The sequence below is a fragment of the Dermacentor andersoni genome, chromosome 8 (assembly GCF_023375885.2).
Source record: "Dermacentor andersoni chromosome 8, qqDerAnde1_hic_scaffold, whole genome shotgun sequence".
Taxonomy (NCBI): domain Eukaryota; kingdom Metazoa; phylum Arthropoda; class Arachnida; order Ixodida; family Ixodidae; genus Dermacentor; species Dermacentor andersoni.
In genome coordinates this window covers 94,500,278-94,572,366 of record NC_092821.1, presented here as the reverse complement: position 1 = coordinate 94,572,366, position 72,089 = coordinate 94,500,278, and the positions used below count along the sequence as shown (strand labels likewise).

The following is a 72,089-nucleotide window of genomic DNA, read 5'->3' as shown; positions in this document are numbered from 1 at the left end:
AGAAATACAGGTTTGTAACATTGTAACAGTGATATCGAAAGCAGCATAACAGAAAGACTATTGTATGTATTTCTAGAATAGTGTGACAACGTGAACAGCGTGAATAGTGTTTGCACGACACTACTAAGATTCAATTTCGTAAAAGGTTTTTAATGCGCTCCTCAAAGACTTTAATGCTACTCGACTGCAAAACAGACTCCGGCAAACTGTTCCATTCCTTAATCGTTCGCGGAAAAATGAATAAGCGTACATTTCCAGATATGCTCTTGGAATTAAGAACATGCAATGATTGCTTGACCTGACGTTTCTAGTCTGCCTGGGAGCAAGATAGGGTGTGGTTTCAATATCAGAGTGGCCTTTTGATAATAAAAAAAGAAATTTAAGTCTAGCCAACTTCCGTCGTTGAGCCAGTGGAGGCAAATCAAGCAACCGAAGCATTTCGGAAACAGAGTCAGTACGATAATGCCGGGAAAGAATGAAGAAACCTTGCCAGGAAGACGAAACCTTGCAGATTTCCTCTGTATCTTCTCAATGCGGTTTATTAATCCTGATTGAAACGGATCCCAAATAACACTGGCATACTATAACGTCGGTCTAATGTAAGTAAAATATGCAAGTAATTTGATGGGTGCGGTTGGTAGCTTTAATGTTTGGGCGAAGGAACCATAACTTTTTTTCTGCAGCTCCACAAATTATGTCTGTGTGATTTCCAACCTAAGTCTTTCGAAATTGTTAAACCCAGGTATTTTATCATTTCAGCTTAGGTTAGAGTCGTTGAGTTCATCTCATAATTACACTCAATCACATACTTTGTTTTGTTTGTAACTCTGAGCATGACTGATTTAGATTCGTTAATTTTCATTTTACTTTTTGCGGCCCAGACTTCTACAGCTTTAAGGGCTTGACTAAGTGACGCCTGATCGTTTTGGTTATTGATTTCCCGATAAAATAAACAATCGTCTGCAAATAACCGGATGGTTATGTCGTTACTTAGGTGATGAGCAATATCATTTATGTAAACTAGAAAAAGAAGTGGTCCTAAAGCGGATCCCTGTGGAACGCTTGAGGTTATTTTTAATTGGTTAGATTTGTTACCATTTATTTCAACGTATTGTGTCCGATCTGTAAGATATGAGCGGATACACATAACAATATCATAATTTATATTCATTTCCATCAGTTTTTTAATAAATTCGTTATGTACGACCAGTTCGAAAGCCTTCGAGTAATCTAAAAATATAGCATCGACCTGCTTTCTTTTGTTCAAGGAAGCTGAAAAATCGTTGATCGTTTCTATCAACTGTGTGGCAGTCGAAAGGTGTTGTCGAAATCCGTGCTGGTTGGGAAAACAAACTTTCTTTTCCTCAAGGTATGTGTAGATTGACTTTGAAACTATGTGTTCAAGTAGTTTGCAGCATACACACGTGAGTGAAATTTCACTCACTCAACATGTTGCCTTTCACCAGACTTGTGAACCGGAACCACTTTTGCGACCAGCAAGTCATCTGGGGCCCATTTTTGTTTTAGTAAATAATTAAGAATGATCTCTAGGTAGTGAGCTACCCATTCCGCTTATCTGCGCAGAAAGGCATTTGGTATGCCGTCTGGACCTACAGATTTCTTATCGTTAATTTTAAGCAACAGAGCTACAAAGCCTTCATTTGAAACTTGAATATTAGGCATTGGTGATATGTACGGGGATTCTAGTGAGAGGGGAGAAAGACCATCTGCAGAAAGGTCAGTAAAGACAGAGTGAAAAAAAAATCATTAAACCATACTGCCATACGCGAGTTGTCTGAAACAAGTTCGTCATTAGCGACAATGTCACTTGGATCCTCGTTATTATGCGACAAATGGCACCAAAAACGGTGCGGATCGTGCTTCATAAAATTAGTTAATGTCACGTCATAGTAATTTGTTTTATCAGCAGCCATTCTTGTGCGCAATATAGAGCTGAGCGCCGAAATTTTATTATGATCTTTTTTTGACTTCTGTCTCGCAAGGTTAATTTTCCGCTTTAAATGTATAATTTCGCGGGTTATCCACTGGTTCTGTTTATTTATTTTCTTCTTGCGAGTTGGCACAAATCTGTTTACGCAGGGAAAAACAATATCTTTAAATGTAATCCACATCGCATTGACGTCATCCGTCGAAGTGAATTCATCAAAATACAGCGAAAGATGATCAGTAATACTTCTGTCATCGGCTCTGTCGAAGCACAGAACATTCGTAGTACTACTAGCCTTCGGATATACAGTGGTAGACTTTATCTCCACATAAACTAACTTATGATGCGAGAGGCCGGTTTCAGCCGATACGTTGTAGTCTTCAAATCGGCCGTCTAGGAACACCAAGTCTAATATAGATCTTGATTTCCCAACTACACGTGTGCACTCATGAACTACCTGTTGTAAATCCTTACTGAAAGCTATTTCTAGAAGTAGTTCACAATGGGAATCTTCGCGAGGCCGAACGCTAAGCGTGGACTAATTAATCCCTGGCAAGTTGAAATCCCCAGCAATGATTATGCGACAGCTGCGCTTTTTAAAGCTTTCTAAGTAAAGCTGCATATCTTCAAGATAGGAAACGGGTGATTTAGGCGGTCTGTAAACAGTTCCACGAAATATCCTTGTTTTATCTAGCTTAATTTCACACCAGATGCTTTCATGTGTTGGAATGCCAGTCATTTGCACACACTCAATATCGGCCTTAACTATAATAGCAACTCCGCCACCACGAGCATCGCGGTCTCTTCGTATGTTTTTATAATTAGGTGGTACGAGCTCTTGGTCTTGTATTTCGGGCCGCAGCCACGTTTCGGTTATTGTAAGCACATGAGGATCGTAATTAACCCGGATGTATTCTAAGTGTCCAATTTTGTTTACTAAACTTCTAGCGTTCAAATTGATCAAGCGGAAGCCATTCAAATGAGCTTCTTTGTTCCGTCAGTCCCCCCTACCAGCACTAGGGCGTCTGTTAGGATACGGAACCTACACACGGCTGCGCTTTGATTGATTCCACGTGTACACGTCAGAGTCCACATGTAGTTTGTCGTAATTCAAGCGCACGCGATACCCATGCTCCCTTTTTTGTTTCGTGGAATCACAGAGCATTTTACGCTTTGCCAGCGTTCCTTTTGAAAAATCATCAGAAATGGAGACGCCGCTGCCTTTTAACTTTCTGCATTTCTTGTAAACATTAGCTTTTTCCTTATAGTTATACAACCTGAGAATTACAGGTCGAGGCCTGGCGCTCTTTTTGCCTATCCGATGTATTCGTTCCACAGTACTCAAGTTGACGCCAAGTTTTTCTTCGAATGCACCTACTTACACTTTCACTTCAAGGTCAGTTAAGGATTCCTTCTCGCCTTCTGCTATTCCAAATACCACTAGGTTATTCCGCCTACTTCTGTCCTGAAAGCTGTCCATTCTTTCCTCTTACTGTTTTCTCGCCTATTTTTTAAATATTTTAAGGCTGTTTTCAACCACCTTCAGTCGCTTGCTCGTGCTCTCTAGATCTGATTGTATTGCCTTTTGGCCATCGCACAATTCCTTTAACATCACCTTCGTTTCTGGCCCAGGGTTCATTTCTACGTCGCCAGACAGCAACAGACATAAAGATGCAAGGCCGGAAAAAATCACTTCGATTATGGTAAAACTTTCATTTATATAGCGCTAAAACGGGGATATGGTTCTTTTAGAGATAAAGAAAGTGTTTGATACTGTTAAGCGTGCCATTTTTATCTTACAACCTATCATGCTATTGTTTCAATTGTTGAAATCACCCAAGCTCGTTTAGATCTTCGCGATCTCTCCACAGGAGTACCCTGAGCCTCGGCTCCTTAACCAATATTCTCCTGTATATATATTGATAACATTCCATTCGTATTAAGTAACTCGACCTAATGTTATGGATTCTGATGACGCAGTTTTACTGTGTGCAGGTAATTCCGTGATCACAAACGTCAATGACTCCAAGACTGCGTTACCACAGGGATATATTATTTGTTTTCCTGGAATAAATGGCCAATAAATAAGACTGGACAAAGTATATTTTCTTTTGATTGCATAAGAACTATAGCAAGTTCTGCGTTATTTATTTGAAAAGCGGCAGCGCTAATGTAGACAAGGGCGAAGAAACAAGGCACAGCGCTCGTGTGGTGAACCTACCTTTCTTTTTCGTCTTTGCTTGCGTTAGAGCTACTGTTTATCAATTATAAACCTTGCCTTATGCCTGCCGCGCCAAGCAGTGCTAGATGAATCTATAATGCTTATGCTGAATGGCTTTCCACTTGAACGTGTACAAAGGGAAAAAGCATTTAAAGGTAATTTTGGACGAACCGTTTGATTGGAAATTTCATGTCGAGGCACATTGCAAAAAGCTAAATAGAGCTTCTGTCACAATGTACAAATAGCCGGATCCATTTGACACTGCGACACTAAGATAAATTTACTTCAGCATTTTCCTTATCCTGTATGCTATTGTGTTACGCACTATGGTCATACTTTAAGCATTTACTCAAAGGGTCCCCACCAGGCCCCTTAGCAAATTTTGGCTTTATGCTGGAAGGTGTTACGCGTCCCCTAGGGAGCATTCTGCCGCAATTTTTTTTTTTCAAATCGGCTCATTAATAGCCGAGATATAAACATTTCAGGGCCGCGAACCCATGGTTCCAGCAGGCGGGCTCCACTGCCAAGGAAGACGCCGTCTCCACTTGCCCCGTCCAGCCTACGCAAGCGAAATTCCTTCCCTGGGTTCTCCCATACCATACCGGAAAACATGATGGCGGGGCTTGTGACGTACGCGTCACGCGATCCTCGAGGTACGCACAGATAACAGATGTCTTCAATAATTATTGAAGTCACGTGTCCCCACGAGCAACGTCGCACTGTGGACACCAGTACGCAGGCGCAGGCCCACGAGTACGTCAGCCTCCGGCTTGGAGCGCGGCGGCCGCGAAGAAAAGGAAAAACGGCGTTCGGTTTGAAAATTCAGGTCTTTCCGCGCCGCATAGCGATGTTATACTTTGCAGACACGATCGTTATTGTGCAATGTGTGCTCTGCGCTTCACACCTCAATATGACCAGACCTGGTGAGGGGCCCCTTAACACCGGTAATCATCATATAACAAAAAGAAGAGCCACCATTTAGCAATATTTTTTTTTCAATCGTAGCAATGTATGTGGTCTAGTTATGACACACGCAGCTAGCACTGAAGTCGCCTTCTTCACCAACGTTCGAGCAACGTTTACGAGACAAAAAGGTCGACTAATATGGGCGTCTTGGTTTGAAATGACTTTCCTACCGATATACAAAAAAGAAAGACGTTTTATTTCGCCCTGAACGCATATCGTCATGCACCACTCTGTCCAATGTACAGCAGATGTCTTATTCTCAATAGATCCCTGAATGATGAATATGTTCCACTCACGACGACTGATTTTCTGCACATACATGCTTGGCTACGAGTTTGCCGTTTTAGAAGTGCGCATTTTTCCTTGCCTTGTATAAGTTCTACACCTTTTGAAGTGAAGCTGCCGTACCGACTTCTAGGCACTTTTTCCTACGTATCTGGCCTCTAACGCCAAATGCGTTGATGATGATGGTTATGATGACGACTTATTGACAGCCCATTGAAACGGGGTGGTCACAAATGGTCACCTAGCCTGACTGAGTAACTCAGGTATGCTACATATGCTTTTCATTCTGGAATTTTCTTACACACCTATTTAATCGTTTTTTTTTTCTTTCTCAAAATTTCTCCATCCACCTTAGCCCTCTACCTAATGCCCGTAAGACATCCGGTGTTATCAATCTCTTCGATGCTTCTTTTTGCACCATTACTCCAAACGGCTCGGGCTCATCTCGACTGCTGACCAATTGATGCTTCCCTCCACTTTATATGTAAGCGCTTCTGGGAGGTGTACGTTACCTACGGATCTCACTGGGTGAATCGCTTCGCATTCCATTAGGTTGGGCTGAGTGTTCTCTGCATTTTCGCTGCAGGATACACGTTCCTCGCAGTTCCAAATACTTGCTCCATTATGTTTCTCTCCTTAGGCAACCAACTCGAGCACAATTCATGGTCTCTGTTTTTCTCACTTTCTTTGTGATCACTCCTGTTGTCTGTTTACACATTCAGTTACCCTGTACTTGGTTGCCAACTTTATTGAGCATTCTGGTTTCAAGCATTTCAAGTACAGCTGTTTGTGCACTTTATCCGCCTCAACAGCGTTAAAGGCCCATGTTGCAGCAAATTCGGTATCTGTGTCCGGCGTCCACTGCCGACCGTCTTGTCAGCGAAAAATCATTCCGAACAATACATATGGTTCCCAGCAGGACCTGCGTGTAGCGCACAGGCGTTACCGAGATAATAGAATTTTTCAAGGTAAAATTTGTCAGAAAAATCGTCAAGTACGACTTACACACGACCTACAGTCATGATAGTGTCAGGTCGTAATTTCAATATACAAGAAAACATAATTCTGTTGCGTGGAAACTCAAGCACCATGCCCTTTTCCAGCGTTTCTAAAGTTCCGATAGCGGCGTGTTCGTTTCCTTGCATCACCATCCAGATGGCGCGCACCTCCGTGCATCCGCCGCCCACGCAAGAGGCTGCGCTTCTACCAGAAAGCTCGTCTTCGTGCATAGCGTTAGCCTCCAGCGTATACTGGTAAACATGAACGTTACATAAACGGTAGTTGCCGGGAAGTGTGAGAAGCAGTCAGGAATCTTCGAATGCTATTGCGTTCCACTTTTAAAGGCGATGCTTAAGCATCTTCCACATTCTAACGCGGAAGCGGTATGGAGCCCTTGTCGCAGAGAATCCGTTGTCGGCGTCAGATGGTGAACACATTTTCTAACCGAGCATATCCAAGCCCTACATGTGACGCAAGAAATTTTCTGAATTAATTGAATTCCTCAAACTAAGATAAGCGGAAAAATCGTAAACTATGGCTTATGCACAACTTACAGACGTGATAGCTCTCGGACTGTAATTTCGCTATACGAGAAAACATAATTCTGTTAAGCGAAAACTGATAGAAGCCCGTCTTCCAGTGGTTCTATACCATTCACAAACCAGCCGCGGCGTCCGCCATTTGCGCGCGTCGGCGCGTGCGTGTCTTGTGGGCTCCCGGTTCCTTGCAATACCTCCAGCTGGCGCTCGAATCCTTCGCATCGCGGTTCACGCAAGAGGTCGTGTTTCCACCAGAAAGCCCGCCTCCATGCATAGCAATCGCGGCTAGCATTCCCCATCAACATTACGGTTACACACGCTCCGCTTGCCGGGAAGCGTGAGATGCACTCAAGGATCCTTAAATGCTTTCGCGTTTCACTCTTAAGGAGACGCTTAAGCGTCCTCCACAATTTTTATCCATGTTTCTGAGCTTTTCTGCAAAACTAGTTTTGCTCTGTGCATCTCCGACTTCAAGAGAAGCCCAAGCCATGTCAGCCTGCCCTGCCACATTGGTGGTTTTACCACGGGCTCCCAAAGCCAACCGGCCTACCCAGCTTTGCTTAACTTCCAGCCCCGACAAGATATCTGATTTTAAACACAGATTTGCATTTGCGAACGTCGGTGCTGGCGCCAATATTTCTTTCCATATTCCACGCACCACCTCATGTTTATTATGGCCCCAAAGTGCTGTGTGTTTCACTATTGCTGCCATTATGCTTTCCATTTATTATCAGATTATCTTGGTTGGTGCTTCAGTAAGTCTTTCTATCGTTTGTGTATACGCCGAGGTAATTATATTATTTGACTATGGGTACGGCTTGCTGTTGAATTGGCACCACGTAATTACTCATCTCTTGATTCAAAATCACAATTCCCCATTTCTCTGTTCTAAACTTAAAGCCTAGATTTTGTCGCTGCGTTGCCGGACATATTCGCTAGTGTCTGTAAAGCTCTTGCATCGTCTGTTCTTAGCACTATGTCGTCCGCGTACTTAAGTCGGGGGACCTTCTGTGGCACCATTTGTCCGTTACGCATTTATGATATACTAAACCCTAATTCACCGCTTTCCAGTCGTCTTTCTATGCCCTTAACAGGATTGGTGGTGCCGTCTAGGAACGCTGCAGCAAAGTAGTTTGCTGTTTGAAGCCTAGAGCTACTACGAAAATTTGGCAGACACACGTAACGCTTCCTGCTTGCGGGAAGGCAAAATCAGTATAGTCCCTTTGGGGAAGGAGGCCATACCATTGCCACCCAGATGGCTGCGACTGGACGTGTGCAAGTACGCACGTACTATGCACACATTTGGTCAGCAGAACCTTGGAGCCGCTGTGGCGTCGGGGAGGCCTGCTCGTCTTACACTCCAGTAGCCTGTGTTCTATTCCCACCCAAACCGAAATTTACCGAATTTTCTTTTCAATTTATAGTTTTGCGTCTTGAGATTGCACCTGTACTTCTCGGCAAGAAAGTGAAGAAAGTCTGGTAAGAGTGTAAGAAGAGCAGGCACACTCCCAGCTATATTATTCAGTGGATGCTTGCAGAATGTAGTTAAGGTAATATCCTATGAATAATTAGGTGCAAGGGTTGCAATGTCTTAGCAACCTACAGTTTGCAAAGCACTGTGTCTTGTTTAGCGACACTGCAGATGACTTGCATTTAGGAACGTGAACAGGTAAAATCGAAGGCCAATATTGGTAATTTCTCGATGTGGCTTTTCTTCAGCAGTAGACGTAAATACACTGACAATAGCAAATCAGTTCAGTGGAAGCCCGCAAGGTGGAGTAAGGTTCATGAAAGGTAAAATGACCATCCACTCATTTTATTACAATTCTATGCGAAACATGTAGATAGATTCTAGATGGATGACAATTTGCCCTTTGATAGGCTAAAGATGATGAAAGTCATATATTAATGACCGTTTTATAATCACAACAAAGGACAGTTTTAGTGAGTTTCCCTCGGCCAAGCGCCACAGGAATTTCTTGTATTCCTGGCACGTTTGGGATGTTAGTTGCGGGCACAGCCATGCAGCAAGATTGGCAACGTTCGTCTTTGATATGTCTTGACGGCAAAAACTATATATAATTCGCAAATTTAAACTGTTACCCACTTGTCGCAATACTAACCGATGCTCTATAGTTACTGAAACAAAGAATTAAAAACTGTTTTCCTACCGAATTTAGGACGAGACCTCTCCTACGCTTCTGACTATAATTTTGATCTCGTTGCGTTTCGCGTTTCAGACATGAGGCTTAATTTGCAATTTTCATTAAAGCTTATCAGCACAAGTCAAATAATAATTACATCACTCAACACTGAAGGCTATTGTTTCTCACTCATATTGGTTAAGCGATCATTTTGAGCGCAGAGTGACAGGTTTCTGTATGGGTCAAAAAAGCGTCTATTACAGTCTTTTGTTCTGTTATGCCTGTCTTCTTCGACAACTTCTATGGTATTCAAGCGGCAAGTGAGAAGAGAAGTCGCGTGCTGTCTTTGTTCATCGTGTTTGTGGAATGATGTTTGTGCCCGGCATTCGGCTCATGACAGTATGATGTGCACACATTTCTTTACAAACAACGCCCAGTGCTTCGTAATTTATTTTGTATTTGCATGCTGCCGACACGAAATTCACTGTCTCACTCGGAAAGCAATGGTTCAGGCTAGACAAGCACGGGTCTATTATTTGCGGCGAATGTCTACACTTATTCGCCAGCCTCGGTTGTTGCTTAACATCTTTGTCCAAAGCATAAATGATCTCAAAGAATGCACGTGGCTTAAAGAGCTGGAAAGGTACGCGCAGACGGTATTAGCGTTGCTGACTAGCGAAGCTCATCGTCTTTCTGCACGTCAACTAACCCTTGCTCGGTAGTTAACATGACTAAACTTCAATCATGCATCGTAATTGTTGTTGAGACACTATTTCTGGCGGAATTATCTCGGCAATCACTATATGAGGTTTATGTCCCTCTCAAGAACGGTATGCCTATATTTGACCATTTTTTCTCTCTTTCAAGTAGTTCCATGAAATCTGCGTTTATTCTCATTAGCTAGCGCAACTCAACGTACTTGCCACGCTCACTAAAGTAACAATCTGAAAAATAATCGTATGCCTAAGAACAACATCCTTGTATTTTGTGACTCTGCGAAATACGATTCATCAAAGTGCAGGGAAATACACTCATAAATTTGAACCACGATGTGTTGTATAAGGAGCTCGAGCAGTCTACAGGGCGCTCCAGCGCTTTTACTGCAGTGTAGTGCCTAAATTAACAGACAAGACATGAATGAGGCAGGATGACACATGGCTCGCTAGTAATTCACATTTTTAATTTCGGCACATCAAATATACATTGACACGTGTACTTGTTTATCGGAGGACCAAATTTTCTTCGTCCGACAAATGTTATCCCTTAGCGCAGGACGCGCCGGCATGTATCGGAAGTTTCTCGAATGTTCTAAATGGTCCTATTTGCTTTCTGTAGTCACGGAACCTTGTGTGATCTGATCGCATGTATGCGCGACGCGAATTGTACATTGCTTTCTGGAAGATAGCGGGCACGGGGGATGACTCTTTAAACTTCGACGGATAAATGAATTGATGGAAAAACTTTATTGACAGCCCTGAGGAACGCGATTATTGCGCAGCGGGCCGCTCCGACGTTCGGACGGGCAGGCGGACCCTGGACGCCTCATCCTGGGCTCTCTGGACGGCCTAGATTTGGTCCCCGCAGTCGGGGCTTCGCAGTGAGGTATTCCATCTTGACTGGTGAGCCAGATCTGTGCCTCGTACTGAGGCACAGATCTGAGGCACATCTCCAGAGCATCTGTTCTAATTTAGCTTAATGGTTGTACTTAGGGCAGGTATTGCTAGTATACGTGGCTAGATAGATCGAGTGTAATAAGAATGGGTTGGGGTGTATCCCCGTCTGCAAAAGTCTGAGGGTGATTGTCTGCGCTTTGGTCAGTTCCTTGTGTGGGAGCAGAGAGACTGTAAGGAAAAATTGTTGCGTGACCTCGTTGTACGTGGTGGGAGAATCTGTGTTGTAGGATGTCGTGGGCTGGGGGGATTTTCCATGGGCACGCAACCTGAGACCTCTTACCTTGGAGTGGGCCAGCTCATTTAGGTTTGTGAGCCCGTCTTCAAAGGACCCCACGTGTGCAAGAAGCCACGTTAGCGTATGTGGGGTGATCACTTCGCCGTTGAAAATAGTGAGCTTTCTTGGGGATGGAGCCATGGACCTGCTCGGTCGGCGTAGTCAACTGAGACAGCCGTGTATATTCGACTATCTCCGTAGCAAGCGGCGTCGACAAAACATTTCCCTTTAGGGTTCTCTTTGACCTTGCAAAGGAGGGCCAAGGCTCTGGCTCGTCTTCTTCCAACGTGGTGCTGTGCGTGTACATTGCACGGAATGGGGGAGACGGTGATTTGTTCTCGTTGATTCCTGGGGAGGCCGCGGAAGTTGCTGTCGATCGTCATTGGTGAAACTTTCGAGGACTCATGCATAAAAGCCGACGCGCATGATCCACTGATCAGGTTTTCGACGATCGCCGACTGTGTTCGCCGCTATAGTTATTCTTTGAGTGTCGCCTGTTTTTGAGGGCACAGGTTCACCCAATAAAACGCTAGTTGTGTCATTCACACTTTTGCTGCTTTCTTCAACATCACTATTGCGTGACAATATGGATGGCACATGTAGAAGAACATGACAAACTGCCCACGTAATGATTCTAAGCAAACCAAAGTGCCGGCCTGCACAAGAAGCGAAAGCATGCTTACGCCTTAACAATACCTATGCGTAAAGACTAGCGAAGAAACCTCCCTCCCTTCCCCAAGATAAGCAAACAAAAACGCAGTATTGCTGTCACAAAGGTAAAAAAAAGACATTACAGATTGATAACCGGACAGACTAAAGCGCCCACGTCAAATTTCATGGCTAGAAGAATAAAAAGACAAGAGGAAATTTATAGCATGTGGACATAGTCATAAACAACCTGGTGGTGCTTGACGGTTTGATAGTATTTGAACATGTGCCGACGCCGTCATGCCGCCTTCCTGAGCCATTGTGGTCACATAGTCATCATCATACCGTTGACATCGTGCCATAGTCGTCCAGGTGTTGTGCTATCTTCATCGCGTCAGTAAGGTTATATTGTTCTCATCGTCTCGCCGTCCCAAAACCACCTTCGCCCATCCATCGACGTCATTCCTTGTTTGTCATTCTACGGTCGCCCCTCAATCGTGATTATGCCGCTGTTGTAATATCATCGTCCTAATCGCGTCATCATCCATCCGTTTTCGTACCCACGTCGTGATGCCGCCATGGTCGTGTCATCGTAGTCTTTCCAACTTGTAATGTAATGAACGAGAAGAAAAGAAACCGACGAGGATTCTTAGGATAATATGGACTAATAAAAAATTCATCAGCATGTTGCGCTCCTGTAACGCGCGAAGACCTGCAGCACACGTGGTAATGCATTAGGTTGTATACGATCCGAGGGGTTAGGCCCTCCTGCAAGACACAACAAGCCGCAGTCTAACGTAAACTTATGGAATTGTTGGTCGACCTCCTCAACGACACATGCGAGCACGTAACGCTCTCCCTAAAGGTTCTTTCTTTCTTTCTTTCGTATCGTCAGTTGTTTTTTTATTCTTCCTTTCGTTCTTACTTTCTCGCTGCCTTCTTTCCTTTCTTTATTCATATTAAGGCATTGCTTGCTTACAGGTGCGTGAGCCATTCCTGATGATAACGTTTTGTGCATCACTAAGAGAGAGGGAAAACATTTAGTGTTGATGGGGTGGGACGACTTCCTCGCAGGGCGGAGCCCTCAGTTCAAGGCCCCATTGGTTCGCACCTCTCCGCATCACTAGACTAGACAACGCTTTTTTCGGGTATGAGTTATTGCAACGACCCAGGCTGTCGCCATAAAATGGGGCCCGTCGGTTTCTTTTTTTTTTATTTATTTACATAACAAGGTTCCCGAATCTAGCATCTTTGATGGTTTCTGGTAGCATGCGTAAGTTTACTGACTGGTTGCCTTCACCCAAAAAGTTCGCGTTGATATGACGCCTGCGGCCGAAGGCATGGTCCACATACGCCGCCAAGGCAGTGAGTGGTGGCACTGGCTAACACTCCCAGGGCCAATTCTAGCCCATAAACATGAATAGCCGAGAAAATGGATAGAGAATGGCACCGTGTAAGCTCAATTGGTAAAAGCATCGCACGCGTATGCGACCAAGTGTTTTTCTATCCCACCTGCAGCAAGCTGTTTTCCATCAACTTTTATTTCCATTTATTTATCATTTCTTTAATTCAGTTATGAACTGCAGGCAATTTTCTTTGTGCTGTCCGTGGTGTCATTCTGTGTTGGCTTCATATGATACGGCTGTGGGCTGGATACAGCTGCATATATGAGTAACAAAAATCGAAGCCCTCAGACTAGCCTCTTCTCTCTTGTGTGTTTATGTAGGTATGTATGTATATATATATATATATATATATATATATATATATATATATATATATATATATATATATATATATATATATATATATATATATATATATATATATATTCTGGCCGTGGGACCGGCCTTTGTCGGAATGAACTTTTCTTCCACCATTCATTCGCTTGAGAGGCTTCGGATGCAATCCAATGAATGCGACTAGGGTGGCGATATGGGCTTGTTGGTCGGTCAGCAATGAAAGGTATCCGTATAGCGCAACAAAACAAAGGCACAAGAAGGAACGAAGACGAAGACAAGCGCTGATCTCGTATAGCGCTTGTCTTCGTCTTCGTTCCTTCTTGTGTCTTTCTTTTGTTGCGCTATACAGATACCTTCCCACGAATGCGTTCATGTTGAGTAACCGAATCACTTTTGACCAAATTCGACTGTATTGTTTTATTAGCGGCTGCAAGGAAGGTAACATTACATAATTTTTGTTATTCATTATAGGGAGGTGCCACTTCCAGGGAGAAGTATATGGAGTTGGAGAGACGAAGTATAGGATAGAGAAATGCACGAAAAGGATCTGTTCACCACTGAACAGCACTCATGGCAGGATGTCGGCCGAATGGTGAGTCAAAGTTTTAATACATTATGCATATTTACAAATATTTGTTTATGCTTTTGTAGGGGTGATATGTATTGACCCTTTTGACAGAAATCAATAAGGAGAACCCAAACGGCCCCAATGTCATGCCCACAGGTATAGAATGGGGCACATATTGCGTAATCGGGAGGCTACCGTTAGTAACGGATGGGCCTTCGGCATTACTAGCCTTCAAATGTCTTATACCATCGTCACACACGCAGTAAACGTAGGACATTTAGAAAATGCAACATCTTAGTTTTTTTTTTCGGGCATCTAATGTCAATATGCGTGCAACACAGCCAGTGTTTATTGATTGTGAGCTGAAATTTATTTGACAAACCTAGAAAACTTCTTTGAAACACGAAATTGCTTTTGCAGTTATAGTAAATGACGCATACAGATGAAATAAATTCTGATAAAAGTTTGTTGAATATTTCAAAAATAAGAAAACGACGGCGCTGTCTCTAAGACTGAAAAGTAGCTATTGGCCATCTTACAAGCGTTCCGATTTTTCTTTTTGGAAGCATCGAGCCTACTCTAATAACACTGAATTTATTCGTACCTAGATTGTTGAATATCCTACTTTTGTAAAAGGAAGAAAACTCAAATTGCTAAAATAGGTGAAGAGCTCTAATCACTCAGCATTTGTTTTGAAGATGTTGATTATCATGTAACTAGGTTTACTACTCTAGCTCATGCAAACATATATATATATATATATATATATATATATATATATATATATATATGTGTGTGTGTATATATATATATATATATATATATATATATATATATATATATATACGTATGTATACACGTATATACATGTACATATACATATATGTACGCAAATATATATATATATATATTTGCAATCCTGGGTTTCCTTTGTTTTGTTTTTCTGTTTGAGGCAGAGAACGAAATATATATATACATACAGAGTAGTTGGAAGCAAATATAGAGACGCAAACAGTATCAATAAGCAATAGAGAGGACTGCCTTTTCGGCAAGCTCAATAAATTTGGGAAACGTTGTTTGATCAGTGACACACGGGTTCAATTCATTTCATTCTCTTCCAGCTTGCGGGAAGAAGGAGAACAAGAACGCGTTATTATTGCAGGATAACTCTTCTAGTCTATTTGGGTGCATCTGCCGCCTCTGGCGAGTGGTTTTAAATTTTATGAAGTCTGAGTAGTTTATCTTAAATGAGTTGTGGAGTAGCATACACAAAAGCTTCAAACGCTGTAGTTTCGCTCTGCTTCCTAGAGTGTGAAGGCCTGCACACTGTGAGACCTCAGTTGGTGAATCGGTACGCTTGTAGCGGTTATATAGAAAACGGATAGCTTTCCTTTGAATCATTTCAATTGTTTGGATGTTATTTTTCGTGTGCGAAAAGCAATCTATATTCGCATATTCTAAGATCGACCGAATAAGTGTGGCGTAGGCTACGAGCTTAGTTTCAAATGCCGAACGACGCAAGACTTTCCTGAGAAAATGTTTCTGCATTGCTTTCCTGGTTACCTGTGGGATAGGGGCAGTCCACGTCTAGTCGGAAGAAATGATGAGTCCTAAATAACAGTGTTCAGAAACACTTGGGATGACCGCATTGTTAATGGAATAAGAATAATCTTATTTTCTTTTTTTCTTTGTAACATACATTGAAACTGTTTTATATAAATTGATTGACATCTGTGAGTCCTTGCACCACTGCCCGAATTTATTTATTGCGTTGCTGAGTTTAATTTTTCAATCAATGTTCTGAATTTCTTGGTAAAACACGCAGTAATCTGCATGCAGTCGGATTTTAACAATAATTTTTTTCGCAATATCATTTATGAAGAATTAAAAAAAGGAGAGGAGCCACACCATTGCCCTGAGGTACATCGGAGACAACTGGAACAGGATCAGAGGAGTGGTCTCCAAGATCCACAAACTGCCTCCTGTTGGACAAATAATCACTTACCCAGCAAGTCATTGGCCCATCTCTGAGTATGTTCGTAAGCTTCAAAATTAGTTTCGAATGAGAGACCCGCTCAAAGGCTTTTGATAAATCTAGAAAGAGCATATCAATTTGAGACTGGTTGTTAAGGGCTTGTGCAAGGTCATGAGTTATTTCTATTAGCTGAGTAACAGTGGATAACCCACTACGGAAGCCGTGCTGGCTTGGATAAAGGATATTAGTTTCTACGAATTCTCTAATGAACTTCAATATAATATGGTCAAGCATTTGACAACAAGTACAAGTCAAATATATAGGCCGGTAGTTTGCTGGCGATGAAACTGCTCCAGATTGATGTAGGGGAACAATTTTAACAATTCTCCACAGTGTTGGGAGGCTACTTTCACGTATTGAGTTTGTACATGCTGATAGGTTATGCACACCGTTTTAAAATTCGTTCGGAATTCCACCAGGGCTGCTGCATTTTTTTTCTTCGATATTTTATAACATAGAAAGTATACCAGTTTTGGAAATGGTTGGACAGTCAGTTAGTTTTCTCTGTTGATTACTAAAGGTAAATGGGTATGGGTGTGTTGTAACATCTACATCATGCAAAAATCCCGATTGAAAGTAGTTATTAAAAGCATCTGCTGTGTTTTTATCTTCTACGGGGGATGTTACGCGGGTGCTGTTTTGAGAGTGAATGTAACGCCAAAATTTCTTGTGTTGCGAGCACATTTATGCCTGTTTTCTGTCAGTATGTCAGTTTCTAATTCCCCCATCTCCTTGCAGGGTAGGGGATCTTGCAAGGACAGAATCTTACAATCACATGGTTATTTGTTGGTGTTATCTCGCGTACCCGCGCTACGCAATGTATCACGCGCGGCCTAAAATAGCCAGTTGGCCTTTGCAATGTTGCAGTATGCGTGAAATTCTGGCCTATTTGTTAGAGCGGCGGGCTCCTGTACCATGGCACCGAGGTTCGATCCCTCCACTGTAAGCGCAAATACCTTTTTTTATAAGTTTGAGGTGGCCGGCAAGACAGCAACACCGAGCAGCCTTGGTCAGGGAAGTGCAAGAAAGCTGGCAAGGAAAGCTCCACTTTCAAAGTTATTATGAATAGTAACTTCTAGGCGCAAGCTCTTTATAGTACGAAAGCATGCGCTACAGCCACCCTGGCTTAGTGGATGAAGCATTCAGCCACCGGCGCCTTTCTCCAGGCTTCAGTGACCTGTTATTTCTATTGCCATGACACTCTATAGTAAGCATGTCCTGCTCAAGGAAAAGAGAAAAAAGTAGCTTTTCGCACATTCACATCGGCCGTAGCGTTATAAGCATATGTTTTTTGCATATTAAGGCCAGGCTTGCTTGATAAATGGCGCGAGCTTGCGCCATTCGGCACATGGCTATTATGTGGCGTTATATTTTATATTCATCGCTGTAATCACCTCAACGTAACTTTATTCGAGCTGTATGGAAAAAAAGCTGGGCGGCAATTCACATTTTTCATCCACTTTGCAATACTTTCTTGTCTTTTGACAATAACAAAAGTTTGCTTGTGCTGAACGAAGACTCCTGAAACGACCTCAACAACTCGATAAGACCACACGTTGGTTTGCGTTATAAAGGAAAGATGGCAAAATAAATCTTTTCTGGCTGTAATCATACAAAAGGTAAAAAAAACGACTTTTTCGCACAGGTTGCTTACAAGAAGCTTAGTCCTATGCAATGTGCTTTTCCCGCACAGTCAGACCAAGGGGTGTATAGGCGTACAGCACGTTGCATTTGTCTAAGTAACGTTGTCAAGCGCAGATGGGAGCTCGTTATTTCTACGCAAAAGTAAAAAAAAAAACTTTCGTTACTCTTTCTTTTACCTACTTGGAAGAGCATTATGGGACCGCTAATTTTTTTCTATCTGAATGAAAAACGTGGTATGTTTCTCGGAGTAACTGGCATGGGTAGACCACATTGGATGTTCGGGATGATAAAGGGAAACATGCTACAGCGATGAGCGTGCCTCGTTTGTCCATGTTTGTCTTACTGGGAAGCATTGGTAATGTAGAACCGACTGATGCACCAACACCACTGCTGAGCCTTCGTGGAAAACGTTGGCGCGGCACTACCCTCCCACCCGCTATCTAGGGTTGCACTTGACACCGTCTCGGCAACACCCGATAACGTACGTTAATTCACTTTGACGCTTAAATTTACACGTCATGCAGCGTCTCCCACCTTAGCCCTCCTCTCTTTCCCTTCCTAAGCGAACGACCCAAGTAATTTATATCAAGGAAATTAGTCGAGGGAGCTTCATTATAGATGTTCTAAGCCAGATTTATTACTATCGGGAAGAGTGCATTGATCTATAGGCGGCCGAAATGGTCCAAACGTAGCAGAACAAAACGAAGAATGAACCGTTGATTTCATTTCGCTTACGGAAGGGAAATGTGTATTTAAAGGGAAACAATTTTCTTGATAACTAACTAGTGTGACATTGTCGCCATATACAGGTTTGCGATACTGTGAAGCCCCAGGCAGCGACAGTAACTCTATTAAAACTATTTTTCTCAGATCCGCCTCATCTTGTCGGAGTTTACGTACAGGGAAGCTTTGCCTAAGCGCACGAAGGAGTTTCCGTGTTATTGAAGTGTCAGTGCAAGGTCATACCCAAGACCTTCGACCTTCGAGAGCTGTACGAACGCAGCCTCTTCGCATCTGCTCGGGTGCGTGCTACGAGATGTAACACTCGCGCCGATCAGCTCAAAGAGCCAGTTGGCGTTAACACTATCGCAGTAGGCGCACAATTGTGCCCTATTTATTAGAGCAGCAAACTGTTTTGCCATGGTACCGAGGCTTGATTTCACCACTGGGAACGTAAGTGCTTTTTTTTAAGAGCGACGCAGTGACACCGAGCAGCCTTTGTTAGGAAAGTGCAAAAGAGCTGGCAAGGAAAGCTACGCTTTAAAAGTTATCGTTCGTATCATGCGTTATCAAGACAGCAAAGCCTCTGTCAGAAAAGTTCAGGAGAGTTGGCGAGGAAAGCTCCTCTTTAAGAGTTGTCATGCGTGCTAACTTCGAGCTGGATGCGATGTATAGTGCGACAGTATACACCAGTAATGGCCTCCCTGGTATAGTGGACACAGCATTCAGCCACGGACGCCTTCCTTCAGGCTTCAGTCGCCTGTTTCTTCTGTTGCTATGCTGCTCTACGATAAGCACGGCCGGCTGAAGAAAAAACAAAACCATAAAAACAGTACGATTTCCCACATCACATCTGCGTTGGTGCAGAAGCTCATTCTTTTTTTAATCTTTAATCTATGTTTGCTTTAATAAATGGGTGCGAGCATGTGTCATTCATCAGAGAACTTGTGTGTCGTCAAATTTTATATTTGTCACTGTAATTACCTCAACGTAACTTTATTCAAGCTGTATGAAAAAAAAAGCTGGGCAGCAATAGTTTGTTTCTCCACTTTTCTTTATCACACCACTCTAAACAAAGATTCATTCGTGCTGAAAAAAGAAACGCCAGCAAATCATCTCGCCAACTATATGAATACCAGACGTAGGATAGCGTCGGAAAGGAAAGACAGAGAAATAAACCTTTCTTTCGTGTGATCATATAAAAAGTCGAACGAACGACTTTTTCGCACAGCTTCCTTTCCAGAAGAATAGTCCACTGTGATGTGCTTGTCCCGTACAGGCATATCAAAGGATGTATAAACAACACGTAGCATTCATCTAGGTAGAAGGGCCGAAAGAGCAGGTGGCAGCTGCTTATTTCTAAGCAAAAGAAAAAAAGCACGAGCTCATTTTTTTTTTACCTACGCGGAAGTGTATTATGACACCCCTTATTTTTCTTTCTCTATGAATGAAATACATGGCCAGTTTCTCAGGGCAAATGACATGGACAAACTAAAATAGACGCTTGCGTTGATGAACGGAAGCCTGCTACAGACATGTGTGTCTTGTTTTGTCGCACTGGGAAGCATTGGTAATTTAACACCGACTGGTGTAGCGCCAATGCTCAGCTTTTGTGAAAAACGTCAGTGCGGCACGACCCTCCCGCGCGCCGCCAATACTCACAATGCAGGTGCAGCTCTATTTTGTTAATAAATAACAAATGATATAAACCCCCTAATGCTTCAATTCAGCCCAGAGAAAGTGAAACGCACATGGGGCATAATAAATTTGTTATTGCTTCCTGAATAAATGCCCCAACATGCAGTTATCACGGAAAGTAATGATGGTGAATAGGAGAAAGTCTTGTACGGTCGTTTGCACACGAAACTTCCATAACCGTCCAGCGATCGATCAATCGATCGATCGATCGGTCGATCAATCAATCAATCAATCAATCAATCAATCAATCAATCAATCAATCAATCAATCAATCAATCAATCAATCAATCAATCAATCAATCAATCAATCAATTTTAATTATTTCACAAAAATCCTTCACATATAGAGGTATACAGAAGGACGTCTCACAGTAAAAAAAAAAAATGGGACCTCCTGTTCATAGTTTCCAGAAAACTTACAATGGCAAGAAACAGCAGCTGAATCAGCAAAGTTACCAAATAGATAAATAATAAAATCCGGATATAAGTAACTAAACATATTAATACAGGACAATGAATCGGCAGTAAGTAATATTGTGGAACTAGATAAAACTAACAGACAAGAGCAGGAAACGGAAAAAAAGAGAAAAGAAAGAAATTAGGAAAACAAGACATACAAGCTACCTGTTGAAATACATAGGAATTGCAGGTCTAAAACGAAAATTGGGTTATACAGTACACTTTGTCACATACGTCTGACATAAATTTTGTTTTCAATTCATGGCATATTCGATGGGCTTTCTGGAGTTTTATGGCAATGGTAATGTACTCCATCATGATATGGCTGCAAAATGCACTTGCCGGTTTGCCATAATTAGTGCGCACTTTGGGCCCAGTGAAGTTATTATGTACCGCGAAATGTGTTGAGCTAGTGTTCGTTAGACATGACATTGAAATTATCGGCAATAGTATTCTGTCATTGATCAGTTTCAGAAGTAAAATGGCAAGGTTGTACATGACAAGGGCGACAACGTCCAGAATGTTATTTGCTTGTAGTAGCTGTTTAGCATTGGCGGTGTGCATACTCGACGTGATTATTCTAATTGCCCGGTTCTGGATTGTTTATATCGGCTTTAGGTAAGTCGTGTACGTGTTACCCTAGGAGGTCATGCAGTAATTAATGTGGGAGTGTACAAACGCTAAATATAGGGAGAGGAACACAGGTCGTGAAAAGAACAGACATGCCCTAATGAGAATTAATATTCCATGCGATAATCCTTTTTGGTATGAGGTATATGGCGATGAAATTTTAGGTTATAGTCAATAATAACTACTAAGTAGGTAGATTCTTCACTTGCTCAAAATAAATGGTTACCAATTGAAATGGGCACTATGCATAGCGATGATTTATTGAGATGAGAATGAAAAAAAATGTAGTTTTAGTGCGATTAATGGGAAGTCTCTTAATTTTGCACCATTCTAACAAGTGTCTAAGAGAGAGAGAATGAAGAGGAAAGGCAGGGAGGTTAACCAGATATGAGTCTCCGGTTTGCTACCGCACACTGGGGATGGCGGATAGGGGTTAGAAAGATGACAGAGAGGAAAACGCTAAAAAAAGGAAAAAAAAAGAAACACGCACACATGCAGACACACATACACAAAAGACACAATTGTCTAAAATCACTATTAAGCCTGGCTGCTACCGTTGACAGATTATCGCCAGAATCAGTTATCGCAGTGTTATCGGCATGTGGTATACAGTTAGAAGATCTGAGAGAGTTAAGGTAGATCAATAATATAAAGTAAAAAGAGTAACGAGCACTGAACGGATCCTTGCAGTGCACCTAAGTTAGTCATTCTGGATTTAGTATAAGCACCGAAAATATTACCAACCTGGTTTCAGTATTTCAGTATAACAGCAGGATCTGTTATACCTATTGAATCTAGTTTAACATTAGGAACCTTGTCGTCAATGCAATTAAATGCCTTTGACAAGTCCGCAAATAAGGATTCTGCGAATTTATCATCATCAGTGGCTTCGCTTAATTGGTCAGTAAGAGATCCAAGTGCTAGGTCGTTAAAATAACCGGATGAAAATGCGAACTGGTCAGGTGAAATAATGAATTTTTTTAAGTGTTCTATCAGTCATTTTTCGATGACATTCTCGATGAACATTTCTAAAGAAGGGTAAAACACAGATACGCGCATATTTAAATAGTAATGAGCGATCGCGTTTCTTAAAAACTAGAGAAACCTTACCACGTTTAAGCTCGCCAGGAAAGGTGTTTATTTCAAACATGAGGGTATTATTGGCAGACAGTACAAATGATATTGATTTGGAAATATTTTAACATGACCAGGATGAATTTTGTCTAGTCTAGCACTAGTTATTTTTAAATTGTTAATTACTTATAGTACCTGATAAGGAGTAGTTTGAAACATGTAAAATGACTGTGGAAGGTGCTGTGGTGCGTATAAGTGCTGTTCTGCTTGACATGAGATTTGAGGACAGAAAAAAATCGCTGAAGGCATTCACAGTCATAAGTGGTTCTAAATAAGTATTACAATCGTGAGATATTTTAGCTTTGCTATTATTTGCTTGCTTCCTATTCAAGAATGACTTTACTATTTGATATTTTTCTTTACATCAGAACTGCATTTAAGTATTTCTTCATAATATTTAGTTTTAGCTTTTTTTAAGCCGAGAAGAAAGTGAGTTTCAGGATTTCTTGTACCGCGCATGTAGGTTGATACTGAATGGTTGTTTTTTTATAAAGTTCTTCTCATGTGCGCATGCCTTTTAACAAACAACCGGTGACCCATGGGTTTCGAGGTGACGCCACTATCTTTTTTGCATTTGCGTATCTGATAGTAGGAATGATAGTGTGAAAATAACTTTGTTAGAAATCACGAGAAGGCTACCTGCGAATTATTGATGTCAAGAGCAAAAGACCAGTCAATCTGAGATACAGCTTCTTAGAATAATTTTTTTATCGAAAACAAGTTTGATGTAAAAGTTGGAATATGAATAGTGTGGAGATGTAGGGTACAGAATGATGGGGAAGTTGTCAATAATGTCAGTTTTACGTACTCCTGCATCAGGCGGATTCAAGAGCTTAGACAATGCTTGATCGATTAAAGTGCTAGAGCCGCGAAGAACTGAATGAGTACGCACATTATTAGGACATTCATAACCAAAATCACTAAAACAAGTTGAATAAACGACAGAGGTCGGGGGTGACTTCATTAGATTTATGTTCATATCACCCATAATTGTGACATTTTCTATCCTCATGGATAACTTTGCCATTATTATTTAGAGAGAAATACAGCTGAAGACGAAGGCCAACGAACGGCCAACGCAACCAAAGATGAAGTTTCTGTTATCAGTGTTGAGAAAGTTAGGATCGAATTCCAACCAAACTGATTCGCAGTGTGGAATATTTAACGTGAGGTCGAGCCTTCGTTTCTACGAGATTCCAGACTAGATACTGACAGCTGCACCACCGTGGTTAGTGAACTGTCTGAGGGTAAACTCTGATCTATGACAAGGGAAACAGTACAACTTTTTATCAACTTCGCTAAGCCAGGTTTCTGAGACAGCAATGAGTGAAAACATTAAAAAAAGAGTTGAAACCAGATTCTGGAAGCCATCGTGATTTTTGCGGACGCTGCGCGCATTGAAATAGATGAGAGAGCGATTACTATCCCGAAGCAAGTAATTTAACAAGCTCGTTACATAAAATTATGCTGTGATTCAAGACAGGGGTTAAGGGAGGCACGAGCTTAACACTGATTAGTTAACAACAGCTAGGTCTGATTCATTGGCAATGCGGTACACACTTGTTTTCGTGGCATTTCTGGGTTTGATATGACAGTTGCTGCTGCACAGAAATTGCCATTTGTGTTGTTTTTTCAAAGCCAGCGCCTTGAAAAAAGCGCCTCATTTCGGGGTGCCAAGAGATCATTGACACAGACCACGCTGTCAACAAAAGCTTTCACACCGACATCACTTAGGTCAAGCTTAGCCTTATGTGCCTTACAAACAAATTCATCCTTCTTTGTGCACGAACAGAATCTAGCCAAGATGCTCTTCTTGTCTTGAACTTCTGTGGAAACTCGCTGAGCGACATCAAGGTCAGCCACCGTTACGGGACACCCCATTTTAGTGTCAATGGTTTGCTTGACTGTGATGCAGTCCTCCCCTTAGGTGTAGGGGACGCTTCTGACCTCAACATTGTTCATTCTATAGTATTGTTCCAGCTCAGCCATCCTTCGGACAGCGCTTTGTTCTCTGACATGAGCTTTTGTTATAAGCTGTGATCTTAAGAATTTTTTGAAGTTTATTCTTTCAATGTCATTTATGACAACTACGCTCAACTTGCTTGTTTATTCCGACAGCATCAAGCCCAGTGGAATGCAACTTTAACCAAAATTTACCGACAATGTCGTCAGCGAATTGGCTGCGTTCAGCCTATAGTTCAGCCTCAATTGCTTTAATCCTCTTGGAAAGCTCCAAACTTGTCGGCATTCTGGGTTCGCAGCAAAGCGGTAATCAAACAACTTCGCACGCAGGAGCAAAAATGAAAAAAAAAGTAAATGTGGCAGCAATGAATGCGAACAGGTCACAAGAAACATATTGGGCAATATTTTGACAAAACTAACCTGCACATGCAGGGTAAATACGTGAGGCAATGCTTGCTGCGTCGTCGCTTGCTGCGTCGAAGCCTCGGTGATGGTCCTGCTTGTTATGAACGGTGCTCAATATAGCCGACGACACCTGTTGACCTTGCAGAAAGCTGTCGTCCAGGGAAATCAGTGCTTGTTTTCCACGTGCATATACGATAGGCAGCAGGCCAAGGCAGCTCCACATGCAGAGAAAATACGTGAGGCAGTGCTTGCTGCGCCTTCACTGTCAGCCTAAAGCATTGGAGCACTGACGATGGTGATAAGACTTTAAGTAGCCCGCTATCTTCCTGCGCCCTGAACATAGCACCCTCGCCATAAGAGTTTCATTGATTTCATCTTGCACGTGACTCTTAAGCTCAATTATATGCCTAACGCGACTGTGCTTGGAAATGAGTCAGCATAGTACCCATCAGCGAATAGAATGTAAGTTTGTAAATATGTGGTAAGACAGATTGACAAATTCAGGAAAAACAGGGGCGAAAGATATTTCAAAACATGCCAAGATGTCTGGGGCTGCAAGCAGTTAATCAATACAGGAAATGCTTTGTGATACCTGTCATCAAATATATAACCGCAAAAAAAAAAAAAACGTTTGCTGCGCAGCGCTTGCTGACGTTCCTGAAATATCAAAATCATTCGTTCCTATTACCAGATCTCAAATAGCAAAGCCTAATATTTTAGCAATACGCTGTCTCATATTTGTACGACAGTGGCTACTGACATATAGATGTATGGCAAAGACGATGAAAATGCATCTGGAGTGTCCATATCAATATAATCGCACTACAAGCTGATTTTATTGACCTTTATTCATTTTAATACAAGTAGCCGCCGGTAGTCACATCAACCTCTCGCGCTAGAATATAGCGGGAGAATTTCTCAGAGCAAATTTTAGCCCATCCGTGTGTTGAATCTTCTATTATCGAAAGCGGGCGGCCGATGGCAAAGATCACTAAATGGTGAACGAAAAGCTTTGGTCAATTGGTCTCCCGAATACCTTGCAACTGCTGGACGCAACACTTTCGTTTATGGTATTGTTATTTTTTTTTTGTAATATACCTGAGAATTTGGTCATTGAAATGGATGAAGCAGAAAGTGTCAAGGTTCTTTTCAGTGGACCGAAAACACATAAAATTTGCGTAAACTTCGTCTGCTTAATCATTTCTAGGGAGAATGTTCGTTGACGTAGCCTTCCTAAAACATGTTTACAGTGTTTATGAAGGTACTAAAGGTCTTTTATTCACAAAATATTTATATGTACTACAGCAGTGTACATGAGTCGTTGCTCCACCGCTGATTGTCAATGAAGGCGCAGTGCGGTATCGTTACGTCGTTCTTTAAAGGTAGAGCTTGCGTTGTTTACTGTCTCCTTTATTTACAGCAGTTGTAGTACAAAATTTGATAGTTTCATAAAAAAATCAGCCTCCAATAAGATTAGCACACTTCCAGTATTTGTGTTTAGTCTAACAAACATCACCAACACGCACTCAGTGAAATCGAGCGTAAGAATTTCTCTTAGGCTCATATATGTTCAGCAGCTTCTACGGTACAGCTTACTGATAATGGACGCTGGGATTCCGGGTGCCGCATATCAAAAACTACATAAAACAATTCCTACAGGAAGCGTCTCAAGGTGACTGTCGAGATTAATAGGAATGCAGCGACACACAGAACTGTCACCACCGAAACGCTTCAGGTGTGAGGTGTGTAATACCGCCAAGATCATTTGTGCTTCGCTCTGGAAAGGCAGCGCTACATTGCGAAGCTGCCAAGAAGTGCAGGCGTGCCGCCTCTCTCAATATGTATTCAGAGAAAATTGTCGGGATATATATGACGTCAGCCCAATTCTGTCCAGCATCTGATAAATTTTACAAGATTTTTTTTTTGTTTTAGTCATTATTTGTGCGGCACATAACCAGGGACCGAACTTGTCGTCAAGACGGATCATCCAAGAACCACCCATACTCAGTGGCAAATACACAGGAAATCAAGCTGGCCTTAAAGAGGTTCGTTGAAGAGCGACGCCTCCCGAACGACACGTACTCATTGACCTATGCTGGCGCGAAAGAGGTTACATGCAGACAAGCATGCACCGCAACAAGGGCGAATTCGCAAGGAACGCCGATGGCGGTAAAACGTTCGTTTATAGAGTCTGCAGAGTAGCAGGTGTTGTGCTACCCGGTACACGTCTTGATGCGACTGGCATGTTTGCCTTTGGCCTGACGGCGTTTCCTCATTTGTCGCTAGTTTCTGAACCATGTTATATGTATTCGGCGCCACATGCTTACCCTACCTGGATTCAATCGCACATTGGGACAAGAAGACCGGACGAAGACAGCGCTTCTTTTGGTCATTTCCTGTCCTTGTCCCGGCAAGCGCTGTAATTCAGAGCAGCATGAAGCAACAATAAGCCCGCTCTCAAAACTTGTCGCTTCGTAGAATCGTCACCACACGGTCGTCCTTGCGCCATCCTCGTTCTATACGTTCTTCGTCATACTTGGCCTACGAATAGCTTCACTTACAAGCTTGGCCTACGAATATCAAGCATTGTGCGCGCGCTAGGACTAAGAACAGAAGTTTCAGACTATGTATTTACCTATCGTTGCTGCTAGAATGGTACATGGTGCTGTACGTTTCACGTCATCGTTCAACTGCATTGCACAAAAATGTGCTTGTTGATGCTTCAGATAATACTGCAATTGTTGTGCGCTGCTTCCATTACATTAATTTCAGTTGTCGAAAAAACGCACGCAAGCTTAAATGAAGGAACAAACACTAGTTTTAAGCATAAGCTCACTGCAATGTCGTAATCTTCCCGGAGCTCCCATCCCAACCCCCTGTGGTTCCGTGCCGCCAAGACTTCGGTCTTCGGTACGACAGAGTAACGCAACGCGTGCCCCGCCAACAGGCGTAGCATCCCGACTGCTTGTCCGGCTCGAGCCACATAGGCCACTAGGGCTAGCGACCGCTCGTTCGTCACCACGTATTCGTTGCACGCAGACTGGTTAGGACAGCAACTACACAGGAGCACGATCCAGCGGTCTGCGGAAGACGTCACGATTGAAATCTCTAGGCAATAAATTTGTTTTTGAAGAACTCCTGCTTGCTAAGGATAGGAAAATCTCTTCTCACGAGCACGGTAACGCAGCCAGCCGCTGCCCAGATCTGATCAATTCCGCAGCAAACAAAGATATCATAACCACTTGGAGTTGTCGATTGGTCTTCTTTCTAAGCCTGACGAAGCCTAATGCACCCTAAATTCCTCATATGAAGGCAAACAAAGCGGGAAGTATTCCATTACCTATAACACTGATGAAACTTCAGCTAACTAATATGTAACAAAAAAAACGGAAGTCAATGACACCCGAAGTTTCATAGAGGTCTCTTTTGTAATCAGAAATGAAGCCAAATGTAACTTATAGATGCTTCATGCGAAGACATTCAGCGCCTACAGGATGACGTTGGCTTTGACATTGATTACACTGTGGACCATAAATTATAAGCGACACAAAAAGAGTTACCACTTCGAGCGCCCGGCGGGCGTCGTGTATATATATATATATATAAATCCACGTTCGCTCTGTTCTATTTCAAATAAAAAGCGCTTCCATAACGCAATACCACACTGGCCATATGTATATATATATATATATATGGCCAGTGTGGTATTGCGTTATGGAAGCGCTTTTTATTTGAAATAGAGCAGAGCGAACGTGGATTTTCATCGGCGCGAATCGTCGCGTTGCGGCGAACTTTACCTACCGGTCTTACAGGGTGAACCCCTTCGCATTCTATCACGGTGTACTGAGTGGTCTCCTCATTTTTGCAACAGCATGCACATGCCTCATCTAGTCGCGAATATTTGTCCAGCATGTTTTTCTCCTAAGACAACCGGTTGGAGCCTTAAATAGCTAGGCGTTTCCCTTCGTGTGATCGTAGAGATTTTCCCTCCCAATTTCTTTCTTCACATTGTAAATCGCCATGGTCTTTTTGTTTCCATTCTTTGCATCCAAATCAGCATCTGTGTCTCTCACTTTCTTTCTGATGACTCCTAGCTGTCTATTTACAGTTTCAGTGAACCTGTACTTCGTTACCATCTTCCTTGGCCTCTTCCTCCATACCGCTTCCACGCCTTGCAAGTACGGATACATGTAAACTTTAGCTACCCATTTATTTTCATCCATGTTCTTGAGTCTTTCTTGAAAACTAGTTTGTTCTGTGTTTGTTTATGGACATCAAAAGAGGTCCAAGCCATGTCACCCTGCTCTGCCAAATTTGCAGTTTTACCGTGGGCTCTCAAAGCCAACTGGCCTACCGATCTTTGGTTAACTTTGAACCCCGACATTATATCCGGTTTTAAGCATAGAATGGCATTCGCGAACGTTAGCTCTAGCAGCATTGCTCTTTTCCAGATTCCACGTATTACCTTATATTTATTGTGGCCATCCGCTTGCCCTTTATTTTCAGGTTCCCTTGGTGAGTAACCGAATAAGCCTCTCCTTCGTTTAAAACGCCGAGGTGTTTATATTGTTTGACTATGGGTATCAATTGCTGTTGAATTAACATCACGAAACTTGTGGTATCTTCGTTGCAGATAATTCCCAATTTTTATGCTCTAAACTTGTGGCCTTGCATGATTTGTCGCTTCCTTGCAGCAGGTATTAGGAAGTGTCCGTAAATCTCTTACTGCCCGCCAGTAGTACTATGTCGTCGAGATACATCAGCCCTGACAGCTTGTGTTTCACCATTTGTCCATTACGCATGTAGGATATATTAAACCCTAATTTCCAATATTCCAGTCCTCTTTCCTTGCCTTTAAGGTAAAGCACGAATAACAATGAAGAGAAACGACATCCTTGCTTCAGCGCTTGTTGAAATCTGATCACTTCATTACCTTTTCGACCTTCCCATACAACTTGTGCTCTGTTATCACTATGCATCTCCCTCAGCAGCTGCACGCAATCGTAATACATGCCTTCGCGCTTAAGAATATTTCATAATAATCTTTGTCTAGTTTGTCATAGGCTCCTTTAATATCTAGGAATGATATCGGTAAAGGTGAATTGTGAGCTACTGAAATCTCTATGCACGCAGTTAATACAAAGCGTAAGCCCGGTCTGAACCCATTCTTCAGTTCCCCCGGTACATTATATTTCTCCACCCAATTAGGCAGTTCCAATTGTATGGCTTGCAATGCCAGTTTATATATTACTGGCGTTACTGTAACGGACATGTACGAGGTCGTGTTATCCCTATCACATTTGCCTTTGTAAATGACGTTCATCTTCCTTACACGCCATCCAACCAGAATTTTCTTCGTTCTAATCATTTGCCCTATGGCATTAGTCAGTCGTGCCTCACTCTTTGGACGGAGGTATTTTTGATTAGCTGTATTGGATCCTGCTGCCGTATTATAAGGAATATTTGCTCCTTTCTTTTTCAATACAAGCTTCCTTTGCAAAATTTTGTTCTAGCGGACGGACGGAGGCAAGCGCCATCTGGGGGCGTTCGAGGTTCAAGGAACCGAATGCTGCTCTGTGATTGGTGGAAGCGCGGTGGTTGCCATGGGCTGCTATGTGATTGGTAGAAACGCGGCACGCGCCGTGCGCCGCGCTGTGATTGGTACAGCTTTCACTCACGCACAACGCCGCTGGCGCTGTGCTCACTGCGTGAGATGCCCTTAAAGCTAGATCGCTTTGAAATTTGCAAAAATAGCGTTTCGGAAGAGTACAGCGTCAGGGCAAAAGGCGCTATCTCTTGCACATTATTGACTGCATGCTCGCCGAACGTATTTAAGGAGCTAGACATCAAGTTATTTAGTTGCAACAAATCGCGTCTCCAATGCGCGAGTTGGCCTTCAGTTTCTACGTAATGATCCCCCTTCACCGATGCTGTAGATGACTCAGAAGCAATGAAGAAACTGAACGGACACAATCCAGTCATGAGGTTGACAATCTGGGCGTGTGACCATTGTTGGTGAGAATATTGACAGTCGTAAATAGTATGACTGGTTTTTATCAATGAAGTATAATACTATCAATTTGTCTTAAACGCAGTCATCAGAAGAACTTATTTAGATTACCGCATTTAGGTGTAGTTCTTTAGTTAGCTTTTATCCTTCTAAACAAGATCGGCGACGCTTGTGATCAAGAAAACGACATAATTTGTTGTTATTTGTCACTCCACGATCCTACTGCTTATACATTGCGCCTAAGTCACATACGCCTAAAGCGTTCTTGATCGAAAAAAAAAGAAATAAAAGAGCAATCAATGCGATACTTAGGACGAGACCTTTTAAAAATAAAAATATCATAATGGGGTATTACGTGCCCAAATCACGATCTGATTATGAGACATGCCGTAGTGAAGGACTGCGGAAATTTCGACCACCTGGAGTTTTTTAACATGCACCTAAATCTAAATACAAGGGCGTCTTCGCATTTCGGCCCCATCAAAATGCGGCCGTCGTGGCTGGAATTCGATTCCGCAACCTCGTGCTTAGAAGCCCAACACCATAGCCACTAAACAACTACGGCGGTTGAGATCTTTTTTTTCATCATTCCGGCACTCGAGCTCTGGTGATTCGCTGCATCCTCTAATAAGAAATAATTTTGCAGCTTTCCCTAAAAAATTCCAAGCAGAACACAAATATTACGGTATTGAACATTCAGGGCTGTTGTTTTTGTCCATATTTCACCTGTGAGCTCCTCACAAGTTGAATAATAGCTTTCGGCCAACGCCGCAACGCATCTGCCCCTGCACTTTCTTTTCAAGCCGATCCGTCTGACTTCAATATGTGCGTCAAGCATGAAAGAAAAAGAAATCTCGTTGTCTTTTCCCTCTTTCTTCTTCCATCTGCACTTTATTTCGAGTACAGTAGATATATGTATACTCACTTATTCCTGGCGTTCGTTTCGTGCCACCATTCTGAATAAAACTTATTCGAGAGTGAGTCACCCATTCAATTTTTAATATTATCGGCTTCTACTCTTCTTTTGCGGTTGTTTGGAAACCATTGTTTCGTACAAGAAGCAGTGGTTAGGGCTCGACAGGCATGTATGTTCATTTTATTTTACGCATACAGACGCACGTTTTCCACAACAGCAAGTGATGTTTAAATATATATTGTCCACAGCGTGATGTGGGACGCTTGCAAGACACGCACTTGGAATTTCAGCATTGCGGCGCTAGTGACGACAAGTATCTGACTGCACGGCATTTCGCTGCGACGTAGACATGAAAAAAGTCCCCAGGTCACTACTCATCGCTATTGCGGGGGTATTATTTGCGATAGAAGTCTCTGAACAATGGACAGTTATTGACGACACAGCTTGGAAAAATGGTATGTATATGAGCTGGTCAAATTTTTTTTCTTTGGAGATGTCTCCTTGAAGCATGAAATTAATGACAGCAGCCACGGCGGCTCATCGCAGTGGCTGCGCTCAATGTAATAGGAATAAACGGAAATAATGATGCATCAGCTATGCCGAAGAACACAGTAATTGTATGTCTAGTGTTTCTATGTAATGTTAAGCACCATAGTCCTCTAAGTAGGCAACCGTGTGTCTCATCAATTTTAACCGTCACACAGTTAATGAGGACATTCCATGTGTTCTCATACGGTGACGCGCGAGATGTATGAACACCTCATTTATATTGAAGTTCGCTAATTGCGGAAACAGGATAACCGATCGAGTATACGCGAAATCGGTAACATTGTTTGCTAGTAATAAAATTTTAAACAACGACATCGTTACTTTCTCTCGCAGCTCGTTGCATTCTCTCAATGACAGTGTAATAAACATACCTGAATATTGACGGAGACGTGGTCCTCTCGATTGCGAAAGGCCTCCGCGTTATCTCCGGCGGAACTTCTGATCGGCGCACGAGTGAAGTCTATGCATCCGCTCCCACCAGGAAACCGGGCGACGGGGCAAAATTTCCTAATTACCATTGCCGGTTCACTGGCGTTGGGAAACTTCACCAGCTGCGGGAACAAAAGTCTCGGTGATCATTCTTGACGCGCTTGCGTTGATTCGAGACACAGTTGCTTGTGAAACATTAAGGAGGTCGTCGGTGACATTTTGGTAGCTCCCGACACCGCTTAATTGCAGTGCGATCAGGAGCTGGAGCAGCCGCGGAACGGAGTGACCGCTCTCGTCGTCATTTTGGCCCAGCGGCAGCGTTCCCAATAGCCGCGGTAGCGCTCGCTTCGAAAAATCAGTACAGCGAAAAGCATTCCGCGTCGTTGTGTACACCTCTATGGGATTCTGTCGATCCCGTACAACTGGCCGTAATGGCGGCTCGTTATCGGTGTGCCTCATCGTCCGTAACATCGTCCACACGTCCGACGAAATCGGCGAAGTCGGCGAGGCTGTCGCAGCGGTCGGCCATTTTGTTTGTTTCATGAATGTAGTGAAAGCCGCGCTTAAGGTTGCCAGTAGTTGTACTTTCCGTGAGTTAAGTGGCGATTAAGGTTTACCTTGAGTAGAAGATTTGTCTATGAAACGTGCTATGCACCGACCGGTTACTTCAGTCCTAAGTTAAGGGTAGGTTCCCTTTGTGAATACGGGCCTAAGTAAAACTTTGTTATTGAGACGGAAAAAGGAAACTCGCACAAAGAAACATGAAATTTAGAAAAATTTAGCGCTTCGTGTGTTCCGTCATTTTGTCTGCGTCCATGTTTGTTCATGTGCGTTGCACAAGTCTAATTCAGGGATTATCAACTACCGCATTAGTACGTCTTACAGGTACCATGAACAGATATAGCAAATATATTTCTATTCATAAAGCCTTCTTGATTAAGTCGATAGCTAGTTTTATTTTACGATAATATACATATGTTTATATAATCGAGAAATTGAATGCTTTATTGTCATCTGCGTGTTTGGTTTCCTTTTTTCTTTAATTTTGCGGTTAAACCCCAGGGGTGGTACGTCAGTGTAATGTGATACATCTCAATTTATTTTCTCTTATTTGAGCCATTTCATCAAAATGACAATTCTCAAGACATACTAATATTTGTTTTTCTCTCGATTACGATATAACGTAACACATGTTTAAAAATAAAAGCTTAATTAGGCTCGAGCAGAAAGTGTCGAAATTCATGACATGACGCGCCAGTTAGCGCGGGCTCCAGAAGGTAGTGTCGCCACCTGTGCTGCGCTTTCCAGTGTTTTGTTACTTATGAACCATCTTCCCGCGTTTAGGGTTCTTTTCTTGATATTGTTGAAGGGTAATTTACCAACGCAGCCCATATCCTTTTTCTCTTAAGTGACCCTTTAAGCTGTAAATGTAAACACCGTCAATTATCACGTTCTCACTCTACACCGTTAACACACGCGAATCATTAGCCCAGCTGGTAAATATAGCGACACTTAAGTATACGGTGCAAGTTACGATTTTAAAAACTACAATGATCTGCAAACTTCTGACGACCGAACTCCGTGTTCTTAAAATTTAATTTGGCACTATGTTCTTTTATACATTCTTATTTTATTTGTTCGTCGTGCCTAGCGTTAGCTGGGACACCCTATATAACCTTTTCAAGCGCTTGTAATCGCATGGTTTCACAGCAATGTTGGAAGCAACTCGAAGATTTAGAAAGTATTTGTGCACTACAGGTAGAAGCTCACCAAACCATTAGAAATGAAGGATACATTGCTAAATTGCTCTTCAATGCGCCTTTCACTTACTTTCAGCTCTTGCCGGAAATAAGCTAAAAGACGTACTATAAGAGTCGAGCACACCCACACGAACAATTATATAGCAAGCTTCAACTTAAAATTACATTTTAGGATATTACGCGGCAAAACCACGATATAATTGCGAGGCACGTCGTAGTGGGGGAATCCAGATTGATTTGGTCGCCTGGAGTTTCTTACCATGCGCCTAATGGACTTCTATTTTTGCGTTTCCACCGATCGAAATGCAGCCGCCGCGGCTGGGGTTTGACCCCGTGACCATGACGCCGTGACCTCGGCCTTAACAGCGTAATACAAGTTCACTTAGCCATCGTGGCGCGAAAAGAAGATTTTAGTCAATTGAAAGATTGAGCAAGTGGAAAATTAGAGCCCGCATAAAAATAAGCGTCAGATGAGGGTGAAAGAGGCCTGGCAACGGCTCAGTTGTGCATCGCAAGGTGACGGGGGCGGTGAGAGAGCCTCCCCTTTCGGTACAGTTTAGGAGGAAGGTGGCACTTGGGCTCCCGATCTCCTCGTAGTAGGCGCCTATCATTGACGGCGTCTGGTGTCGTAAACTAGCATTCATATTATCGCTCAAACCTTCATAAATCTTTTTTTTTATATTCAAAAAGCATTTGGTACTCTTTAGTGTTATGGTCAGTGTTCATGCGTTATGGTTCCCGCTGTTGAAATGACCGAAGGTAATTCAGATTTTCACGATATGACCACCGGAATACCTCATGGTCGGTTCTTGACCCAACATGCTTCCATTTATTTATTTATTTATTTATTTATTTATTTATTTGAAGTACCTTACAGGCCCATAGGGCACTGTGTAAGGAGGGTTGCGAAAAATCCCAACAGTGCATACCCAACCAGATGAAAAAGAAAAAAGGTGCAATACATGGTAAATAAAATTTGTGCTCATAACAGCAGGAAAGAAGAGGAGAATAAGCAATGCGGAAATAATGAGAAAAAAAATATAATACATAGTTTAAAGCACACGATAACATAAAAAGTGCATGACTCCAGAATAAGTACGCAATTCATCAAGCGTGTTATAGCAAATGTAAAAAAAGGGGGGGAAACGAAACGCTTACCTTCAAAATATGAACCGAAACATGAATAAACCTGAGCTTAAACATGAATATCATCATCATCATCATCATCATCATCATCATCATCATCATGAGCCTGGTTATGCCCACTGCAGGGCAAAGGCCTCTCCAATACTTCTCCAACTACCCCGGTCACGTACTAATTGTGGCCATGTTGTCCCTGCAAACTTCTTAATCTCATCCGCCCACCTAACTTTCTGCCGCCCTCTGCTACGCTTTCCTTCCCTTGGAATCCATTCCGTAACTCTTAATGACCATCGGTTATCTTCCCTCCTCATTACGTGCCCTGCCCATGCCCATTTCTTTTTCTTGATTTCAACTATGATATCATTAACTCGCGTTTGTTCCCTCACCCAATCTGCTCTTTTCTTATCCCTTAACGTTATACCAATCATTCATCTTTCCATATCTCGTTGCGTCGTCCTCAATTTAAGTAGAACCCTTTTCGTAAGCCTCCAGGTTTCTGCCCCGTACGTGAGTACTGGTAAGACACAGCTGTTATAAACTTTTCTCTTGAGGGATAATGGCAACCTGCTGTTCATGATCTCAGAACGCCTGTCAAACGTACCCCAGCCCATTCTTATTCTTCTGATTATTTCAGTCTCATGATCCGGATCCGCCGTCACTACCTGTCCTAAGTAGATGTATTCCCTTACCACTTCCGGGGCCTCGCTACCTATCGTAAACTGCTGTTCTCCTCCGAGACTGTTAAACATTACTTTAGTTTTCTGCAGATTAATTTTTAGACCCACTCTTCTGCTTTGCCTCTCCAGGTCAGTAAGCATGCATTGCAATTGGTCCCCTGAGTTACTAAGCAAGGCAATATCATCAGCGAATCGCAAGTTACTAAGGTATTCTCCATTAACTCTTATCCCCAATTCTTCCCAATCTAGGTCTCTGAATACCTCCTGTAAACACGCTGTGAATAGCATTGGAGAGATCGTATCTCTCTGCCTGACGCCTTTCTTTATTGGGATTTTGTTGCTTTCTTTATGGAGGACTACGGTGGCTGTGGAGCCGCTATAGATATCATTCAGTATTTTTACATACGGCTCGTCTACACCCTGATTCCTTAATGCATCCATGACTGCTGAGGTTTCGACTGAATCAAACGCTTTCTCGTAATCAATGAAAGGTATTATAAAGGTTGGTTATATTCCGCACATTTTTCTATCACCTGAGTGATAGTGTGAATATGGCCTATTGTTGAGTAGCCTTTGCGGAATCCTGCCTGGTCCTTTGGGTGATGGAAGTCTAAGGTGTTCCTGATTCTATTTGCAATTACCTTAGTAAATACTTTGTAGGCAACGGACAGAATATGAAATGAAACATGAATATGAAACATGTTAAACGACGGCTTCACTGAAATGTGTACTAAGTTGGTGATGGAATGTATCAGGATTAGACAGAGCTGCGATGCTGTCTGGTAGATTATTCCATAATCCGATGGCTCGTGGAAGTGCTGTTGAATGATAAGCTAAAGTGTCACCATAGATCTGTGTAAGACTCAAATGAATGTGCAATTCTTTGGACGTGCGGGATTGGATACCGAGGTGAAAGGAACATGATCTATTGGAGTGTACATACTTGGGCAATACTGTTAGTAGAGCGATGTCACGGCGCGTGCCTTAAGATTGGAGAGAAAGATCAGTTTTAATCTGTGCGACGCTTGTATAGTAGTTATAGTTTCTTGAGATGAATCGTGCCACCTCATTGGTGGCACGAAATGGTGACCATCTTATTATGATAAGCAGACCAAATGGAGAAAGTGAACTCAAGTTGTGCGCGAGCAACAGTAATGTAGGCTAGTCTGCAAATATTAGCAAGGGAACTTCCGAGGGTACGGCGTAGGTAGCGTAAACACTTACTGGGGACGGCGCATATGGATGTGGTATGAAATGACCGTGAAAGATCTGACGAAAGGTTATCACCGAGATATTTGTAATGGGGGATGTGAGACAGTAAGCCACTTTGAATATAGTATGCATAACTAGAATTATGTTCGCGGCTGAATGAGATGACTACATTTCGATGCGTTAAGGGTCATTAACCATGTTTTGCACCACTCTTTGGTAAGATGAAGATTGGATTGGAGAGCCAGGTGGTCAATAGGAGATTTATAGGGGCGGGAGATGATACAATCATCCGCGAAAATTCGCAAACAGGAAGAAGTGTTATTAGATAAATCATTTATATAAATAAGAAATAATAATGGACCGACTATGCTGCCATGCGGCACATCGGAGGTAACTGGGCAAAGATTAGGGGACATTTTATTAACAAGTATGAACTGTTGGCCATGCGTTAGGAAGTTATGAAGCCATGATAAAGTTAGCGAGTCTAGATGGAGTGATCATACAGCATGCATGACTGTACAGCATGAAATTAGCTGGAACAGTAAGCGAAATAGTTCTGTGTAAAGACACTGTCGAAACTATGGAAGTGTACTCGCGGCATAGGAACATTTAAATACATGGAATTCGTGAGGCGCCTCAAGAAGATTTATATTGTACATTGACAGGACTTAGCTCTAGGCTACAGTAATTGCCGGCACCGAAACATGAGGAAATTGAAGTGGTGCATCGACTACGAGCATGGCCTGACAGATTTCGTCAATCATTGTTCGCTTCAGAGATCAGAACACTAGGGACACTTGGTTGTCAGAAAGAAAAGCGCTAAACGATTACAACATTTTTATCAATCACAAGATGACAAGGAACCAAAATATTATTTTTAGCAATGCCGATAGCCTGCTAAACAAAAAGGCTACCAGAACATGTGGACACAGAACGAACGAATACTAATGAGAAGAGCGGAAGGGGCACCGAAAAAGCACATCAGGACCGAGAGGGATCTTATCTACATAACGTAGTGGGTACATTTCGCAACATCAGTGGCTGGAATGCTCATGTAAGTGATAAATTAAAAGACGAGGGGTTGTAAATAAATCTAAATCTGGTAGACATAAATATACACAGTTTGAAAAGAAATAGGGATGAATTATGTTTATGTCTAGAACGAGCAGTGATTCTTTCCTTCTTTCCTGCAGTGTCTCCGCAGTGACGCTGTTGTTTTAACTGCAGTCAATGTAGACATCTCTTCGGTAAATATGTATACCCTGAATGGCTGTACTTGTTATGTGTGGTGCAGGGAATATAGGAAAGGTGAAGGCGTTGTCTTCATTCTTGATGACTGGATATGGAATAATACGGAAGTAAGCTTTACTGATCCAGAAGTAGTGGGACTTTCTATAATTAAACAGGATGTGGATTATACGTTACGTGCGATATATTGACCTCCTAATATGACGCGAATGCTTTTCTTAAGCATCTTTTTTTCAAACATGCATGAATGAAGCGCGGTTACTATTAGTTGGAGATTTATTAGCAGAATTTGGACTAAAGGATTTAATTAAATATTACACTAGAGAGGAATATTGTGGCTCAAAAGTTACAAAATTCTGCATTGACCATATTATTATTCGATGTGCAAATGAAGGCTATGCTGCTGGTATTGTGAAACAAAAATTAGCGGATCATTAATTTGTGTCCATCGTGGTGATGACGGATAAACACGCTGAAAACTGTGATGATCACGTTATCAGAAAAGAGGTATTAGATAACGACGTAGTAGATAAACGTATCAAAAATTTTGATTGCGACTTGGTCACATTAGTTTGTACAAGAAAATAGCACAAGTACTGCAAGATATTGATCTCAAGTCAATGAAACGTGTAAAGATTAAAATAAGAAACACTGAAAATAAATGGACGACTGAAGGGCTAGTTCATTTATGTTATCTGAAAGCTGAAACTTTGAAAAAGTACAATAAAGACTTAGAATATCTTTCATACAGAGATGAATGCAACTCATTAAGAAATCGTATAGCCACAACAATTCTAAAATCAAAACAAAGGTACCTCAAAAGGCAGTTTACTTCAAGAAAAATGATCGCAAAAAACTTTGAAATTGGCAAGCCAAATGATGGGCAGATCCAAGAAAATGTCTACTGACGAAGCGGTAAAAAAAAAACTTTCCCAGGGAAAATTTCCGCACCATATGCGATAAATTCAATACGACCTTCACAAGTGTAGCAGAAGAACTGAGACGTATGAACCCTGATAAAGATAGCAGGTATCGGCCGAAGCATGGTTGTGCGCATTCTGCGTATTTGCCGCCTATTTCTGAATATGATCTATATGCTCTAATGCGCCAGATAAAGAAGCATAAACCACCTGAGTACGATAAAATTCGCTTTAAAGATCTGTTCTACAACTTTAATAAGCTAAACGAAGTTAGCATCAAAATACTAAATGCAATATTCGAAACTGGTGAAATACCTGATGAACTAAAGGTATCCATTGTGTTACCATTATATAAGAATGTCAAAAAGTCAGAGTGGGCAAACTACAGGCCAATCACAATTTCATCTTTGAAAAACGCACTGCATTTACCATGCAATCATTCTGCGACAAGGTTTCTTAAATTAGCACGGCACAGTTTGGATTTACAAAGAACAAGAACTCGGTTACACTACTTGAAGAATTTGCGGATTTTAACAACAATGCATTTGAAAATAACCACGTAGTACTAGCACTATTCTTAGGCCTAACCAAAGAATTTGATACAATAGACAATACGTTGCTGGAAAAGTTAAACTGTTTGGGCTTTCAGAACGAGTTTTAGAAAGCTTTTAGTAATTAAAATAAAAACAGAATACAGTGTGTGAGACTCGGGGACGTTTATGGAAAGGAAGGAAGGAAAAAGTAGAGAAGGAAAGGCAGGGAGGTTAACCAGTTTAGCGTAACCGGCTTGCTACCCTACACATGGGAGAGGGATGGGGGCGATGAAAGATGGGGAAGGGGGAGAGAGAGAGAGAGAGCACATATCACAGCACACAAACATCGTCCGGTAGAGTCCATCAATCTGGCATTGTACGTGATAACACTGTCAGAGCCGCTTGTCCAATCCCGTCTCTTTCAAAAACTGAAGTAGTCCCTTCGTCGCCTTCACCTGCGATGTCTTCTGTCGGCGGCATGTGAAAATCGTGTCGAGGGACAATGGTCTAGTGTCAAGGTGCGCGAGAACGGATGCCAGGGACTGTCGCTGAACATTATATTCAGGACAGTCGCACAGAATGTGTTGCAGCGTCTCCTCGCAAAGACAGGCATTGCAGAGAGCGTTGTCGGCCATTCCAATGCGGAATGAGTAAGATTTCGTGAAAGCCACCCCTAACCATAAGCGATAAAGCAGAGTCGCCTCGCTTCGGCGGAGTCCAGTTGGCATATAGAGATGCATCAAAGAGGGCAGGTGGTATTGACGGTTGCTCTGGTTGGTCTGGCTGTTTGGTGTGCACCATGAAGAGAGCGTCATCTCCTGTGCAAGCACTCGAAGTCTGCTAGCTGCGTCGGATCGTGAAAGCGGTATGGCCTCTTCTTGTGCGTCTTCAAGAGCTGCCCGAGCGGCATTATCGGCGTCTTCGTTTCCAGTGACGCCGCAGTGACTTGGCAGCCACTGAAACGTCACGTGGTGTCCTTTCTCCTGTGATGTATGGAGTAGGCATCTAATATCGAATACGAGCTGTTCGAATGGCCCGCGACGCAGAGCTGATAGTACAGATTGTAGGGCTGCCTTTGAGTCGCTGAAGATGGACCATTGTCGAGGTGGCTCTTGACTGACGAAACGGAGTGCAGCGCGAAGAGCAGCTAGTTCAGCAGATGTCGACGTTGTCGGGTGGTCAGTCCTGAAGCTGATGGTAATAGCTTTTGCTGGGACAACCACAGCACCGGACGAACACTGGGTGTTTGTGGAACCATCAGTATAAATGTGTTCACTGTCCGCGTACCTCTCGTGCAGAAGAAGCAGAGACAGTTGTTTGAGGACAGGCGACGACAGTTCAGACTTTTTTCTGATTCCTGGTACACTGAGATGTACTGTGGGGCTGATAAGACACCAAGGGGGTATCGATGGTTTAGATGCAGCGGTGAAGCCCGAGGGAAGTTTGTCGTTGTACTTGTTGATAGTTTTAGAGAATGATGATTGGTGCCTGTCTGAAGGTAGTGCTGCAAGGTGGTGATAGGGGGCACGTGCAAAATGTCTGATGTGCGTTCTCAGGGCTTCCACCGTAATGTGAGTTCGCATTGGATGGTCCCGAGCAATCGCAAGAGTCGCCTCTGTTGACGTACATCTGGGCAAACCAAGGCAGACTCTGAGTGCTTGAGCTTGTACTGCCTGCAGAACACGAATATTTGTCTTGCAGGTGTTGTTCAGTACAGGTAGACTGTATCTTAAAAAACCGAGAAAGAGAGCTCTGTAGAGTTTAAGCATTGCGTCTACTGACATCCCCCACGTCTTCCCTGTCAAGTATTTGAACAGCTGGGAAGTAGCTGTCAGGCGCCGTTTCATGTAGGCCACGTGTGGGCTCCAACAGAGGTCTCGATCAATAATGACGCCAAGGAATCTGTGGTTTCGGACATAGGAAATGGTCCGCCCATTGATTGAGATGACATAAGGCGTCATCGGTTTCCGAGTAAATGCGACTAGTGCGCATTTTTCAGGTGAAATGCTGAGACCCTGTTTACACAAGTAGTTCGCTGTCAAAGTGGCCGCTCTTTGAAGTCGCGCACGTATCTGAGGACGTGTGACTGCCGAAGTCCAGACGCAGATGTCGTCAGCGTATGTTGAAATCTTGATGGTAGTTGGCAAGCATTCAGCAAGTCCAACAAGAGCGAGGTTGAATAGCGTCGGGCTGAGAGCACCGCCTTGAGGAACGCCCCTGCTGGTATAGCGTCGCGTAGTTGGGCCATCGTCAGTTAACACATAGAATGATCTTGCAGACAGGTAACTTGCAATCCACAAGAAAACTCGACCACCTAGGCCAACCGTCGCAAGAGCGTCGAGAATGGCCTCATGTAATACGTTATCATATGCCCCTTTCACATCTAAGAATAAAGCTGCAGATAAACGCTTACGGGACCTTTCGTGCTGGACATATGAAACGAGATCAACTACACTGTCGATGGAAGAGCGGTCACGTCGGAAACCAGCCATGGAAAGCGGATAAATCTTGTAAAATTCAAGGTACCATTCCAGGCGGCCAAGGATCATCCGTTCCATTATCTTTCCTACACAGCTGGCCAGTGCTATTGGGCGGTAAGAGGTGAGTTCTAATGGGGATTTGCCCTGCTTTAAGAGTGGCACCAGGCGGCTTACTTTCCATTCGTCAGGAACATTTCCCTCCTGCCATGAGGAGTTGTAAAGGCTCAACAATTCTATCCGTGCGGACTCTCCGAGATAGCACAAGGCCCGGTATGATATACCATCTGGACCCGGAGATGATGAGCGCCTGCAGAGAGCTAGTGCCGCTTCGAGCTCCTCCATTGTAAAAGGAAGGTCCATGCGGCAATCACGGGAATGGGGGACGTCAGCTCGGGCTGGAGGATCTGGACGAGTCACTTGGTCTGCGATCCGCGCACAAAAGTCTTCTGCGACATCGATGTCTTGCCGCCCTTGGAAAAGCGCTAGCGCCTTGAATGGAAAACGCTGTTCCGGAAGGCAACGCAGACCTTGCACCGTTTTCCAAATGTGAGACAGTGGCTTGCGAGGGTCGAGTGTCTGGCAAAACGTTGCCCACCGTTCCGACGCTAATCTATCCATACGACGCTGAATCTTCTTTTGCATCCTCCTGGCTGCCCTAAGGTCATGGATTGATTTTTTTCGTCGATATCGACGTTCCGCCCGGCGACGAAGTGCTCGAAGTCGCTCTAATTCTATGTCGAAGTCATTTCGCGTGGAAGAGATCGTCATCATGCGAGTGGCGTTTTGCATCGTCATTTTAATCGTTTGCTCTAACCCAGAGGGTAGGCCCTCGCGGCAGGCATCTTCCATCTCAGATTTGAAGTTGGCCCATTGAATCGTCCGAATGGTATTCCGTGAGCCTGATGTAGACGACAAGCCTTTGATGTTCAGATAGGTGGGAATGTGGTCACTCCCATGTGTCTCAATGTCTGGAAACCACTTCACACATCTGGCGAGAGAGTTGGAGACGAAAGCAAGGTCGAGGCAGCTGCCGTATGTCACGCCTCGAAGAAAGGTGGGGCTACCATCGTTCAGGAGAGTAAGGCCATAGTTGTGGGCGATACTTGCCAATCTTCGTCCTCTTGCATTTGTCCTTGTACTTCCCCATGCTGGATGGTGCGCATTGAAATCTCCTATGATGACCCATGGGGCGGGACAAACACTCAAGATATCCTCAAATCTTTTGGTATCGAAATTGCTGGAAGGCGATATATACACGCCTATGAGAGTAAACAAGAGTTTGTTCTTTTTAACTGTGATGCATATATATTGATTGTCGTCGTGGGGCGCAATTGGTTGCAAAACATAGGTGAGTTCACGACGAACAAAAACGACGATTTTGCTGCATGCACCGTTTGTTGATGACATGATAAACTCGTATCCTGACAGTCTTATTGGTTTCGACAAGTTGGGCTCACAAATGACGATGAGTGGAAACCCATTGGTGTAGACAAACTGACGAAAATCTGAAATTCGTGATTTTAGCCCTCTGGCGTTCCACTGGATGACGGACGCTGCTTTGACTTCTTTCCGGAAGGATGGGGTATGAGTAGCCATCTTTCTAGTTGAGGGATGCAAGCACTGGGCTTAAGGCGTCCAACACTTTAAGTGCGCTTCGAGCAGATGGTGTCCTCATGTCCACTAAAAGCGCTCGAATGGCCTCCATGAGAGAACGTAGCACCGAGATGACTTGACGGTCTGTTTTGGGTGAATCTTCCATGGTCGGAGAAGGATCAGGTGGGGCCCCGACCTTCTGAGGTTCTTTCGCAAGGGAGCGGCTCGGTAGCGTAGGCCATTCCTCTAAAGATAGAGTCTTTTCTGCTTCCTTCGTGGAAGTGGTGGGCCCTTTCGCGGCGCGGCTAACTGGCACCGCAGAGGAGTGGGTACTGTCACTTCGCGCATGCGTCTTCTTCGAAGACGTACGATGGTGCCGACGTCGACGCCTACGCCGGACTACTTTGGCTGCCTCCCTGTGGGCCGAATTGTCTCTGGCCATTTGCTTGAGAACCGCGCGTTCCCTCTTGATGCGGGGACAGTCTTTCGACGAGGCCGCGTGAGGGCCGCTACAGTTGGCACACTTCAGGACCGTGGCACCGCAGGTCTGTTCTGCATGAGGTTCAGCGCAACGGGGACACAGTAGCGAGTTGGGACACACGCCCTTGACGTGTCCTAGCCTGAAACACTGATGGCATTGAAGCGGCTTCTGGATGAATGGTCGAACCGGATGTCGAAAATGTCCGACTTTAACGTGGGATGGGATACAATCCCCCTTGAATATTACTTTTACGCAGCGCGTATTCCCAAGGCGGCGCACTTGCGTAATGATCGTGCCTTCGTATGCCGGCTTGATGAGGCTAGGTAAGTCATCATTAGGAATGGCTATGTCGATGTCGTAAATCACACCGGCTATGGATGTGTCGTCGATCGGGATAAAGGGGCGCATTTTGATTCCGCCTAGCTCCGTGATCGCTTGAAGTTTTCCAAGCGCAGTCGCGTTGTACACATCTATGGCGAGTATATTCTTGCGGGGATTTATTCTTATATCTTTAATTTGATCCGGCACCGCACGTTCCAGAAAAATGGATAGGGCTTGCCTGTTCAGCAATCGTAGGTTGCTTGATGGCTCTTCCGGCATATAGATGATGACGTGTGGCCAGCGAGCAGGCCTTGACTTCATAGTCGTTGTGCTCGCAGGAGTTGACGGCGCTGTGTTGACGATTTTTCTTCTCGCCCTCTTACTCCGGACGGGTATGAAGCCGTCGTCGGATGAGTCGTCCGACATGGAGTACAGCTCGGTGTCTTCGGTGTCACTGGGGGAGCCAACTCGCTTCCTTGCGGTTGACGGCTGTGATGACGTCTGGCCAGGCGGGCCTCTAGCATGCTCCGCGTCCATGGCTGCAAGACGGGGAGGCGAGGCACCTCGAAAGCCGAAGATTTTACCAAAAATTCACAGAGCACAGAAACAAGTGTTCTGCCAAGAAGACACTTCGTCGTCTTCCGCCCGTTTATGGAAACTTTCAGCTAATGAACTATGGGGTGCCTCACGGTAGCATGCTCGGACCATTTCTTTTCAACATATATGTATCTGATCTGGGTTGTTAAAAACTATATATTAAAACTATATATTAAAAACTGTTTCTATAGGCAGACGATACAGCACTTGCGCTCGAGGTATCTGAATTTAAAGCAAACAATCAACCCTTTCAGCAGGATATTAGCAATGTACTAGACTGGTTTTCAGAAATGCAATATATGTAAATCACAAAAAAAAGCAGCTATGTTTTAGGAACCCGTATAAGAATATTTTCCTAGAGCTGCATTTATACTTGCACGGCTCGATGTGTTCCCCGTGTAAGCGTCTGCTTTTAGGGTACAAACCAGTTAAGTACCTGGGTGTTCTCTTGGACAAACATGTTATATGGACTGAACGCGCTACCTACATATCTAAAAGGATAAGGGCCCCTGAGGCAATGATGTACAACTTGCGAGAGAATGCGCCACTGAACTTGCGGTTAACCATGTACAAATCATTAATTGAATCTGTATTATTGTATGCGATAACATTATATGGCACTTGCTCACACTGTAAAAACCAAACCTTGAACAATACAGATGCACGAATTGCAAATACAGCAACTTACGGCACTTCATTGCAATCAGCTGACATGGGAAAAACATGCGTTCTTCTTGGTGTAGTACGAATACAGCAACTCTTTAATTTTGTTGGGCTTTCGCGGCATTAGATTTCTGATTTCAACATACCAGTTCACCAAAAACGTAACATTACGTACAAGAGAGCGCTTCGTTAAATCACGTTGCCATAATAATTATGGTATCAAGGGGCTCGAATATTATGTTCCAAGTCTTATTAATCAAATTGACGAGAGCCTGTTGGGAATTACCCTCAAAAGAAAAATGCATAAAGAAATTAGAAAATGGTGTGTGTCTGTGGGGGCCAATATATAATGTAACAAAAATGTTTTTGGATGTACAGAATTGCCTGAACATCCAATAGACTTTTTTTCTCTTACACTTTGTTTAAAGACAACATAGATCTCTCTGTGTGTCCAATCCGGTTTTTGTAAAATGCTGTTATATACACCTGGAATATCTTGTGAATTGTTAAATTTGGAGAAATAATGGGTAGCACGTGATGGTAATACAATAACTCTGTGGCACACTTTTGTTACATAAATTTAGACGCTCTGTTTACTGCCTGGTTGGTTGACAAGCGCAATGTACTTAGACCAATCTATTGAATGCTATTATTACCAAATGTATTTTTTTAAAATTAACATTAAATTGAATGAGTTGAATTGAATGTATCGTGGGTATGTGTGAGGCTTGTCAGTGCAGCGCGATAGGAAATATGCTTCTAGAATCCCCATTAATATGCTCGCGTAATTTGGTGCAAAAGGCGTACCCATACTTGTCCCACGTATTTGTAGGTAGTAACTCTCCTCAATTTCCAAGTCGTTATGGGTTACAACTAATTCAAGGAGAGACAAGTAGACTTCAATAGAGTGTTGTGGATTGTGTTTAGACAGTGTTTCTTTTATCGAAGCTAAAGCATCGGGAATTGGAATGTTGGTTATAAGGCCGTGCCGTCTAGTGTTTCAAGAATATCTTTTGGGGTAGTGTGCCTTTAGCATTATTCTCCGCCATAATTCTCATTAGGTGAGGCGTATCTTCTACAAATGATGGAAGTGCTTTTGGAATGTCACCAAGGAAGTGGTTAAGGAATGGGGAGATGGCCTCTGTCGGTGTGTTCTTGTTTGATACTATGTGGCGCCCTGTGATATTAGTGGTCTATAGTTCAGTGGATGGAATTTTATGCATCTTTGGAAGGAGGTAGAAGCATCCGGCATTTCTGTTGCTTGGGCTAAGAAATTTGTATTATTATGGTGTTATAAATTCATCACCCAGAACTGATTTCAGCCTGTTGGTAAATTTCATTGTGTAGGATAATGTCGGATTGTTATGTAGCTTACGGTAATGTTCTGGATTCTTTAGTTGTCTGTAAGCCTCGTGCTTGTACTTTTTCTACTGGCCAAATAACTATACTTTCACCTTTATCTGGTTCCTTAATAAGAATCTGATTCCGGCAATTATGATTTGAAATGATACGACTCTCCGACTCAGTTATGTTTTTAGGTCCTTTAGTTGTCTTGAATTGGCTTATAAATTCTTTACTCACTGCTTTAAGATATAGGTCAAGTTCTATGGCTTGTTCTTGTTCGGGAGTCCAAGTAAATTGGGCTCCAAGTGGTGTCGTCCCGGTATCTGGTGTATTCTCTGCGAAAAAGTGTCCGATACACATTCATCGGGAAAGTTCTGAAAGGTCCTTGTGAAGCTCGAATTGGATTTATTACTCCTTTTAAGTGTGAACGTTTATTCAATAAATCATGAATTACGTACAAAACACTGCTTGGACCCATACCTGCAAAGGCTAGTGGCCGGTCGAATATAAAAATTACATACAATTCAGCCGCAGAGCGTGAAGGGCTGGAGAACAATTAAGATGGATACAACACTATAATATACAACTGTAATAGAGCATGTTTACAAAATACACGCAACGAATCCAAGAGAAAAATATAACGAAAAAAGAAAATTCCCATAAGAGTTTCAGACCGAGTTTCATTGCACTTTTAATGAAGGTTCGTGGTCATTTTAAAATTTATCGCTGCTTTAACCCATATCGGTAGTTCATTCCACATTTTGACACCACTGAACTGGATCAAGTGTTCACCATGTACATTGTTACATTTGGGCTGTTTAAAATTGCAATTGGATTCTTGGCTTGTACTACGAGAAGGTAAAACGAAGATGAATAATGGAAGGGGAGAATGAGTGTTTATGATACCGTTGATCAACAGCGGAGTTGTATAGTTGCGCAAACGATAGTACCGGATTATCATGAAAAACGTTGCTCCCGGAATTATCCCGGAGTAACCTGTTGTTATGCGACAAAAGTTTGTGTGTTGTTCGTAGGACAAAAGTTTAGACCCTTGGTGAGCACGCGCATTTCTCCTTTACTGAATGTTTTTGAAATGTCCACAACATTAGACAGGTTTAGTTTTCTCGAAGCTTCGGCCACGTCTGGTATTTCTAGACTCGAGGTCCCTTTTCTTGGCGTGAGGTGGCTGTTTTCCTGGAAGGTAGTTATTTTATTGAATTTGCTTTTTTACTTCGTTTTTGAACCAAATTTCTAGACTGCTTTTCGTCATAATGCTCCAAATTTTCTTCTCATCCGGTGTCACAGCTATGTTCTGCAGTGTGTGGCTAAAGCTTTCGACTTGATCTTCGCAATGTTGCCTTGAGGATATTCAAAAGTGAAAGTGAAGCATTGTTCAATGTTGTTTGCCAGTTCGCAGGATTGTGTAGTGGCAATGTGCATAGAAGTGGAATAACCTTCAGTGTTGTCGCGATCCACATCGCGAGCGGGGTAATGAAGAAGAGAATACGACGACGTTAGTCGGAGGAGTGTAGCAATAAATGGGTTCTACCGGCAGTATCCTAGTGAAATCTTTACATTGGTGCAGTGGAAAGTAGGAACCTGTGGAGAAGAAGATGAACGTCGCGTTAAACGAAGGGCAAATCACCATGGAAGGTTACAAAGCAAGTGACGAACACCATGCCAGGCCACTGGACGATGTCGCCACACCTGATGTTCTATGGAGCATTCCAAGTGCCTCCGCGTTTAAGGCTGACAACACCGTCACTATAGGTACCATTTAGTGGTTTAGTGTCTCAGCCACTGACGTACGTTATGATTACACATTTTAATGTACCATCAAAAAGACAACACTCGCACGCCTAAAGCAAGCGACAAGCACACGCCAGGCTCGGTACTTCATAACCAGGCATACCTCCATAAGTCCAAGTAGCACAGAGTCTCACGAATATGCTGAAGGAACGGTGTTCCTTGTTAAATGAGGTGTTCTGACAAGGCCGACGCTTGTAAACAACCTAAACATGTCAGCATTGATGGACACTGGTGCCTCCGTGAGGCTAATTATGGAAACCATAGTGGAATCAGCCAGCATCATATGCGGAAAACCTATTCGTGTCAGTAGCTACGATGGTTCATGTCGGGATTACCATACATGGACAACAGCAGCTGTTGAGTTTTAAGGTCAGAAGTTCATAAGGTGGAAGCGGTAGTCGTGTCAGCGGTGAACTTCGCCTTTCTTTTATTAAAACCTGACACGAAGAATGCGAAGATGAACTTAATATGGAATGACGAGGGGACTATTGAAAAACCTGAGCAAGATAGGTGTTCGGCGGAAAAATCCGATGAACGAAAGCCATCATGCGCAGAAGACGTGCCGCTTAAGTTCCCCGAGTTAATCTGCATTGGGCTATATCCCGAAGCCACAGCCACGATTGAGGTGCTGTTCTTTTTGTGCGACAGCACAGTAGTCAGAAAAAAAAACTGTACAGTGTCAGCCATGAAAAGAAAATGTGGCTAAGACAAGAACTTCAAGGCATGCTAGAAGCAGGGATCATTAGGCCATCGACATCCTGTTTTGCTTCCCCTATTACCATTGTACCAAAGGAAGATGGATGATTCCGACTGTCCACCAAATGATAAACAGGCAGACCGATCTTTTTCCATACCAGATGCCTAGGATAGGTGATATCAATGACGAGACAGGAGGATGCGGATGTTTTTCACGGATATACTTATGCAAGGTGTACTTGCAAGTACCACTGAAAGAAGAGACTAATAGGTTTAGGGTATTGTCACACTATTCGACATCTACAAGTATAATCGGTTACCATTTGGCTGGAAGAATTCTGGGTCGTAGTTCCAGAAGTTGGTGAACGAAAAGCTGAGCAAATTCATTGAAAAAATTTGCAATGTATATGTGGATGATATCATTGTCTACTCCAGGACAAGGGAACATCAGGAGGAAAATTTGTGTAAAGTACTTCAGGCACTAAGCACCGCACGACTTAAAATTAACATGAAGAAAAGTGAGTTTTTTTGTAATAAGGCGGTTTTCCTCGGAATGGTCTTTGATGGTGAAACGAAAAGAACCAAGGAAGAGAGTGTTCAACGCATCAATAAAATGTTGAAACCTTATGTCCATTTCCGTGCACTCATAAGAGACTAAGCCAGAAAAACGAAATGCCTCACCGCATTGACCCAAAAGGGCGTACCGTTTATGTGGTCACAAGAATGTTAGAATAGCTACACCGAGCTTGTCCGCATCATTTCATCGGACCGTGTATTTATGCTCCCCGACTTCAAGCTGCCTTTTGAGCTCTATACCGAAGCACCTTATTATGGAGTAGACGCTATACTCTACCAGCGTGATGCTACAAAGTACCAAGGAAAGGAGCTCAGGGTAGTAGGTTATTACTCTTCCATTTTTACGAAGACGCAAGAAAATTATGTAACTACGGAGAAAGAAGCACTGGCGGTGGCGTTAGCCTTGAGAAAGTTCAGAAGCTACCTAGAAGGCAACCACTTCAAGCTGTTCACGGACAACTAGGCGTTCACGTACCGGCTAGTGCTCTCGCAGCCGAAGGGCAGAATAGCTCGATGGGTTAGCGAAATACAAAAATTCACCTTTGACGCCATACATCGCCCGGGACAGAAACATCAAGATGCCGATGCCGTATCTCGGCTTCACGTGCCGCTTGAAACCTCAACTAGAAATGCAAACCTGTTACAGTTTTGGGAGGGCACACAGGAGATAGCAGTAAAGAACGGGAAATTATACGTCCTGGAGGCCAAAGTACTAACAGTCCTGAAGCTTTGCCACACTAGTGCAGAGTCGGGAAAGCACAACGGATTCTGGAGGACATTCCACAATATAGCCCAGCGTCTCACTTGGAAAACCATGAAAGAATAAATCACAAATTATGTGAAAACTTGTGATCGCTGTCAGCTTGTGAAACCCAAGTACAAGCCTAGAGGTGACACAGTGGTCTTGCCAGAGTATTCTGATAGCCCCTTCGAGTTACTTCGTCTTCATTTCTCTGAAATCAAAAAGAAGGGGGAGGGAGTTAGGAGAGCGCAAGGATGCCTGGTCGCCATGAACAAGTGCACGCGTTTTGTCGCCACCAAAGCTGGAAAGGAGAACGCAAACTGCGTGATATTATTGCTGAAATGAGAACTCTTCAAGAACGTCAGAGTCGTCGTCGCAGACAGTGGCCCAGCATTTAAAAGCGAAAAACTGCGGGTTTGCGCTGAAACAATGTATAGCCCCCTTCACTTCCAGCAGCTTACTACCCGGAAACGATTTCCTACGCAGAGCGAATGATAAGACGCTTGAAGGTGTACATACAGTTGTACCCCGAATTCAAAGGCTGCTGGAAGGGGCCCTTGGAAGCCACTGTTGCACATCACAAATATCATGTACAGCAGACCTGGAGTGCAGCCCACCTTTTGTAGCATTCGGCACGAGTTCATGGCTGCCAGCGGACCACGAATTGGGCTTGGTGAAGCAAATTGATCTAAAGGAACATCCCAAGACTTCTCAACAGCGACAAAAATATGGAGTGGCACCGAAAAACAATTTTGACCGAATACACTACAGAAAGATGCCAGAGTTTGAACCAGATTCGTAAATTATCGTCCAAAAGGGAATTCATTCGAAAACACCTTTTACAGAACCTTACTAAGTCGTCAAGACAACTAGATAGTAAGGACTGCTGAACATATTATACTAAGGACCCAGCGAAAAAGTACAAGAGGCTTCAATTGGGAACGTGCTACCGTATTATCATCGTCCGGGCCAGGACAGCCGAATGGGAATGTGTGGCGGTGCACATCGCCAGCTGAGTAATGACGACGAGGTTAGCCGGAGGAATGTAACAATAAATGGGTTGTAACCGCAGTACCCTAGTGAAATCTTTACAATTGTTAGGCCTTTAGGGATTATAATGTTCTCTGTGCAGACTGTGTACGTATTCAGACGGGAGGTGTAGCTCCCACCTTTTTTGGTAACTTTTCTAACCTGCAGGAATTCGGTGCTCCGTGGCAGAGAAGAGTTATTGGCTTGCAATGGCTGTCATTTATTTGTCTTTTTATGGGTAGATGTGCGTGGGGTGTGTTTCTGTTTGGCAGGTTTCCTACCGTATGGCCTCGATTAATTCCAGCTCGGTTTCTGTTTGACTTTCGGCGTGTGCAGGCGCGCGTGTAGGTGTCTGTGTGAACACTTCGGTAGTGGATGTTTTGTTGTCTGTTACAGTTGTGTCAGTTTCCACGGCCGTTGATGCCGTTTTTGGAATAGTTTTTCTCTTTTGGCTCGTTTCACATTCTGCTGTGTTCCGAATGTTCCTGAGGTGACTGTCGCAGTTGGGTTGTTCGGGGTCCTAAAGTCGGCAGAGTCGCTGGGGTGGTATCTGGGGTATATTTAAAGAGTGTTTTTCTGTACTTGTCCTTAATGAACGATTTGATGCGTTGACAAACCAGCTGTATTCCTTTCCGGCTTAAGTGGAAGCCGTCCCAAGCTAGGGGTCCATGCGGTGCTTCGGGTATTTCTGCGCGGTGAATTGTGTCAACGTTCTTGCGGAAGTGTTCTAAGTTGAAAATTAATGAGTTGAGCTTGTTGGTCTCCTCATTGTACTTCATGAGTGCGTTAGTATTTAGATTAGTGAGCGGTGTTTGTTTTGTAGAGGTGGAGCGACAGTTGTTATGGCTGTGCGTGCATTCGGGCCAGCGGCTCTTGGTGTCCTTTTTTTCGCCTTTTCTTTTTTTCTTTTCTCGCCGCCTTCCCACTCCCCCGCTCTTGCCCTCTCGTCTTGGGAACTACGCTTAGACACGCCAGATGACAGCGCTCATTCTCTTTGAAGTCTCTCCCTTTACAACCAGCCACCACCGACAACGACCGCACGTGACGTCACTCTACTAATCCGTTAAAGCTAACATACCCAGGACCAAGAAAGGGCCTCCTATCGAAACGTTGGCCTGCCTTTCTGAGGCCCCTTATCTCTGTTCATAGCCTTTATACCACCGTGTGATATTTCAGCTGTCAGCCCCAATCTTGATTTTGAATTTCCATGCCAACTGAGGAGATTATGGAGGAGATTAATGCTAAATGAACAATACACCAAAGCATAATTCTCGCACCACCAGACGTCACGGCCCTGCATACCAACATTCCAATCCCTGACGGTTTATGTTCGATAAAAAAACGCTGTCTAAACGCAATGCACAACACTCTATTGAAGTCTACTTGTCTATCCTTGAATTAGTTCTAACACATACCTCGTTGGAATTTTAGGAGAGCTACTACCTACAAATATATGGGAAAAGTATGGGTATGCCTTTTGGACCAATCTGCGCGAACATATTAATGGGGATTCAAGAAAGTGATTTCGTATCACGCTGCACTGACAAGCCCCACACATGCCTAGGATACATAGACGAGATATTCGTACTATTGCGACATTGTAGTATATGTGTAGTATGTAGTATTTAGTATTTCTAAATTTTCTAATTTTATTTAGTATTTCTAATATGTAGTATTTCTAAATTCTTTTCACCCAACAATAAAATTGAGATCACAATCTTCAACGAAGCGTATAAACTTTCTGGAGACAACAATATTCATTGGCAATGGGACACTGAAGACAACGCTGTATGGGCAGCCTTTCGACAAACAACAGTACCTAGAATTTACAAGCCAATTCGAGACATTGCAAACAAGACATTTTTAAAGGCTGAGCCACACGACCACGTTGCATTTGCGTTGAAAACCATGACTACAAAGATAGACTTGATCACCTTAAAAAAAACCTATCAAACAGGAACCACCGAAACAGTGCCCTTCAACAAGCCTACACCGATGCAACCAAACTCATCGAGTCTAGATCCTCAAGCCCCGGTCTAGGATCACAAGAACAACAACGCTTCTTCTTGCTACTAAATTCTCAAACGCACTCCTATATGTGAACAATATTCTCCGTAATTACTACCCTATTCTCACCAGCAACCATAGATCTAATAAGATTTTTCCCGACCCGCCCAGAGTAGCCTACAGACGCAACACACATTTTAAGGATATTCTTGTTCATGCCAAACTAACGAGAAAGACGAAGTTACCAGCCGGCCCCTGTGGCCACGCCAGGTGCTCTACATGCAAACATATTCGATCTACTACTACAGTAAAAGATACAGCGTCGAATTACTCACACAACCTAACTTCGAGTTTCACCTACTCATCAAGCAACCTAGTCTACTGTCCAGAATGTGCCGCTTGTAGCAAGCAATACATAGGTGGGACTGGACAACAAAACCATACAAGACTCAATGGTCACCGAGCAGATACATAACACAATTTACCTAAAGCAGTAGCCAGCCTCTTCAAGTGAACATAGTCACACATTCGACAAAGCAAGGCTCTATATACTACAAATTTCCGTTGCCCTCGGAAGAGGAAATGTACGGAATCATACCTCATACACAAGTTTAAATGCCTACACCCGACGGGAATTAATTTGGCATGTGGCAGCTTAGAATCTTTAAAAAGTGGTACTTAAATATGAAATCCTCATATCATGAACAAAGGCACAAAACACATTGTGCCACCAACTAACCTTAATTTCTTAACATGACCTATTCCTCTATGTCCAATTTTTCCCTGCCTACTACTGAAATTAATATACTCTTTCATGTCTTTAGGTTTAGATCAACTGTATGACCCCTTTTCCTATATACGCCTGTCCCCGCCCGATTTTACTCATGCCACCCTCCTATTCGGGTTTCAACTCCCCGCCTTTTATGTCTGTTTATATATATATATATATATAAACACCCTCACCAACATAGTTCGAAAACCCAGGTGCCAGGATACTTTTTTCAGCGCCTCAGCCACGCAGGGTATCGCCACTTCTGTATGCTGCCGTGACGACTCTTACGTTGCGCTACTGGGGCTCACGTCGCTTGGAAGACCAAGCATTGCACCCCAGACATTTTAACTCCTTCAAGATTACCCGATGCATTGCTGCTACGCTACTCTAGACATTCTGTCAAATGATGTATTTTTGCACCTTTTTCGTTATTCGTCCACTGACCGCCACACCGGCTCTTAGAAAGCCGCAAAAACATGCCGCCAACGACACCCCTAACTGCTCCCGGACGTCTTGCTTCCCCAACACCCTCCCATGCCTTCCTTTTTCTTTTTTTGTTTTACCTCGTGGTGTCTGTTTTTTCTTCCTCCCTTTCTTATCTTTTCTCCCCGCCCTTCCATTCCCCGGCTCTTGTCCCCTCATCTTAGGAACCACGCTTACAGGCGACAGCACTCTTTCTCTTGGAAGTCTCTCCCTTTACAACCAGCCGCCATCGACAACAACCGCATGTGACGTCCCCCTATTAACTCGTTAAAACTAACATGCCGAGGATGACGAAGCGGCCTTTGACGAAGATAGGTCCTCCTATCGAAACTTTGGCGTGCCTTTCTGAGGCACCTTATCACTGTTTATAACATTTATACCACAGTGTGATATTCCATCTGTCAGACGCTTTCTTGATTTCAGAGAATGCAGCATTGGAAATTCAATGCTGAGAACAAGAGTGTGAGGACAGTTTTAGCTGAGAATTGCGAAAGAGAAAGACATGGTGACAAGCAATACTAATGCACACAGCCCATATCAAACACGTCATACAAGATATTTGACCAAACACTTCCTAATTAAAAAAAAACTGCCTGCGGTGATAGCACAGTTCGTCCATGAGTTGGTTTGCTCGAATAGGCGGACATTACTTGCACAAAAAATTAAAATGCCTAATGGACTAACTATAAAAGTTCGGTAATCAGGTTTTTAAATAATTACCTTAAGCACATATGCCAATTTACAAATTAGAGCGGTTGAGACTGCAAGGCATGTCCACTTGAAAAGAATTGTGTGGGTGATACCGTTCACGCGATATGCGCCGTCAAACTTGCGGTAAAAATTCACTGTCGTTCCACGTAGTTTCTTAACAAAATGTCGTTTTATGCACTGAAGCAGAACATTTACTGGAACGTCAATGCATTTCTCCTCAAAGTTGGGAAATTAAGTTCTCGTAATTGGTGTCCTTTCGAGAATTTGTTCGAAGTGGATCCGCCTTGCAAACTTACGGGCTAGACTTTGTAAATTGCAATATGCGCCATAATGCGCATAATTAAAAATTAATTAGTATTGTTTGCTTAATTATACAATTATGCATTTGAATTTTTTGTCAGTGGATGCCCACCTCTTCCAGTAGACCAGCCCATGAACTAGAATTGTGCTTGCCACAGGCAACTTATATTTTCGAAAGTGTTTGCTGAAACGCACCGTAAGTATATGGTCACAACGAAGATATGATGTGGGCTGTGACCATTAGCATTGCTTGTCTCGTATATATATATATATATATATATATATATATATATATATATATATATATATACGAGACAAGCAATGCTAAGCAATGCCGTGCTTAATTCGCCTGGTGAGGCGCATTCAACCATTCATATGCATGCCTTCATGTCGAGTGACCGAATATGTCATACTCTATTATATTGTTTTGTTAGCTGCCAAGAAGGTGCAATTATATATTACTTCTTCATTAAAGGGAAGTGCTACTTCAGAGGAGGGGCATATGAAGTTGGAGAGGCAACGCATGACATAAAGCAGTGCATGACATGGACTTGTTTCCGACAGAACAGCACTCATGGCGGGATGTTTGGTGTAGGGTGAGTATAATTTTATTATACATATATATACATACATATATCACCATAGCATTGCTTATATATTCTATATAGTTCAGCATTTCTTGCCACGAAACATTCTATACTATTTTCATTCACGCAATGAACTTAGGACATCTGGAAAATGCTACAGTGATGTTTTCTTTAAAGGCAGCAATATCAATTTTCATGCAAAACAGGCAGTGCTGATTTCATCATCAGTCATCATTAGTAGAGGAGGAGGCCCCGGAGTTACAAAAACTGTCAGGCGGATCTTTTATTAGTGATTTAACAATATAGTATTTAATACATTATCGCAACATACCAGCGACAGAAATCAGATTGCACTAAGTTAATGAAGCAGATAATCAAATACAAGAAGAGTGTTTACAATAATTGAAGTTCAAGTCAAACACAAGCAAATGAAAGAGATACTGCGTATCTCTTTCCCTAACTGGTCAATTACTGCGTAATTGACCAGTTAGGGAAAAATAGGAATGACATATAAATATACTCGAGGTTAATGTAGCAGATAATTGGAAGCAGAAGTATGCTAACAATATGCGAAGTAGAAGGCACATATAGCCTATCGAACGAAAAACTTCAAACGTCTAAGACAAATTAAGAAAGACAATGGTATTTAGAGCATAGAAGCAATACATTAGGCAAGTACAGAAGAAACGAAAAACCTAAAATTTCTAAAAAAGATAAGTAAAGAGGACATAGGAGATAGAGAATAAAAGCAATACATTAGGCAAATACAGAAGCATTGTAAATTGTAAGATCAATTAGTATAGAATATATGTTCATAGTATTGAGTTTGTTGCCAGTAGTGTTGTAAATATTTCGTCCTATCACTTTTGACATGACATGACATGACAAGAACTTTATTTGAGTCCTGCGGGACTGAGATCTTGGGGAGCTAAAACCGAAGGCTTCCGAAGATCAAGTCCCGAAGATCTCTTCTGAGCTTTAAGTTTGTGCGGCAGGCTTACTATGGAGTGGTAGTTTATTCCAGTATCAAATAGCCATAAAAAGGGCAGCAAACCTTATATAATTAGTGCTTACTTGACAGGGTAAAAGTTCTTGCCAGAGGAAAATCTCATATCGTTAGTGTTGTTAAGAGCAGATATATAAAATGTGTCTAGAATGATTGCATGGTTTAGTCTGTGGTATATTAGTAAGACCAATTGGAGCTGGAGCATATAGTCTAATGGTAGTATCTTTAAGGAAGTGAGAATTAATGCTGCATGTGACATGTAAGTAGAGCAAGTAATTATTGTCAAGGCTTGATTTTTCAAGTCTAGATGTGATATCTGCGTGGAATATGTGTTTCCCCAAACCGAGGTACAGTATTCTAAGTGGCAATGTCTAAATGCGTAATAAAGTGAAGTTCTTATGTTTTGTGCGAAATGCGAGCGCGTTCAAATTAGCGCTTTTATTCCAAAAGCAATTTTTTAGATCATCTCAGCATGCAAGTTAAATTTAAGGTGATGGCCAAGTTTCACGCCAAGGCACACAACTTCACGTGCAAGTGAAAGAACATGAGCTGTGGTGAGGGTGCGATGAAAGTTTGTGTATGAAAAAGCGCAAACTGCGTTTTGGAAGGGTTGATCCAAAGTTTATTACTTCTGCACCACTCAGATAACTTGTTGAGGTAAGAATTTAGTCTGTTTATTACAGTATTGATGTATTTGCTATTAGTAAATATGGTGGTGTCGTCAGCATACAGTATATATGAAGTACTGGTTAAACAGTGAGGAAGGTCATTAATGTACACGAGGAAAAGTAAAAGGCCTAAGAGCGAGCCTTGTGAGACACCCCTAGTGGCTCATTTAGTACGTGACAGTAAACCACCGAAATCTACCACTTGCGTTCTGTTAGATAACTGTGGATGAGCGAAAGAGCTTGGCCACGAATGCCCAGAGCCTCCAACTTGTACGAAAGAATGTTATGACATATGGTTTCAAATGCTTTAACGAAAACTGAGCCAACAATATAGCCGTGGTCAAGGGCGTGTCTTTTGTCAGTGAATGATGTTTTAGCTGTTTCAGTCGAATAACCTTTACGAAACAAATGATGCTCAGGCGAGAGAAGATTAAATTTGTGAAAGTAGTTTGGCAAGCGGTTTACAAATAGTTTCTCAGTAAGTTTACTAAATGGGATAGCATGCTGACTGCGTGACAGCTTGAAATTAGTTCTTTGTCCCTTTTTTAATATCGCAGTTATTTTACCGTGTTTTGATTCGACGTGGAAAACGCCTGTTTTGAAGATCATTTCACAATGAGCGCAAGTACGTCGGCGATATCAGATGATATGTTACGTAGGAAGACGCAGATGAAAAGCTATATAAAAGTATATTTACAAGGAAATACGCCGCGCTTGGCCAAGAGGCAACAGCCTGCGCTAGCGTCTAATCGTCGTCGTCGTCTTCCCACTGCTCGCCTCTTCGTCATCGCAAATACTGTTACGTAGTACTACCCCCGGAGACAAAAGCGCCGTCACGGAGCGACTAAGGACCGGACTCGGAAGCAGTGTAGTAGGTCTTGATCCTACTGACGTGCACGACATCACTAGATGCCAGAGTAGAGAACGAGGTTGAACTCACCGAAGCAATTTCGTACGTCACAGGCGTCACCTGGCGCAGCAAGTGGTAGGGCCCCGTGTATCGCGAGAGGAGCTTTTCTGAAAGTCCGACGTGACGAGTGGGTGACGACAGGAGCACGAGCGCACCAGGTGAAAACCGTACGTCACGGAGGCGGCCGTTGTACTGGCGTTGCTGAGTGATTTGTGAGGCCGTCAGTCGAGTACGGGCAAGCTGGCGTGCATGGTCGGCGAGGGCAATGGCGTCGCACGCATACTCGCTTGTTGAGATGGCAGCAGGAGTAAGTACCGTGTCAAGGGGCAAGGTCGGTTCGCGACCGTACAGAAGATAAAATGGAGAAAATCCGGCGGTGTCATGCTGGGAAGAATTATGCGCAAATGTGACGTAAGGAAGGGAAATGTCCAAGTCGTGGTGGTCCTTGGAAGCGTACTTGGACAGCATATCGGTAAGAGCACGGTTTAATCGCTCTCTCAGGCCATTGATTTGAAGATGGTATGAGGTAGTCAGCTTGTGTTGAGTGGAGCAGGAACGCACAATGTCGGCGATAACTTTCGAGAGGAAGTTACGACCACGGTCAGTCAGTAAGCAGCTGTCGCGGGGCGCGACGAAGCATGATACTGTCACGCAAGAGAAAGTCCGCGACGTCAGTGGCGCAACTGGTAGGGAGAGCCCGCGTGATAGCGTATCGGGTGGCGTAATCAGTTGCGACGGCTACCAATTTGTTCCCAGAGGATGACGTGGGAAAGAGACCGAGGAGGTCTAATCTAACACGAAAGAACGGTTCCCCAGGGACGGTGATCGGCTGGAGATAACCGGCAAGTAGCACCTGAGGTGTTTTCCGACGCTGGCAGGGATCACAGGCAGCAACATAGCGCTTAACTGCGGAACGGTCTTTAACTTATTCAGTTTTTCTCTATTTTTCGCATCTATCATCAGGATGTTCTTGCGACCATTGATACTGATCTCGTTGATTTGTCTAGGCGCCACACTTTCAGTATATTCGGTTAGAAATTGCCTGCTTTGGGAGCTGATGCTGTGTGACATCGAGAGCGGTACGTAAGAAACCATGAAGGATTCCTGCTCACTCTGATTTGCTGAAGCCTTCTCAGTCGACATACGGCGCATCTTCATACGGCAGCCCATGGCTACAGTTTACTCGTAGCAGCTCTCCCAGCAACCGAGCTTGTCCTAGCATTCAAAAGCACGTCGTCCAAAACATGAGCGCTGCAGCAGGCGAGTCACCTTGTTTAGGTGGTCGTGTGAGCGGAGCGTCTTCTTGCTCATACTTGATGAATGGACTCTCATAAAAATGGCAAAAACGTTAAAAACTGCATAACCGCGAGATGCTCAGAGCACCGGTGAACCCTGGGCACTTATCTATCTTCCTCTCCGCTTAAAAGCTTTAGCACGCCGCTTAGGGCCAGTAATGACTTCGCAAAATCGGCACTATTCTGCCCGTAAAGAGCCGCACCAGTAAAATTATATCCCTTTCAGGTTTTAACACTGATATTGTTTTGAACATAATAATATCAGTGTTAATAAGAATAGTGTTAAATTTTAGTAGTCTGAAAATGTTTGCCATATAAGTCATGCACAGTGAATGTTATGTTTAATGACGTCTGATTGTGGGCTGCCACTCACAATTCTGAGCGATAATTTGGAGATAAATGAAAGGCCTGGTTCGAAGAACCACTGGGGCTGGACAGTAGCGAAATCTACCTTGCACATAGAACATGCCTCAACATATAATATACAAATGCCCATATACATGAGTTTGCACACAGCAACACAGATACCGACGGCGAAAATTTGCCTTGAGTGTCCGCGTAATTTCTATTGCAAAATAAAAGAATATGAACGTCAAATTAACACCCCCTAGAGTATGATTGCCCGCATCACATTCGTGTAGTGAGAATTTGTCGCCCCCTGTTGCTAGCTACTTCAAATATTCCATTTATTTTCAGGTGCGGAAAGGTGCTCGCATCGCCACCATGCAAAAAGATACCTACAAGGGAAGGTATCAACCCGAAATGTTGCGAGTATATAGAGTGCCCAAAAAGATGAATTCGCGGATAAACTATTCGTACTTGAACAAAGACAACTTGAGTGCAAGAAGCACATTATTATATCGTCTCAGCAGTGTTGTCTATACTCGACAGCGTACCACTGTTCCGTATCTGGAGTTACACCACTGGTGAAACGTAAGGGCTTTTTTTTTAATTTGTCAGGTAGTGGGCAAGACAGCAACACTGAGCAGCCACGGTGAGAAAGGTGCACCAGAGCTGGCAGGGAAAGCTCCCCTTTAAACGTTATTCTGCGTATACATAGTAACTTTGAGCTTGATGCGATTTATAGTGCGATATTGTACGCTACACCAATAACAGCCACCCTGGTGTAGTGGACAAAGCATTCAGCCACGGACGCCCTCCTCCAGGCTGAAGTGACCTGTTATTTCTGTTGCCATGCAGCTCTATGGTAAGTACGTCCGGCTCAAGAAAAAGCAAGAAAGGTAGCTTTTCCCATATTCCCATCCGCGATGGCGATAGAAGGCTATGCTTTTTCGCATCTTAAAAGCATGTTTCCTTTAACAAATGGGAGCGAGCGTATGTCATTCTGCAGAGAGCCTGTGTCGTCAATTTTACATTCATTGCTGTTTTTACCTCAACATAACATTAATCATGCTTACTGAAAAAGAAAAGGAAGGCAGCAATGCAATTCTTTCCACACTTTGCAATACCTCCTACATGCCTTTTTATAACACTACATATACTCTCAACAACGATTCCTTTGGGATGAACAAAGTCTCCAGCGATGATCTCACCACCTTGATAATATCTGACTTAGGTTAGCATCAGAAAAGAGAGACGGATAAATAAACCTTTTATTTTTCCTGTTGTCATATAAGAAGACGAAGAAACGGCTTTATGGCACAGCTTGCTCTTAAGTATAGTCCTCTGTGATGTATGTTTTCTGCACTGACAAACCAAATGGTGTTTTGACAACACGTGCCATTCGTCTAGGTATAAAGGTCGAGGGCAGATGGCAGACAGTTATTTCCAAGCACAAGAAGAAAAGCACGAGTTACTCTTTCTTTTTCACTACGTGGAACAGCATTGTCAAACCCATGATTTTTTTTTTCTCTGGGGACAAAAAACGCGGCCAGTTTCTCCGGCCGAATGACGTGGGCAAACTAGAATGGACACTCACGCTGTTGAACCGAATCCTTCTACCGAGACGAGTGTGTCTTGTTTGTCTCTACTTGTCGCACAGTGAAACATTGGTAATGTAACGCCGACTGATGCAGCACTAGCGGTTAGCTTCTGTGCAATATGTCGACGCGACATTACCTTGCCCCGCGCCACCAACACTCATAACGCAGGTGCCGCTTTATTTTGCTAATAAATAAATTTATAAACCCCTTCATGTTTCAACTTTGCTCGGAAAAAGTTGAAATGCACGTAGGACATGAATATGTTTGTTATTGCTTCCCAAAATAAATGCCCCGGCAAGCAGTCGTCACGGAAAGTAATGGTGGTAAGTAGGAGATACTCTTCTAACGGTCATTCACATACGCGGCTTCCATAACAATCCAAAAACATTACTCAAGCCTAAAGCTTTGCAGCACTGGTGATCGTGACACGGCTTCAAGTAGCCCACTGTCTTCCTGCGCCCTGAGTACAGCACCCGTGCCATAAGGGTTTAATTGCGTTGATGTTGCACGCGAACTCTTAACCGCAAATATATGCCTAGCGCGACTATGTTTGGAAGCGAAAGCGCCAGAACTGTGCCAATCAGCCAAAGGAATGTATGTTTGTAAATATTCGATGCGGCAGATTTACAAATTCAGAAAAAACAGGGGTGAACAATATTGCAATACATGCCGAGCAGTCCGAGGCTGCTCGCACTTCATCAATACAAGAAATGTTTCGTTATTCTTGTCAGCATATGTATGAACTAAAAAACGTTTCCTGCGCAGCGCTTGCTGACATTCCTGAAGTAACCAAATCATTCGTTCTTAGTACTGGATCTCGAATAGTAATTCCCAACCTTTCATCGATACACTATGTCAAAGATGTATCACACCGGCCGCTGTCGCATGTATGGCAACGACGACAGAAATACACCTGGAATGTCCATATAAATAAAATCGCGCTAAAAAACTGATTTGATTGATTTTTAATGCCTTTAGCAGAAGCAACCGCTTGTAGTCACAAAAAGCTCTTGGGCTAGGATCCTGCGGGAGAATTCGTAAGAGCAAATGCTAGCCAATCCAGATGCTGGATGTTGTATTAGCGAAAACGGGGGGCCTACGGCAAAGAGCACTAATTTCTGAACGATAAGCTTTCGTGAATTTGCCACTTGAATACATTACGACTGCTGAAAGCAAAACTTTCCTTTAGAGCAATGGAATTTCTTCAAGAATGTCATTGCAAATTGCTTCGTTGAAAAAGATGAAGGAGAAAGTGGCAAGATTCGCTTCACTCCATCGAAAACACGCCTAAAGTTAGCGTAAACTGCATCTGATTCAGCATTTGTGGGGGTAAAAGTTCGTGAACGTAGTTTTATGAAAAAAAAAACATATTGACACGACTTACGAATGTACTAAAGGTTTTTTATTCACAACATATTCGTGTATACCACAGTGGCGCACAGTACGTCATTTCTTCACTGCTTACTGTCAATGAATGCAGATTGCAGTATTTTTACGCCGTTATTTAAATGCTGAGCTTCCGTTACAAGCTTACTGTCTCATTTTATTTTATTTACAACAGTTGTAGTACAAGATGTGACGGGGCAATAAAAAGTAAGCCACCTATAAGATTGGTGCATTTCCAGTATTTGTGTTTAATGGAACAAACATCAACACGCACTCAGTGAACTCGAGCTTAAGAATTTCTCTGCCATACATGTATGGCAGCTTCTATGGTGCACCTTGCTCATAATGGACGCTGAAATTCCGGCCACCGCATATCAAAATAAACAGAGCAATTACGGCACAAAGCTTCTCACGATGACCGTGTATGTTGATGCGATTAGCATCGAAGGAATCTATCGACACACGAAAGCTATCACCGCCCAAACGCTTCACGCCTGATGCGCCTAGTACAGCCAAGCTATTCTCTCGTGCTTCGCTCCGGAACCGCAGCGCCATATAGTGGCGCCGCCGAGAAGTGCGCGCGTGCCGCCTGTTTGAATATGCATTCAGAGAAAATTATATGGATATGCATGGCATAGCTTCAATTCTGCGCAGCATCTGAGCGATTTTGAAGGATTTCTTTGTCAATAGGTAGCCGCACATACCCAGTGACAGAAGTTGCCGTCAAAACGGATTATCGAAAAACGACGTATACGCAGCCGCAAGTCACATAGGGCATCGGGCTGGCGTTAAGGAGGTTGGTTGAAGAGTGACGCCTACCGAACGACACTTGCTCACTGACCCATGCTGGCGCCAAAGATGTTAGATGCAGACAAGCCTGCACCGCAACCTGGGGAAATTAGCAAGGAAAGCTAATGGAGCTAAAACGTTCGTTTATAGAGTGCTGCCCGGTGCACGTCTGGAAGGGACCACCATGTTTGCCTTGGGCCTGACGACGTGTCCTCATTTCTCGCTAGTTTCTGAGCCACGTTAGATGTATTCGACACCTCCTGCTTACTCTAGAAACGTCACGCAGGCACACGTAGCTTCCCTCCAGATTTAGTTGAACTCGCACATGCTTTGTGTCTCGCAATTTAGTTCATCACTTCCCGTTTCTGGCGCCTTGTCGCGCTCAGTGTCGGTGTAACATTTATTCGAAGTAATTAGGGGAAACTACGGCACACAATGTAGCTATGCCATGGTACATCCCACTCCCCACATGGCCTGCAACATACCATAAGGAAGATCGACGAACATTTAATATTCTTTCATTTGTTCTTAGTGTGCTTGCTGACACGCAAACATTATTTTGCTTGTGTAACCTTTTTTTCATATCTCCTTTTATAAGAATATGGCTGAGCTACCAACTGTTACACGACTTTTAAGTTCTATTCGTGTGGTCGTTTCGCTGTGCTACGAAGCTAGTGTAAAAGAACCAGCTTTATAGCTGTACTGAAATAATAACTTGGTATGGAAGTGATGATCCTGCTTATCATCTATTCAACCCATTTGTGCTATCAGTAACACCTAATTCCCCTTTTACATAGCATTTGTCGCAGTGCCACACCGCACTTAAATGACCACCCTAACTTTCCGTTAACCCATCCTCCTAAGTGCGTACGCGAAATTATTGTTATCATTATTGAAACATTGAAATCATTATTATCCATTTTCGTCAATCCCAGTGCCGAGTTGCTGCCAGTAACATCTATGCAATCAGTCATTGTTTGACTGCTTGATAAGCTTGCGTGCGTTCTGCTTTATCATCATGATCAGCAGCAACAGCGTCAGCCCAATATACATCCACTGCAGTCTTCTCTCCCCAGTATTTGAATAAACTTGTCCAACACCAGCTGACCCTTGAAAATTTCCTCATTTCGTCAGACCATGTAATTTTTTTGCCATTTGCTCAACTTCATTTCTCCTGTCATGGGCTCATTCTTCTGTTTGACATTAAGACTACCAGTCATCTGCCAAGCGCATTGCGTGACCTTCGATCTGTTGCGCAAAAGAAGAGGTGTTAGCTTACCTTTGCAGTTGACGTGCGCGTATTACTTCCAACTGAGAAATACATTATGGGAACAGAACGAAAAAAATGAAGCATACCCTTGGTGGTTACTGCACTTGTGGCTTTTCTTTAAATTAAGGAAATAGTGTTGTTGGAACGGTCGTCTGGAACTCATGCTAACAAAAATCTGTTGAGTTCAAAAGAATAAAATTATTTTTATTTGCAACTACTTTCAGCTTTCACAATACCTGCAGAGGTTGAAATTAAAGGATTACTTCAGCTCATCACACAAGTATGCCACAAGGCAAGCCGAAAGACGCGATGTCGTGATTTGCTGTGTGGCTTTAAATATTCTCTTATACGTAGCGACAATCATTGAGCGTATTTTCGTCAGTGGGTTGTGCGCATGGCTTGTCGATGAAAGGTCGGAAGGATCTGTACACCACCATGCAGGTATTCTTGTCGATAGAGTGATGGGTGTCTCGGCTGCCATCCATTGCGCAGCTCAAAGCACAGTGCAGTATTAGAAATAGCTGCTTGCTCGTCAGATGAATGCCTGGAAGCAGTTGTCCTTCACTGTAAGACAGACTGGCCCTGTTGGTTGAGCTCACTAGGGCAAGGTAGGCCATCTTCAAGCCGACGACGTGGTCCAGAAGCGTATCGTTAGCGACAAATTCGTTCACCCTCTTCTGACGCCACGTGTCATTCTATCATGCACAAAAAATACAGAAACAATTGTGAATGCCTCACCCACGCTGCAAGCATCAATTTTTCTGTTAGTTTTTAGAGATCATTTTCTACTATATTTGGTATACCTTCTGTAACTATCCCAAGAAACTGAAGCGGACGAGCTATTGTCGAGCAAGCCCATATTGCAAGGACGATAATGTGGCCACTCCCAAACAGCGCAGCATATAATTAAGTGAAAAGGCGCGACTCTGCTCCTCATCTGAGAAAGAACTGGAGCTTATCCACGATTTAGAGTAAAAGCACCTGCACAGCAAAACGCTTCCAATCGTTTCTGCATACAATATATGCCCATCAATGAAAGTGCATGATGAAGACGTCTACAATATATGTATTTTCGTGAAGCGATAAAGCGAAAGCGCGTAAATTCAACGTGTTCTGCTATTCTAAAGCAACATGTTAGCGCAAGTGCTTCGTTTGCACCATTTTCGAGAATTCTTCGAAATCTGCGAAATACGAGTCAAACTTCTAAATTTCTGCGCCTTCTAAGATGGCGCGGCTACTTTCCTTTGTTTGCCCTAGGCTTGATGGCCCACACTGTGCGAAATAAACAAGCATCACCAAGTGCTGTGACCCCTAATTTTGCGTCATTTTCCCGTCATTTTTCGTGCTTCCTGTCTTATAAAAGATAACTGGATTATAAACGTTCGCGGTATATTGGGATAAACTTTTATTGGGATAAATTTCACCTCGTTCTGAACATTGTCGCGGGCATGCGCAGAGCAGCTGCTTGCTTACCGCCCCTGCGCATGTGTGCATCTAATCGTACTCTTCTGAAAGTAGGTGCGAGAATTTGAAGGATCACTCGCGGAGGCCTGTAAATTGAACCCTGTCATTCTCACCTCATTAATCGTAGCTTCCGCGCAGTAAACGTTGTTGGAGTCGATAACATCAGAGCTCTCCCAGAAGCGCTGCCAACGTTCGTCCATGGATTTATCCTGGCGCCGTACATGGTCCACCTTGCGAGCCATTGCTCGACCGACAACCTGTGTGCAGCCGCCAGAACCAACAATAAATGCTTTAATAATTCACAATGGCGTTTCCTAGCATATCGGGAAATCTCACTTCGAATTGAAAGATAGAGACACGAAACAGGGAGGGAAGAGAAGGTACATAGCGCTAAGTACGCCAGATTTGCAGATTCGCTTGCCGCATCACCCCGACGGCAAGAAGCCACCAAACAATGGTTACACATCAGTGTGCTTTGTGGAGTCAGAACGAGATATCGCGAGCGTGGTAGATGGGCTATTATTGAAACGAAAAACGTAGGATGACACTAATCACGCGCAAGGCAGCCTGACGTAACATAAATATAACTTCATAACGTCGAAGGCTAGTCTTATGGGATGATCGTCTCGAATTTGTAACAGTGAAAACTCGACAGGAATGGAAAAAGGCGTACCCAGCGTGGTGGGTGTATTGTTTTGTCCTTCTTGCGTGTTGCGATGTTTTAGATTCAAAATGATGTACACACAAGCGCAAATAACGACGTTATTGAGAGAGCTCCTGAAACAAAACTTTTATCTCTTGAAGGCGGAACCTTTATGTTTCTGCATCATTTCGCTTCATTTCATTTCAGTTGATGTATAAGTTCATGTATTACAATCCACCACACTTCCACCTGTTCGTCGCACAAACAGTTGTCCAATGCCGCGTTATGTATTTCTTGCTTGTGATGGCGAAACTGGAGGAAGCGGTCGTCAGCTCCACGGAGAAAATGCGCTCAAAAGTGAGAAAGGTGAAGCATGTTGCAATTACCACTGCTTACGCGCGAGATCCTTCCTCCTACATTAATTGAAGATTGCTTCCTTGAAGAGCCAAAAAGATTATTTCTTGCTCAGCGCAGTGCCTATAGCACAGCGATACAGTTGGTCAAAAATCTCACAACGACACAAATATGGCCGTGAAAGTCAAATGTGAGGTCAACGTACGTGTCCCAGGGCAGCAAAGTTGTAGGCTTCTAATATCCGGGCGTCGTAATATGGCAGTCGAAAGAAGGCGTTCAGGCGTTTTATATCCGCCAACGACGCCATGACCGGAAGTAGGGCTTGCAGCAGCGGCGGGAGGGCATGCCATGCTCGGAGGCGTCGCAGCCAGAGGAAGGGGAAGCTTCTTCCTTTGAGAAAGAGCTGTCGCTCCTTCGCGTTGCCATTGTGCTGCTGAAAAGTGGAGAGTCGGTAATTCATATTTATTACGTAAAGTAATGAATCTATTCTTCGTATCAATCCTAAACAGCACCATTCATCCGATCAATTACTTAAAAAGCTGGGTCTACTTGGTTAAATTTAAGCTGCACAAAGCTAATCAAGACTTAGGAGCACATTTCTGCCAGGTGAAGGCCAGTTTGCATGAATGATAGACAGTCGCTTTGTGGCAGCAATTATTTGGAAAAGTATTTGCAATGTGCTTTTGTACGTTGGCAGACTCAACGTGCAAATATTGGGTGAGCGAGTGAAGGAAAGACCGAAAAGATATACGTGGCCAAATTCACAATATTCGCAGTGGCTGAAGATACGTCTTCACCAACTTTTCTATTAATGTATGTTTCTACAGTGTTGCGCTCTTAACCCGGCAAGCTGGGCGAGTGGGTGATTGAACATGTTCCTACGGGTGGGCAGCGCAACCCAGAGGAAAGAAAAAAGCGCTCGTATCGTGTACTTCGTTTCGTCTTTCGTCCGGGTTGCGCTGGCAACGACCCCCTAGGAGCATGCGCTGTTAGGCTCGACCTCGTGGGTTAGACAACTGACGATGCGGCCACATTTCCGCGTGGGCGAATACAAAGCTGCTGGTCAACTTAGATTACATAAATTATGTTAAGTGTCACCTGAAAAAACCATGTGGGATCGAGATTATTTCGGCAATACTCTCCTTGGCAGGCTTTACACTCATATTGTAGTTTTCGCATGCAAAACCAGATAAATTATTTTCATACGTAGCGTGTATGATCACACGTTTCACTAATAAATTCACTTGTTTTTTTGCCTGTCCGATAATTTTTTCTAATAACGCTGAAAAACGAGTACATCATTTACGTTTAGTACAGCATGCACATTTTTGCCACCTCGCCAAAACAAAGATAAACATGAGACGTCACTATTTGCTGATTCTGACCGAAATGTGGCAACAGCCGATGCATGCAATAATGCCGCTGCGATTAGTTGGGTGCAATAACTGACCAGTTGTTGAAGTTTCGCACTCCACAACAGGTCAGTTATTGCACCCAACTAATCGCAGCTGCCTTATTGCATGCACCCGCTGTTGCCACATTTCGGCCAGAATCAGCATATAGTGACGTCTCATGCTTATTTTTATTTCTGGGGAGTGGCAGAAAACGTGCATGCTTCGTGAGTTCTTCGCATGAATTTTATCATAAAGTCACTTGCACCACTGTCATGGTAAATACAGGCAGAAGATCGACTGAAATAAATTTCGTCATGTCCAGCTTCTACCGCTAAATACCACAACATACCCCAGTTCACGAGTGAAGACGTCAACTGCGAACTGAAAAGAAAGCAAAAACCTTTTCGATCGCTGTGATGGCAGCGAAGGGGTGACCACGTTCTGTGTCGAGAAGCTGTCTCGCGTTTCCCCCGGTAATGACCACTTCACGCTGCTTCGTGACATCTTTAGTGGCTCCGCCATTTTGGTTTTCCTGAGGTCTGTTGAATACTGAGGCTACGGCGTTCTGGAACTTGGCCATGAAGCTCTCCACACTAGCGATAGTCTGAGTAGATACAGCGTCCATACCTGTACCAGGAGCGTACAACATTCCCATTTTATAATGTTATAAGATTACAAGTGCTAAGATAAGACAAGATAAACAGTAAGCGTCGCAATATCATAGTGCGGGAAGTGGGCGCTTGATCTTACGGAACACCTGTGTTAGCGTACAAGTAGAGTTCGTGCTTAAGTTGGTTAATGCGAAAGAAATGTGCGTTTTGAAGCACACTACCTTGTTGACGAGGTTGGAAAATTTTCAAGCTCCATAAGTGAACACACTGATGAATGAACATCAGGTTTTTTTAATATACTTCTGATTTGATCGAATAGTTCTGCCGAAACCCGCAAGGTCGAGAGAAGTAATTAATAATGAGAAACGAGACTTCCACCCAAACGTAGCTAAGTACTACAAAGGAAACCTATATGGGTTCCCCGAAAGAAAAGCTTTTATTTCCAGGAACCCGTATGGGTTTCCTTTCTAGCACTTAGCTACGTTTGAGTGGACGTCTCGTTTCCCCTTATTAATCGCTTCCGATGGGTATAAATTTTGTGTTTTATTTTTTTATTTTTTTTTATTCAAGTACCTACATATCGTGCTGGTGGGCATTACAGTAGGGGGGACGAGGCAAAATAAAGAAACACTTGGCAGAACCAAACTTATAAATTGTATAAATACAGCCATAACATACAGCGTGCTGAAGAGCATTACAGTAAAGGGTGTGGAAAGATAGACAAACAATTCATTGTACCAAAGTAATAAACAAACACAAGCAACAAACACGGGTATTCAATCATTGGACACACACAAAAAATGAACAAGCTACACATACTGACTTAGCATATCGGAAAACCTTGCCCGATCAGCAGCAGTTTCAACAATGTCAGAACCAGCTGGTTCCGATCACTGATAGTACGCGGAAAAGGCGAGTTCTGAGACGTGCGGGCAAAAATTTCTTTAATCTTTAAGCTGTGATCTCGTCGCTCAGATACGTAACTCGGTTCCTGTAAATATCTACTTAAAACTAATGGCGTTTCATTATACAGTACGTCCCGCAAAAATACGAAGCGAAATCTTTCACGCCGCAA

The 72,089-nt window shown here is 43.2% G+C and overlaps 2 long non-coding RNA genes across 2 annotated transcripts; one reads left to right on the top strand and one right to left on the bottom strand.

The window, feature by feature from the left end:
• The first annotated feature begins 31,862 nt into the window (after positions 1-31,862).
• Positions 31,863-62,018, top strand: LOC129384368 (uncharacterized). The gene is made up of 3 exons (XR_008612099.2): positions 31,863-32,074; positions 57,170-57,290; positions 61,857-62,018. It is a non-coding gene; the product is annotated as an uncharacterized lncRNA (long non-coding RNA).
• Positions 62,019-66,726: 4,708 nt separating this feature from the next.
• On the bottom strand, positions 66,727-68,267 carry LOC129384266 (uncharacterized). Its single transcript, XR_011889907.1, has 2 exons — positions 68,126-68,267; positions 66,727-67,243 (listed from the first exon to the last, which is right to left on the bottom strand). It is a non-coding gene; the product is annotated as an uncharacterized lncRNA (long non-coding RNA).
• Between the last annotated feature and the right edge of the window lie 3,822 nt (positions 68,268-72,089).